This window comes from Solanum tuberosum, unplaced genomic scaffold, assembly GCF_000226075.1.
Source record: "Solanum tuberosum cultivar DM 1-3 516 R44 unplaced genomic scaffold, SolTub_3.0 scf00215, whole genome shotgun sequence".
Classification (NCBI taxonomy): domain Eukaryota; kingdom Viridiplantae; phylum Streptophyta; class Magnoliopsida; order Solanales; family Solanaceae; genus Solanum; species Solanum tuberosum.
In genome coordinates this window covers 808,463-873,148 of record NW_006239140.1, presented here as the reverse complement: position 1 = coordinate 873,148, position 64,686 = coordinate 808,463, and the positions used below count along the sequence as shown (strand labels likewise).

General features: G+C 33.8%; 9 protein-coding genes and 1 pseudogene across 12 annotated transcripts; 6 read left to right on the top strand and 4 right to left on the bottom strand.

The window, feature by feature from the left end:
• Positions 1 to 10,073: 10,073 nt before the first annotated feature.
• LOC102603646 (uncharacterized) lies at positions 10,074 to 11,109 on the top strand. The gene has a single exon (XM_006356173.2). It carries the CDS (start codon positions 10,293 to 10,295, stop codon positions 10,860 to 10,862), a length of 570 nt encoding a protein of 189 aa, XP_006356235.1. The 5' UTR covers positions 10,074 to 10,292; the 3' UTR covers positions 10,863 to 11,109.
• Positions 11,110 to 15,501: 4,392 nt separating this feature from the next.
• On the top strand, positions 15,502 to 22,474 carry LOC102603089 (proline--tRNA ligase, cytoplasmic-like). 2 transcript variants are annotated; one of them, XM_006356172.2, is made up of 13 exons: positions 15,502 to 15,638; positions 16,240 to 16,298; positions 16,408 to 16,529; positions 17,320 to 17,412; positions 17,613 to 17,729; positions 18,165 to 18,352; positions 18,595 to 18,661; positions 20,007 to 20,129; positions 20,241 to 20,393; positions 20,481 to 20,765; positions 20,933 to 21,151; positions 21,943 to 22,036; positions 22,223 to 22,474. In XM_006356172.2, exons 2-13 carry the CDS (start codon positions 16,277 to 16,279, stop codon positions 22,285 to 22,287), a joined length of 1,548 nt encoding a protein of 515 aa, XP_006356234.1. In that variant the 5' UTR covers positions 15,502 to 15,638; positions 16,240 to 16,276; the 3' UTR covers positions 22,288 to 22,474. The 2 variants fall into 2 exon arrangements, with proteins under 2 accessions (XP_006356234.1, XP_006356233.1); XM_006356171.2 differs by having other exon boundaries at positions 16,222 to 16,298.
• Positions 22,475 to 22,863: 389 nt separating this feature from the next.
• On the bottom strand, positions 22,864 to 23,713 carry LOC102602753 (uncharacterized). Its single transcript, XM_006356170.2, has one exon. The coding sequence runs from the start codon at positions 23,671 to 23,673 to the stop codon at positions 23,098 to 23,100; it is 576 nt and encodes a 191-aa protein (XP_006356232.1). The 5' UTR covers positions 23,674 to 23,713; the 3' UTR covers positions 22,864 to 23,097.
• Positions 23,714 to 27,036: 3,323 nt separating this feature from the next.
• Positions 27,037 to 28,616, top strand: LOC102602410 (phosphopantothenoylcysteine decarboxylase subunit VHS3-like). The gene is made up of 3 exons (XM_006356169.2): positions 27,037 to 27,232; positions 28,009 to 28,055; positions 28,158 to 28,616. The coding sequence occupies exons 1-3, from the start codon at positions 27,128 to 27,130 to the stop codon at positions 28,468 to 28,470; spliced, it is 465 nt and encodes a 154-aa protein (XP_006356231.1). The 5' UTR covers positions 27,037 to 27,127; the 3' UTR covers positions 28,471 to 28,616.
• A 535-nt stretch (positions 28,617 to 29,151) lies between these two features.
• On the bottom strand, positions 29,152 to 30,092 carry LOC102602081 (triphosphate tunel metalloenzyme 3-like). Its single transcript, XM_006356168.2, has one exon. It carries the CDS (start codon positions 29,930 to 29,932, stop codon positions 29,228 to 29,230), a length of 705 nt encoding a protein of 234 aa, XP_006356230.1. The 5' UTR covers positions 29,933 to 30,092; the 3' UTR covers positions 29,152 to 29,227.
• A 395-nt stretch (positions 30,093 to 30,487) lies between these two features.
• On the top strand, positions 30,488 to 34,151 carry LOC102601744 (DEAD-box ATP-dependent RNA helicase 35-like). The gene is made up of 3 exons (XM_006356167.2): positions 30,488 to 30,764; positions 31,102 to 32,003; positions 33,064 to 34,151. The coding sequence occupies exons 1-3, from the start codon at positions 30,744 to 30,746 to the stop codon at positions 33,926 to 33,928; spliced, it is 1,788 nt and encodes a 595-aa protein (XP_006356229.1). The 5' UTR covers positions 30,488 to 30,743; the 3' UTR covers positions 33,929 to 34,151.
• Positions 34,152 to 34,955: 804 nt separating this feature from the next.
• LOC102601412 (protein SRG1-like) lies at positions 34,956 to 38,255 on the top strand. Of its 3 annotated transcripts, none has more exons than XM_015312735.1 (5): positions 34,956 to 35,410; positions 35,495 to 35,586; positions 36,317 to 36,638; positions 36,745 to 36,949; positions 37,078 to 38,162. In XM_015312735.1, the coding sequence occupies exons 1-5, from the start codon at positions 35,150 to 35,152 to the stop codon at positions 37,170 to 37,172; spliced, it is 975 nt and encodes a 324-aa protein (XP_015168221.1). In that variant the 5' UTR covers positions 34,956 to 35,149; the 3' UTR covers positions 37,173 to 38,162. The 3 variants fall into 3 exon arrangements, with proteins under 3 accessions (XP_015168221.1, XP_006356228.1, XP_015168220.1); XM_006356166.2 differs by having other exon boundaries at positions 35,495 to 35,742; XM_015312734.1 differs by lacking the exon at positions 37,078 to 38,162 and adding an exon at positions 38,169 to 38,255 and having other exon boundaries at positions 34,959 to 35,410; positions 35,495 to 35,742.
• On the top strand, positions 38,192 to 39,956 carry LOC102601070 (protein SRG1-like). Its single transcript, XM_015312758.1, has 4 exons — positions 38,192 to 38,452; positions 38,537 to 38,784; positions 39,139 to 39,400; positions 39,720 to 39,956. The coding sequence occupies exons 1-4, from the start codon at positions 38,192 to 38,194 to the stop codon at positions 39,954 to 39,956; spliced, it is 1,008 nt and encodes a 335-aa protein (XP_015168244.1).
• Positions 39,957 to 40,656: 700 nt separating this feature from the next.
• LOC102585850 (pyrophosphate-energized vacuolar membrane proton pump-like) lies at positions 40,657 to 46,239 on the bottom strand (annotated as a pseudogene).
• A 644-nt stretch (positions 46,240 to 46,883) lies between these two features.
• On the bottom strand, positions 46,884 to 58,068 carry LOC102600715 (protein TSS). Its single transcript, XM_006356165.2, has 24 exons — positions 57,928 to 58,068; positions 57,413 to 57,513; positions 57,266 to 57,327; positions 56,959 to 57,051; positions 56,720 to 56,792; positions 55,653 to 55,991; positions 55,497 to 55,561; positions 55,292 to 55,423; positions 54,813 to 54,854; positions 54,197 to 54,721; positions 53,593 to 53,747; positions 52,654 to 53,155; positions 52,451 to 52,513; positions 52,263 to 52,364; positions 51,856 to 52,161; positions 51,694 to 51,786; positions 51,506 to 51,607; positions 51,320 to 51,424; positions 50,744 to 50,877; positions 50,304 to 50,487; positions 50,056 to 50,187; positions 49,606 to 49,718; positions 49,438 to 49,516; positions 46,884 to 49,036 (listed from the first exon to the last, which is right to left on the bottom strand). The coding sequence occupies exons 2-24, from the start codon at positions 57,480 to 57,482 to the stop codon at positions 47,348 to 47,350; spliced, it is 5,160 nt and encodes a 1,719-aa protein (XP_006356227.1). The 5' UTR covers positions 57,483 to 57,513; positions 57,928 to 58,068; the 3' UTR covers positions 46,884 to 47,347.
• Positions 58,069 to 64,686: the final 6,618 nt, after the last annotated feature.

Sequence of the window (64,686 nt, the reverse complement as noted above, 5' to 3'; positions counted from 1 at the left end):
TTATTAGTAGCTCCCACAGTTCAGTCAGACTCTATTGCATTGACCACATTTACAGTTCGTTCAGTATTCAGTCAGCATGTTATACATTGGTCATTGCATTCAGTTAGCTCAGTATTCAGTATCTATATCATGTTCAGATTATTTCATTGTTTTATTGCTTTGTTCAGTTATATGTTATTTCAGCTTTACTCTATCCTGCATGCTCAGTACCTTTCAAGTACTGACGCATACGTGCGCTACATCTTCTCGTGATGTAGGTTCAGGTTCTCAGCATCCAGATCACGCTTAGATCGATTTCCGATCTTCAGTTCAGCAGCATCAGTGGTGATTCTTCATACTTCGAGGACTAGTGACATGTTTATCTTTATCGCTTTTAGTCTTTAGTTTCAGTTTTGCTAGATCTAGTTGGGGCATGTCCCAACATTTCTAGTCAGTTTAGAGGCTTATTTCAGACATAGTTAGATTCAGCTTAGTATTGAGTTAATATCTTCATTGTATTAAACTCATCAGTTATCATTTATCTCAGTTATAGTATATGGGTATTCCCCATCTTTTCAGATTTATTTATGATTTAGCTTCCGCATCAATTTATTATCTTTAGTATGCTCATGATCATGCCAGCAGGATTAGCTTGGGATCACTTGTGGTCCTAGGTCCAGTGTCCGCATCTCGGGGGTAGCTCGGGGCGTGACAAGGTTAGTTAGTTTGTAAGTACTCATATTAGTAAGTTGTCACGACTCAGGAGTACCCCTAGATGTGACAAGGCATACTTAACCCCGAAAGGTCTCATACAAGCCCCTTAGCATATCATAACATAAGATAAAAGAAATGATGCGGAATTTAAAACTTTATCCATACAATCGAAGTCTTTTATAAAAGCAAGCGGAATTCTAGACTTGTCTCAATTAGCCATCTAATACAATCTTTGAGTCAAATAGGGACACAACCCTTACAGTATAGTTTGAAAATGAAATAACTAAAAAGGAACTACAAATGACTCATACGTCTTTGAATCTTGAGGACTCACCACAATTTAGGAGAATAGTCGATCCAAGCTTGAACCAAAAGAAGATCGCCTTAAGAATCGGACCCTACACTTTGGAAAAATGAAGGAAAATATGGGTTAGTTCAAAAATGCACTAAGTATGATAGTCATGCATAAAAACCTTGAAAACATGCTAAAAAAGACATTTTCGTTGAAAACCATGCTATATGCCAAGTTTGAGAATCATCATGAACATTAGTGTAAAAGCATAAGTCATAAACATATTCAACATATAAATCATCATAGCATAATAGAACCATCTCATAAGTAACCCTAAGTTATACTTGTATAATGCATAGATAAGATCTCATAATCCCATCTATACTAAGTACCACTTTTAGGCCACCATAATCATACTTACCATTCTTTGATCTCATCTTTTGTTAATATTCATAGACAAGGAAACACTCACCTTTAATAAGTCATATCAAGAAAATCAACTCATAGCAACAAACCACATTAAACATACTTTATTTCACAAACTATCAAAACATAAAAGGAACACACCATAACTACTCTCAAAGCCTACTTGTGAAATACATAGATTAAGTCTCATACCCCCATCCACATTAAATAGTGCTTCTTGAGAAACCATAGTTCATAATCATTCATTATGGAGGAAAGCCTTAACCGACATAGACCATGTGAGCAAATCATGGAATTTGGTGTCTCCCATACCGAAAAGAGTTGGTTTACTTGCCTAAGGTAGAATTGGTAACATTTAGCTTAAGTGGATCCACTAGCTAATAACCTATGAGGGCACATAGTTTATGGGATAAGGAGAATGCTACTAGATACCCAGCCTCAACTCACGTATGGGCATCCACCTCAAGAGATTGCTTCTAGAAACCCCGTCTCAACTCACGTGAGAGCTTCCATCTCATATCAATATCCACTCGGTGCTTAGCATTATTCCCCACGGAGTACTTATCATTTCATTACTTGAGTTCATTATTATAGAAGAATGCATCAACACTCAATCCAACATCATTCATAGGATAGCTCATAGATTCAATATGTGAGAATAGCCTTTCAACCTAAGAATCCCCATATTGTGAGAAAACCTTTCACAACATGTCATCTTCATTCCCAAGTGTATAATTGAGAATAGCCTTTCAATTAACACATCATCATTATCATAATCATAGAAACTTCATTCATAAGTGTGTGTATGTGAGAATAGCCTTTCAACAACACCACAATTACATCATAGTCATAATCACATTACTCTCAAAGTGTTCATAAAGCATATACATAAATCTCATAGTCATGCATAATTCTCATAAATTGCCCTTCAAGGATCATAGATCATGATTCATCAACACATCTAGAATTACTACATTAGAGATGAATAATAACATAATTCAAGTAATCAATTCATTTCATTCATAATTCTATACCATTTTACTTGCATCAATCAATACCCACACTTTAAGATCCAACTTGAGAAATTAGGGCAGTTAATGGATTCTTGAGGAATTTGACTTAAAATCATATAAAATCATTAATATATCCATAAACAAGCATAATTCAATCATTTAAAAGGAATGAAAGGAATCCATGAGATTGAAGTCAAACCCTAACTTTTGTGTTTTCTAGCTTTGAAATTGGGGGTTTTGAAGAGGCTCCATGGGTGAAAGCTACCCATGGATGAAGTTCTACCATACCTTATTGAAGAATTCCCACAAATTTGAGGAGAAAATCTTGATTCTCCAATCCCTAGCTTCAACTTTCTTCTTCTTTTTCCTTAGAGTTTTAAAGAGAGAAATTTTAGAGAAGATGAACTATTTTGGATTTTGGGAAATAATGAAGTGAATGGGTTGGTTAATGACTTAAAAGGGCTTATATAGGTGTATATAAACAATACAGAATGACCTCATTTAATAACGACCTAAATTGGAATTACCTAAAATAACCCCCACTTTAAAGTGGGGTGCCAGGTACCACACCCATGTTCACGACCCGTCAAGGGCACCACGGCTCGTGGTGGTGCCCGTGGTCCCTTGACCAGTAGCCACCTTAACCTTGGTAAGCCGCCCATGAGGTAAAGGTAACCCCACGAGCCTTCTCACGGTCTGTGGTCTTCATCACGAGTCATGACGTGGCTTGTGAAGGGAAGCCTTTTTGGGGCAGCATTGAGGGGTTTACTGCCTCAACACCACGAGTGGCCCCACCATGGCAAGCTTAGGGCAGCCTTGGACCTTGCCTCGGCCCTTGCCTTGGCTCATGCCCTCTAATCTTGACTTGTAGCCTTCAAACTTAACCCTAGATGGTCGATTAAACTATGGGGTGTTACATAAGCATAAGTAAGTCTTAAAGAATTTAACAAGTCACATTACATTAGTTAGTAGTCACATTTGGAATAAAGGAGAAAAAATAAAAAGTGATAGTCAAACAAACAAGGTAAATTTAAGTCTGTTCAAGTCACATTACATAGTTAGTAAGTTTGGAAAAAGAAGAAAAATAAAAAGTTACATGTCAAATTAAGCATTTAACAGATAGGCGAAGTCAATTATTGAAGTCTTAAAACATAAGATTGTTTAGTTAGTTAGTTAATACTCATATTAGTAAGTTAGTAAGTTCACATTACATTAGTCAAGTTAGTAAGTACTCACATTAGTAAGCACAAGTCGGAGTACATTAGTTAGTACTCACATTAGGAATAAAGGAGAAAAAATAAAAAGTGACAGTCAAACAAGATAAGTCAAACAAGGAATATTTAAGTCTGTTAAGTATTTGAACTAATTACACAATTCTAATTAACAGATGAACTAAGTAAAATAATATTAAACAAAGGCTCCCTGTTAAGTATTTGAGTTAATTACACAATACTAATTAACAAATAAGCTAGGTAAATTAAGATAAATAAGTGTACCAAATGTAAATAATATCAACTATCAATTATATATTTGTTTAGACTCTATTACTTATGGACCTACCTAACTTTACAAGATGTCAATAAATAGACATAAATAATACAAGAAGTAGACAAACAGACAACAAATAGACAAAAGAAGAAGATAAATACATAAAGAAAGGGATGGAGACAATTGACAAAATAAAAGATCAAAAAAATTCATAAATCACAAAAAACGACACTACACGAGCAATACATCTAAAATACAAACAAAAAAACATTTCTTTAATGTAAAGGTGCGCAAACCCCTAACAAATCTGCATAAAACAACACTAAAGTAAAACCCTAGAAATGAAAGAACGACCACAATTCATTTTTTAAGACAAACGTGAACAAACCCTTAAGAATCACTATAGAAAGCAGATTTTAGACAAAAATTAAAGATATCAGTGAAAATCAAAACTCAACAACATCTTTCCTACACACTACGAATGACAATACAAGCAAAAATCGAACACAAACAAGAACAATGAGATGAACAGAGTGAAAGTATGAGTGCCTATGACCGTATCGGAGTGAATCCACCAAGAATTGACGGAGACGAGCGAGTAGTTTACCTATGATGGACTAGGGTTTTAGTTTGTGAGATGAACGATAGAGTTGAGAGAAATAGGGATTTTTTTAATTTTAGGTTTTTAGATAGATTAGTATTAGTCTGAGTAATGGGTGTCGGTTGGGTTAAACGGATCAATGGACGGGTATTTGAATTTTGGGTTAATTAATTGGTCAAACCGGGTTGAGTCGTAGGATTGCGCCATATGTACCTAATTAGTCTTATGTTAGAATGAAGGGAAAATATGTTCTGATTTTTGGACTGTAGGGTTACCAATATCCGAAAAGTATAACAGAGAGTATCTGTATACCATTTACGATAGTTCGGAGGCATATTTTTTTCCCATTATTAAATTATATGTGTTAGATGATATATATGAAGGTACTTCTTGTTATTCTCACAATCCCATGCATTAAAAATAATATACACCCTATTTGACCTAAATCTACCAATTTAACTGCTTGAATCCTGACTATGATTAACCCATAAGATTTTATCTAAAGTAATTAATGGATACCAAAGGCTAAAAGATATTTTTTGTGTTCACTTTTACTTATCTAGACTTTGCATGTCCTTTTAAAAACATTGTTATAAATATTTACTATAATATTCATATTAATGATATTTAGTATTAGATCTTGCAAAATGATTTGGAGAATAAGAGCCTATTTGGCATTGATGTTGGGAGGCCAGAAGCACTTATTTTGAGAGAGAAAAAACACTTCTGTTGAAAAATTAATTGTTTGGCACATTAGTAAAAGTACTTTTAAATAGAAGCAGAAGCAGTTTTTCTCAGAAACAAAAAATTATTTTTCTTAAGAATAAAATAATTTTTTCATATATACATATTTACTAATATATTTTTTATTAATTAATTAGCATATTTCATAAGTTTGGTTAAATTTCATTTAAGAATTTTATTTTTAATTTTTATATAATAAATTTAATAATTTATTTTACGTTTATTTGTAGAATTAGAAAAAAGGTAACAACAATATTTTTACAAGATCAGAAAACAGAAAAAAAAAATAACAATTAAAGATTTCATCTTCCCAAAAAGGTATAATATTGATTGAAAATTTAAACATGTAAATTTTAATTTTATGAAAACAAAAATTTAATTGATTTTTTAAATAGATATTTAAAATAGTTTCTCTCTATAAAATAATTTTAATATTAGAAGTACATTAATGGTTGTCTTTTTTTGTAATTTGACTCTTAAAAGTACTTTTAAAAAAAGATTAGTCAAACGTAATTTGCTTATGAAAAATAATTTTCAAACAAATTAGCCAAGTTTTTTTTTTGCTAAAGCACTTTTTTGAAAATTCATTTTAAAAAAGAATTTCTAAAAATAAGTTATTTTTAGCAGCAATATAAATAAGCTCTAAGTAATTAATGCTGGGAGTTAAAATATGGAAAAACTATAGCTGTCTTTTTTTGTGCTTGGTTTAAAAGTGTCAAATTTTAATACTAAGCCTTAATAAAATAAATAATTTAAGTCCTTTAGTTTAAAAAAATAATTAATCCCCCTTTCCTGCAACTCTCTCCTGTGCTCTAGTCCAGAGCTAACAGTATTTGAAGCCCTTTTAAAAAAAAAAAAAATTACGTTCAATATTTGATATTCATATTTAAAATTTGATTAATCTGATTTCATGTATTGGTTGATTCATTTTTAGGGATAATACTTTCATTTCTGAAGTAGTTAATTATATTGAAGGCTTGGAGGGTGTTCAAAAAAAGTGGAAAAAAATAAAAATGTTGCTAGTGAGTCTCAAACATATGAGCATTCTAAGTATTGATACTTTGAAGACGTCTAAAATCACTGGCCTACAACACCTTGTTTGGTCAAGATTATCTAAAATATGTTATTTAATCACTTCGTATATCTTTTTACTTATATATATGATATTATTTTCCGACCAAGGGTATCCAATTGAACGTCAGACTATAACATAACTATGTCCCTGCATGTGAGACCGACACGTAATAAGTGCTGTTTTATCTATTGTAAGAAAAAGGATAAAAATGATAACGACAGAAGAAAGAAAAAGAAGTTGTGGAAATATATGCAAAAAAATAATTTTATGATTGTAGACTTGCCACTTGGTGTATTGTGGCAGATGGTCTTCCTGCGTTGAATGGGCCGGTTAGTCAGGGCCCAGTAGTCGGTGCCTATCACAGAATGGTGGCCCACAACTCACTATTTTGGGCCCAAAAAGAGTCGGCTTCCTCCCCGACCTCGCTTCAAAAAAATAAAAACCGAGAAATATTCAGAAATAGCAAAGATAATAGACATAATAAAACTCTATAGCTATAGTTTTGGTAATTGCATTTCATAGTTATAGTTTTATTTGCTATGGAGGCTGCAGTTTGTTTGTTTCGCTTGCAAATATACAAGCAGGATAAGTACGTACAAATAGAGATTGCGGTTTGTATATTTCGCTTGCCTGTTTGTATATTTCGCTTGCGAATATACAAATAGAGGAAATATATATAAATTTTGTAATTATACATCTAAAATATTTTCAGAACTCCGTTTGTATATTTCGCTTGTCAATCAACAAACAGAGTAATTTATTATGTTTTTCTCATAAATCATATACAAAATGGCTAGGGTAAGCATTTACAAATTCAGGATTTATACAATCACGAATCGAATTATACAAATTCATAATTTATACAATCAGAGACCGAATTATACAAATGAGGAAATCGAATAGCAAATTTCGTAAAACTATAGCCACATATTAAAAATAATCAAAATTATAGCTATATTACATAATATATTCTAGATATTTCTCATTTCGTCTAAGTTTCCAATAAAATTTCACAAAGTTGCAGAAAATTAGTTGTGGTGGTCCACGCCTGACTAGTTATTTATTGATCTATTTTTAATAAAATAAAATAAATTAAATACATGTTTTTATTTTTATTTTTATCTCAATAGCAATACAATTGAATTACCATAAGTTTTATAAATTATAATATAATTATATAGCACAAATTTTAAATATACTTTTTTTTCTTTTAAAATTGTGTATAGTCAAACTGTATTATATATATTGAAACAAAAGGTGGATAATCATTTTATTTTTTATCTTGTGCTTGACGAAATAACAGTGATAACGTTGTTCAAGTAACAAAACATTTTTAGCATATAAAAAATACGTTGCACCAAACATTAGGAGGAAATGAGATCTCAACCACTTACATATTAGATATAAGAAAATAACCCATTTTTAAAATAGATTTTTTAAGTGTAAAAATAAATATTTCTCATAAAAAAAATCATAAATTTAAATAATAATAAATAAATAAATACCTACAAAATTGTTTTTCCTTTGATACGTTCTTACTTCTTACAAATTACTCTTAACTTCCAAATAACTTCCAATATTCTTACAAGTCGAAACGTTTTCCACTCTAAATACGTTGTACGTTAAAGAACATTAACAATTACATTTAAAAGTGCGACAATTATGGACATTTGGCAATTACTCTTTGAAAAAGCATCTACATGTGCCTTCTTAAGCCTTCTCATGTCCATATTAACTACTCCCTCCGTCCAACAATATTTGTCCACTATATTAAAAATAGATGTCCAATAATACTTATACACTTTATGAAATCTATGAATAATTTTACACTTAGTTTCTAATTTACCCATTAATTATAGTCATTATCTTATTACATTTTCAAGACAGTGTATTATTATATTCAAAAGGTCACATAGAAAAATTACTCTTCTATTTATAGTTTCTTAAATTGTGTGTCAAGTCAATTGTGGACAACTAATGTTGGACAGAGGGAGTAGTATTTTTATTAATTCGAAATAAAATATGTTTCACATAATTAAGAAAATATTAATTTTTTTTTCCTATTTAGAAAAGTGGGTTTTTATATACCTAAAAAATTATTTAAATATGTACAATTTAGTTTAACATAAGTTAACAAAAACATTTTTTACTATCTAGAAGTAAAAAATTCTTTAAAAATGTATCTAATCTGAAAAAACATCACCTAATATGGATCGAAAAAGTATTAATATTCTTAACTTTAAAGTATTAATATCCTTTTAAGTTGACCCTAGCGTCAAACCCATTGTGAACATTTTACTTTTTTTTTATGTTCTCTTCCTTTAGTTTAAGGATCAATCTTTTATCTTTTTTTTAAAAAAAAAATATATAAAAAGAGTAGATTTAAACCCTAAAAAATCTAAACGTGCTAAAAGATCTCAACCACTTCTTTGGAATTGTGTTTTATTGGCTTCACATTTACACTTTTATTTTCGAACCCATGAATGAAAACCTGAATCCACCAACCACCACTAATTATTGAAAATCACTTTCTCATTAAATTAAAGTCTTTTTTTTTGTTTTATCATTCGTTGTCTTTAAACGCAATTAAGTTTAGATTCATACCAACAAACTTCACATTGACATATAAAACGCTTTTTAACAAATGCAATTTATTAAAATTAAAAAATTAATTATCACTTCAGCACGATCTTTGATGAAGTTAACTTGGAAGTTATTTTGACAGTAAATTTGAGCCATAAATGGAGAATATTCTCGTAACTCAAGTTGTGTGAGTATATCTGTAGTTTCCTCCAATTATTGGGGCAACATTGAACGGTCATGTGATTCCGTGTCAGACTTTGAGCGCCCCTAAAATCTACTGACAAGTGACGAAAATTCAACGCCACTCTTTTCGTCATTTTCCAAACTACTCCGTGTCAGTGATCATTATACTTTATTTAAAAAAAAAGATTTTCTCAAAATAATAATTGAGAATTTATCATTTTACCCTTATTATTTATGAACAAAATGAATTAAAAATTTCAGATTTTTAAGATGTTTTGAATTTTTCAAAATTAATTAATCGAGGGTATAATTGATAAAAAATTTTTTGTCATTTCTTAATTTGTCAAAATGAATATAAGTAAAAAAGAAAAATTAGACAAGTAATTAGGGACAGAGAGAATAGTTGTTATATATTAGTTATTCATTTTACTAAATCAAGAAAATATTAATTAATTTTTTTCTATATTATTCTTACAATAAATTCTTCTTGGGCTCATATTTATTTGTAAGATTCCCAAAAAGTTTTTTAAGGGGTGAAATAGTAAAATTATTTTTTTATTTATGATTTCTCAAGCACCGTACAAAATAAAAAAATCAATTAATATAGAACGGAAGAAGTACTTCCTCGTTTCCTTTATACTTGTCTTTTAAAAAAAAAAAGGTAACTAAAGAGTAATTTAGTTTATGACCCTGGTAAGAAAACAAAATTGCTTCAAAACTACGTTAATAAAAGAGTATAGCTTTAATTTTTGCCAAATAAATGGGATAAATAACATAGATTGCCAGTAAATATTTATTAAATAAAAATATATATTTTATAAATACTCATGAAAAACTAAAGCGAAAATTATGAGAGAATTGTCTAGCTAAATAAAAAAACAAAAAAAAGTCGTATGTGCCTCCACATTTGGTAACGCGCCATAATTGACATAAACTCATAACGCGTCTATGGCACTGCTCTCATGTCGCGTGGATTACGTTATGTAATTGCCTTCGTAGAGTCCATAAACTTTGGAAGTTCTTTCCGATTCGCTTTGACAATTTTGAAAAGTCGAACCGACTTTCCTTTTATCTTCACCCTCAAATTTCACTAAAATCACTATTTTGCCATCCTTTTCACCTCCTATATAAACCTCTCCTCCTTCCTTTCTTAGGTTTGCAGAAATTTATTCAGTGAACAAGTTCTGTAAAACAATGGAGTTGTCATCGTCCAAAAACAAATTGCACCATAATTATCAACGATCCGTTTCACCATCGGGTCGGTTCTGTTCTTCCACTATATCTTCCTCCACCTTCTCTACTCAAACCTCTGATTGGTTAACCCGATCCACCTCCCCAACCCGAGTTAACCTCCGTCGATCAGTTTCCCCTTCCCCGTCCGTACGATTTTTCAGTTCTCCTAGCCGTTCAATTTCAGTTTTCCCTCGTAAGCCGCAGCAGAATAGTCATCCATTACCTTCCGCTTCCAATCAGAAGAAGCACTGCACGTGTTCGCCGACGACACATCCAGGTTCATTCCGTTGTAGCCTTCACAAAAATACTACTAATCGGAGTCGCGGTCAATCGTATCACTCGAGTCATCAATTGAATATGAGGAGATCAGCGATGACGAATTCGCTTGTTCGAATTGGAACTGTGGAAGGTGAATTGGTGAAGAGAGCACTTGCTGCTTTGATTCGACCGTCTTCTCATCAACTCAGGCGTAGATGTGATTTTCAGCCTAAGCCTAGTAGGCTCTCCGTCATGTCAAAGGCCGAAGATTAGATTTGTGATGTACAGTTACTGTAGTTGGGTTGATTTTCCCCTTCTTTTTTTTCTTGTTACTTCTCAGCCCTAAAAAAACAGAACCATAATTTTGTACTATTTGATTGAATGTGAATAGGAAACAAATTTAGTATATATACTTATGTATATAATAGAGTATAATATACTAGTTTAATTTTGGACCAGTAAAATGAGTGTAGCATATATTTTATGTATATATGTTACAGTTTTATCAATTTAAGTGTAATTGTCAGGTGCTATTTTATTTATTTTTTGGAGCTTTTTAAAGTCTGAACAAATTGAGATTGGTGGGTTGGTTGGTTGAACTTTTGAATGGTAGATGCAACTGTTAGTGACTCCACTGATTCAAGTATGTTTTGTTACAACTAAGGGGAGGATTAATTAGTAAATATTTGTTTAGTTCACTTTTAGTTTAATTATCAGGGGTTGTAACAACTTTGATATCCCTGAAGTGATCATAAACCTGAAAGTCTCAAGTGATCATGAACCTGAAAGTCTAATATGTTAGGTGATCCAAAGTAGCAATTTCAGTCCAGTAAAAGGAGTGCATTTAATTCATATTTAGTTAAATAGATCACTCTCTATCAAACTCTCAACAATATTGATTAATCAACAAGTGAAACAAGGAAGCCATGATTGGCCATCAGAAGAAATTAAACAAGCATAAGAAATGTATTTGAGAGAATGAGAACCAGCTTGTTCTTCACAGACAAAGTTCGCATTACACCTCTTCTCCATGATCGATAACCTCATTCCATCGAAGTGAGTTGGAACAAGTAAGATAAATATGTGCTGATGAGGACAGGGAAGTAATCGAGGGACTTGAGAAGCTTCGCAATATAGTGTGACTGTGTGAGATTAACAAATCAAATCAGAAACGGAAAACAGAGCTAAACTAATAAAACTATTTTCTATGAAAGATGAGCTGATTTAAAGATTGCTATGGCTTTGCCAAAAGATACTAAGAAAGTCTTCCAGCTGAAAAAGGGGAAGGACTTGTGTGGCGTTTGTTTGTTTGTTTTTACGTCATATGCGATGCTTATTCTACACGCTGCTTTTTTTCTTTTTGGTTCATTATCAAAGCAAAAGACAAAAAAACAAAGAACATAGGATTGAGTGTGTGATAAAATTGGGCTTTTGCCAAGCATGTGGTTGGGCCAGCTCTTATTTCAACAAGATGGTACCAAAGCACAAAACAAGAACATGGGATTCAGTGTGTGATAAAATTGGGCTTTTGCCAAGCATGTGGTTGGGCCAGCTCTTATTTCAACAAGATGGTACCAAAGCACAAAACAAGAACATGGGATTCAGTGTGTGATAAAATTGGGCTTTTGCCAAGCATGTGGTTGGGCCAGCTCTTATTTCAACAAGATGGTACCAAAGCACAAAACAAGAACATGGGATTCAGTGTGTGATAAAATTGGGCTTTTGCCAAGCATGTGGTTGGGCCTGCCCCTTGTTTCAACAAGATGGTACCAAAGCACAAGAATTACTGGAGAGCCCAAAAAAGAGATATCAGTTGCTTCATGTGGCAAGGAAAATAAAAGGAAAAAGGGGCAAATATATCTTCAACTTTGAGATTTAGAGTAGATAAATCATTAAAAAGTGGTGTATATATACCCGTCATCAAACAAATGGTGCAAGTAGAGACCTAGATTAAAGAGTTCAATGGAACATACTCAATTAGTAGTGCAGAGTGCAAAGCCATTTTGTTACGCGTTCAACAGAACTCAATAATTTTAGCTCAAATTCTATATTTAGTAAGAAAAAAATTTAAAAAATCTTGACTCTACCTCTGCACTCTCCGGTTCGTAAACAACTCTAGTAGGAGTTTCTTGTTAATTAGCAGTTGACAGCTTTGTATTCTTCTTCAACATAGCTGCCTTCCATCTTGTACTGTAATTTCTCAACGGCGCAACGGCAAAATTACAACTAATTGAATCTGGTCGACAAGTCCACATTTTTAAGCGCTTAGCAACAAGTTTATTTGCTTCCTTTATGGCTACTATTAACCATAACATATGGTTTCTTGAACTTGTAGTACTCTTCTTCTGATCCCTCTTAGCATGCTTAAGTATTTTTTGCCTATGTTTGGCTACAAAAATGCCCATGCTCTGCAGAAATTCGTCGTCGAAATAAGCTATGTCATCTTGTACAAGCTCATTGTGTGTAAAAGTAAGGGCATATTCATAAACAAGAGAAGGTTCAAGGCTAGTTTTGGAGAGCCATGAACACCACTCCATGACCAAAATGTAGCAGTTATAAATGTTGGAGAAACAAATAAAAGGACTTATATTAATAAGTCCTGTTTGTTTTCTTTTCGTGTTTGATATCTTATCGACAACTTTTCACTTTAAATGGTAAGCTACCAAAGACTATATCATTAATTTTTGGAATTTGAATACGAGATCTCAAAATCTCTAATAAAAATGAAGGCGTATTTGTTGCTCATTATAATATTTTATGGTATAAGTCTTGGTTTATTGATTGAATGGTAGGTGAACTTTGAGGTCATTTGGTAGTGGGATAAGGATATATAATCGTGTCCGATAAAATTTTGAAATTAACTTTATCATATATTTGGTTTGAACTTTGAAATATTAATTAGCTAATTTCATGATTATTTTGTCCCACCATTTGTACTGAAATGGTGGAATTATTAAATTACTATTTCATATAAAAGGTGAAATAAAATAATCTCATGAGATATCCTTACTTATCTCATCTCGCATACTAAACAATCTCTGAGAGTGATAAGGAGGAAATGTGTTCTTGAGTGTATGTAAACAAAGTCTTACATATGGAAAACATATAAGAAAATTGTGCGAATTTGATCAAAACAGACAATATAATTTTTTTTTTCTTTGCCATCAGTCACGGCTTAGAAGAGGGGTTTGCTATGGACTTCTTGGTCACTCTAGCATAAATTTTTCTTCCACAACTGTTGTCCTTTTCTAGATAAAACAAAGGGATACGTTTTAAACAAATAAGAATTATTGTATATAAATGTCCACACAAGGGGTTTAGTGAGTGAAGTCTAAAGATACTTAGATCAAACCAAACAATTTAATTTTGATAGTTAAAATTTAATAGTATACTATTTTTATAGGTACGTGAATGATTTGATGAACTAAATGATGATCAAATTACTCTACTATCTTTTTCCTTACGCGTATAAATAGAATGCTGCAATTTGTTTGACAAAGAACAAGGCCAATTCATTAGTTAAGAAAAAAGAAAAGAAATTCATGACTTTTAATAAGCAAATTAATCATCAACTCAACATTGACAACAACATACCTAATATAATGTTACAGGTTGGATTTAGAGAATGTAAAGTAAACACAAATTTTATTTCTATCTTGTAAGATAGGAAAATTGTTTCTAATAATAAGATAAACGAATTAAAAGAAACAATAATTTTACTAGATCGAGATCTAAAAATAAGCAAACCTAAAAAGTGTTAATCACAACTCAATTACAATCTATATCTACCATATATGCAACTTTAATTATAGTTGATTGATTAGAAGATATATTACATAGTATTGGCCTAGAATAAAAATATTAGATTTGCGCTCTTAGTGGATCTTGCATAAAGAATTGCAGAAGTATTATAAACCTTACAGTTCCATTTTTTTTATTGACTTTGATGCAGTAGAGTAAAATTTGAATGCCTATTCATAATTATTTACTGTTAAAATATTTCTTCACATTAGTTTTCTTTTTATTATAACTATGTAACGGATAAATTGAAGAGCAAAATTGAGAAAATGACAAAAGATGGTCCATCATCTTTGATAGTAGATTAAAAGTAGTTGTTTAAGTATCAATTGAACAATTTTGATCCTTTAAATTTATCGAAAGTGCGTATTTTTAATCTCCATCAAATATTACCAACTCTGATTTGTTAAATTTCACCAGAATTGTAAAATAGACCGAGAAACTTTTGTCAAATTCTCAACCCCCAATATAAAACACTACATCAAATACAAAAGTAAATAGTAAATAATAGAAATTACAAAAGGTTACATCAAACTCTTAAAACAGACGAAATATAACATAAACTACAAAATTAGTACTTCTCAAATGTGAATTCCTACTAAGTATTTTCTATTTTCATAGTTTTGATTAAATTTAACCCCAGCTTAAATTTAAGGCACAAGTATTCCTATACTATGACCGAAATTGTAGATGCACACTTTAACTAAACTAGGATCATATTATCCCGAACTCATTTTATTTTTGTAATTTTAAACACATTTTGACTTACGTAACACATTTCGTGACTCCACTTAGTTGAGACGCGTGAGATGTTTGAAGGCCACGCAAACCAAAAAGATGTACAAAATTACAAAAAATAGGTTTGGGGGTAATATGACCTTAATTTAGTTAAAGTATGTTTCTAGAATTTCGGTTATAGTCTAGGGGCTACTTGTGCCTTATCCCAATTTAAGCTATGAGAATATAGCAAACATTGCATTTATCAAACTCAAAGGCTTGAAATAACTCAAATGATACTCAGAGGATTATTTTGAACCTACCACAAAAGATAATAGACCATTTTGTCATTTTGGAAAATCAATCGGCATATTTACAGTTTGGGTCAAATTATTAGATTAGATAAAACGCAGTGTCGCATTTTCGTTACTCTTTCTTAGCGTTGACACTCTCTTCTCCTTCAGTGCTGCGCCGCCGCTTCATCCTCAAACCCTCCTCATTACGACGTCGTTTTCGTCTCTATTCATAGCCAAGGTTAGTCTGAGATGGCTGCCAATCTCGGTTTTTCCGATTGCTAATGCCCAAACCTCGTTTATTGTGTTTTTCCTTTCAATTTATCTTTTTTCTGTTTTGGGTGCATTGTGTTAGATTTGATGCTTTATCTAATTTCATGTTAATGGGGTTTAATGAGGTTTTGTGTTACATTATATGGAGCCTTTTTATATGTCTAATTTTGTAGCTGTTCTTTTTGTATTATGTGCAATACTGAGGTTATTGTGTTGTTTTGAGGTGTGCTAAAATCCATTTCTTTCATTATTGTCATGATTTTAAGTCATACCTGTTTAGATGGGCAAAAGTTTAAATCTTTTGATGTAGGACCTTCTTGAAACTACCTTTTGGGCATTATTCGCAGCTAGCAGCTTCTATTTTGAGTAATTTCGTAGTTGGTAGTGTTGAAAGGCAAATCTGGATGGAAATTTTGATGCATATATTGATAAGGGTGCAAAGTTTTCATAATCTTGAATGGATTGATAAATCAAATTAAGAAGAAAAAGAAATGTATGATAATTGTCTACTTCTGCAAGTTGATATTTTCCCTGTTTTGCTGTTAAAATAGTATCTTGGCAATTTGGAGGGAACATTATTAGCTGTCGTTTGAGGTGTTTGCTGCCATGGCTGGTAAAGATGCAGATAGTAAGTACTTTTCACTTGCTGATTGCTTTTAACACAAGTTTTCTGTTCTCACTCTTCAATTTTTTAGGTCTGCACTTTGTATAATATTATCCATCTTGCTTTTGTTTAGAGGGAAAAAAGAAAGAAGGCAAGAAAGAGGTAGTTCATGGAAAAAAGAAAGAAGTCAAGAAAGAGACAGGTCTTGGTCTCTCTTACAAGAAAGATGAGAACTTTGGAGAGTGGTATTCTGAGGTAAGCTTGAAATATACAACTATTAGAGATCAAATGTATCAAGGTTCTTCTTTATTCATTTTGCATTGTACCCAGAAAGTCATGGCTTAAGTTTCCAGACACTTTTAGCCATGAGTTTCCGGAATTTTGTTATCTTATGTCGTATCCCGTCTTTTTTGATCTTCATGTTTTCTTTGTGAGATTAAAAGGTAACTGGCCTATTTTATGCGATACTTTTTTTTTAATTTTTGTGACAAGGAGCTTAGAAGTTACAACCTACCTATTTATACTAATATTCAGTTAAAGTTCCTGGCTCCCTTTTGTATATATTAGAATGCCTTATTGCCAAATGAGTTTTGCTGGATACAAATGCTGTCATAATGAGAAGAGTAGCAAAAGGAAATTTAAGACATGGGGAATATAATACTTTGCTACGTTTAACTTGCCTGTATCTCCAGTTTTTTAGAAAATTTAATGTGCTCTATCAGACAAACAAACAAACTACAATACCCAGTGTCACAAGTGGGTCTGGGGAGGGTAGAGTGTATGCAAATCTTATCCCTACCTTAGGAGTTAGAGAGGCTGTTTCCGATAGACCCTTGGCTCATGGAATGTGTTCTATCAGACCAGTAGTATAATTAAAAAGCTCAATTTCATATATGCCTTTAATAGCTTGTGACTTTGGTATTTGTCTGCTCATTAGCATATGATGCATTTGTTAATATTACTGCTTTTTCTATGTACTTCCTGTCTTATTGCTATTGCAAGTTCCTTAACATGATTATGACTTCTCCATAACTAATAAATGTAGGTGGTTGTTAGTGGTGAAATGATTGAGTACTATGACATTTCTGGCTGTTATATCTTACGGCCATGGGCAATGTCCATCTGGGAGATATTGCAGGTAAGTTTGTTCCTCAAATTGACTGTTTGGTGCCGGCCTTATACAGGATTGACATCCTTTTTAATGTCAGCTATGGTGACAATTCTTTTGAAAAAGAAAATGTTATCTACGAGATTCTACGCGTTTGACGTCTTAATTTTGGACCATTGTAAATCCTTTTCCATTACATGTATAATGCAATCTTAATTCTCTGTTTCCAGACCTTTTTTGATGCTGAAATTAAGAAGATGAAGATAAAGAACTCCTACTTCCCTCTCTTTGTGTCCCCTGCTGTTCTACAAAAGGAAAAGGACCACATAGAGGGATTTGCTCCTGAGGTGAGGCTTGGCTTTTGTTTGGTAAACTCAAGTTTGTTTTCTTCCAGTCTGTGAATCACTTGGGAGGCTTTAAGTGATACTTCTATACCTCATGTTTCATTTCCATTTTCTGACACCTTGATTTGTGAAATTGCCTTATATCTTCCAAATATATTTACGTTGTAATTGGTGCTCCTATTCCTTTTTTAAAAAGTGAAGGGATTTTCTATTTTCTGTTCTCTTAAATCTCCTTAAAAAGGGCATCATATAGTTAGAAAGTTATCACAAATTTGGGCAATATATGATTCCTAGATGTAAGACACTTCTCTAGTGTTGTGAATTTCAGTAATGGTAACTTCAATCATTGTCTCCAGTTAGTACCATTCTCATAAGCAATCTAACATTGTATAGCATTTCTCCATCAACTATGCTCAACCAGTTGTGTTCGTTCTACAGGTTGCTTGGGTTACAAAATCTGGAGACTCTGATCTGGAGGTGCCCATTGCGATTCGACCAACAAGTGAAACTGTGATGTATCCTTATTTCTCGAAGTGGATTAGGGGACATCGTGACTTGCCCTTGAGACTTAACCAGTGGTGCAACGTTGTGCGATGGGAGTTTAGCAACCCCACCCCCTTCATCAGGTTTGCTTTTCGAAGTTTTTATCTTTTTTCGCCTGTCTCTCATCAAAAAATTGGTGTGCTGACTGCAACCATTTGTTTTTCGACTTGCTTTAGTCTTTCTGGGGAGGATGGACCTAATTGTCATCTCCTTTCTTTCACTTCTCCTTATGTATAGTTATTTTATACATTATAAACAAAAACCACCTATTCATTTGAGATCTTCAAGCTGTGTGTAACACTTTTTGCACATGTTCCTTACTCAGGAGCCGTGAATTCCTCTGGCAAGAAGGTCACACTGCTTTTGCAACTAAGGAGGAGGCAGATGAAGAGGTATTTGGTTATATGTTAGAGTATGCAATTGAGTCATTTATCTTTTTTCTTAAACAAAACTGATCTTTTTCTTAAGCTTCTTTAAAATTACTATACAGAGTAGTACATAGCTCAAAAGCATTGGATGCTAACTGAAATTTAGTAATTTGTAAAAGTATTTTTCTGTTTATTCCTACTCCGTCCTTTGTCCTATGCTTGGAGTTCTATGTTGAAAAACTAAGCTTTCTGGACCTGTTTGCATCAAACCATGAGGCTTATGGTTGTATCATGCTTGGACATAGTGTTGAATGAGATTTCTTCTATTCTTTTCAGTTAATATTAATCATGAGAAAATAGAATTTGCTTGTTCTGTTTCGAATGGTGCGAAGAAGTATGAGAATTATAGTTTTTCTAAGCTCAAGGCAGCACCACAAGACACTTTACTTGTAGGACAATTCCTATTCTAGTTGACAATTAGTCTGAGTTACATGGACCAGCTTGCTCACCTGTCTTGACATGAGATGATATCAGTGCCTGTTAATCTGTCTAGAAATGAACATTATACTGATGCAAAGCAAGGTTGTAAATGTTTTGCTCTTGTTTCAATTCAAATGAGGGTTATGTATTACCTTTTTCATTCAGGTTTAAATTGGAGGAAAAATTGTACTGGAAGGAGTAAGGACGAAAGAGGACCTCTTTTAACTTGAGAAGGATCTTGGGATAAGCCAAAAGGGAAATGTGCTTCTAAATTTGTGAAAAGACTTAACTCAATTGTATTATGGAAATGTGTCCCCATGTATACAATAATCACTTGTAGAATTAGGGACGAATATCACAACATGCAAATACGCCATTTTCATGTATCTATGTGGTCCCACTTTCTGTCAAAATTGGGCTTTTATAGGCTTTGTTTCATGGACAAATTTTGCTTGTGTGAAAATTGCGACTGTTGGCCTAGGCTGAAACTTTGGGAAATGCGAGTTTCCACTGCCTTTTTATTGGTGGATAGTTGTACAGCTCTTTAGCTTCCAGGATTGTTTTCCTTCTTATTTGGTGTTGCTGGAAAGTTACTACAGCAATTGAAAAATACTTGGAGATTGTTATCACCTAGCGTTCTCCCAACATCAGTGAAGATTCGTTATTGGTGTCTCTGACTTGTGCATCTTTTGTTTGCAGTGATTTCTTTTAATCTCGTCAATACTTGTCTAAGCAAATTCTGTATTATTAAATTGCTGTACTGAGAATTGGTTGCTTGAAACTGAGGTGCCTTGATTTATCCTTGAAAGGATTGTGAATTGACGTGTAAGAATCTAACCTTACTAGTACTACTCTCTAATAAATACTGATGTTCTGACGGTCTTTTCAGGTTCTTGACATCTTGGAGTTGTATAGACGTATATATGAAGAATTCTTAGCTGTTCCAGTAAGTAAGGGAAAGAAAAGCGAGCTTGAGAAGTTTGCTGGAGGACTTTACACGACTACAGTAGAGGTATAGAAGATGATACTTCTGACAGGGACAGTATCTGGCTGTTCCTTTAACTGTTGGTAAAATTATTCTTATCTGTCATTCTTTTACATGGTTCATGGCTTTGTTTGCTAGGCTTTTATCCCTAATACTGGTCGTGGTATCCAAGGTGCAACTTCACACTGTTTGGGCCAAAATTTCGCGAAGATGTTTGAGATAAATTTTGAAAATGAGAAGGGAGAGAAGGCTATGGTCTGGCAGAACTCCTGGGCCTATACTACCAGAACGGTGGGCATTCCATGCCAATGAACAACTCTCTATTGATAATTCAGATGTCAAACTAACTCTCCCTCCTTTTTTCTGGTACCGTGACAGATTGGTGTGATGATCATGACTCATGGAGATGATAAAGGCCTGGTCTTACCTCCTAAAGTTGCAACAACTCAAGTAGTTGTTATCCCTGTGCCATACAAGGATGCTAATACTCAAGGAATCTATGATGCCTGTGCTGCCACTGTTAAAAGCTTGAATGAATCAGGTATTCGTGCTGAGGCTGACTTCAGAGACAACTACTCGCCTGGCTGGAAATATTCTCACTGGGAAATGAAGGGGGTCCCTCTTAGGATTGAAATAGGACCAAAAGATCTTGCAAATAACCAGGTGAGAATTATAGTTTACTTTCTACTAAGTCAGCTGTTTATGAAAACAAAAGGTAGAAATGTTGTGTGTTATGGTGAAATTTTTTTGTTTGCTGTGAAAGCAGCCAAATAAAATGCTGTACTTTTGTTTTATGTTTTTTAATCCAAAACTCTAAATCACTTTCCCAGGTACGAGCTGTTCGCCGTGACAATGGAGCCAAAACTGATATTCCTGTGGCAAACTTAGTCGAACAAGTAAAAGATGTGCTCGATTCTATCCAACAAAATCTATTTGAAACTGCAAAACAAAAGCGGGAAGCTTGTGTTCAGGTTGTAAAGACCTGGGATGAATTTGCAGAAGCATTGGGCCAAAAGAAATTGATATTGGCTCCTTGGTGTGATGAGGAGGTAAAACCCTATCAAACTAGTTGCATATGAGATGAATCTTTTAATTTCCTCAATTTTGGGCCGGAAACATATGGAGTTTTTCTTTAAGAAGACTGCATCAAGCAAGTTTTGATCTTGAAATGCCACACAGTAGTAGGGTTGATTTTTAGTTTGTTTGGCCAAGCTTTTAAAATCAGCTTATTTTGAAGTGTTTTTTTGTCAAAAGTACTTTTCGAAAAAGTACTTTTGGATAGTGCCACTTGTGGTTAATTAGTTTTTGAAGCATTTTTGTGAATATTAGAGTAGTACTTCGTGGTTGACCAATGTTCCAAAAGTGCTCCGGGTAAAAACTACTCCCTCTGTCCCAATTTATGTGGCACCACTTCCATGATTGATTAAGAAGAACTCACGTGCATTATGCAGAACAACTAATGAAGGTCTGGTTTGGACAGATCATGCACTTACTTTTATCGAAACAGGTTAAGATGTGCTAGTTGCAGTTGATGTTTTAATGCCTGAGCTGCTGAAATAGACTATTTTGGCTACCCTGCCAAAAATGCCACCTTTTCACAGCCAAAAAATAATGAAAATGATAATGAACTTAAACTAAGAAATCCTTCTAGAGCACTTTGTTTCATGGTTAGTGCAGGTTCTCCTTCTCTTGTGATAATAATATGAATTTGCGCATACTTAGTAAGTTTGTTATCCCTGATGCATGTTCCTCTGGAATTGAGGTGATCCCTTTGTTCCCAGCTAGATTTGCTATTTCCTGCTTGAATTCGTTTCATATAAACTTTGGTACTTTCTAATAGGATGTTGAGAAAGAAGTAAAGACACGCACAAAAGGGGAGATGGGTGCAGCGAAGACTCTTTGTTCTCCATTTGACCAGCCTGAGCTGCCTGAAGGTACTCTATTTATTCTTGTAGTATGTATAAACTATTACCTAAAACACATCAAAATTAAAGTAAGCATTCCTAATGCATATATGTGGACCTGCCAATTATACTGTATTTTTTTTGGGTGGTCTTGTTAATTCCAAGTTGGATAGTACTGCTGTGTCATATTTAACCGTGATCTCTTCTCCATCGTAGGTACTTTGTGCTTTGCCTCGGGTAAACCCGCTAAGAAGTGGACATACTGGGGTCGCAGCTATTGATGATTCATTTTCATCTCTTTTATATTTTTCTGCGTTATGGTGATATGGGAAATTGAATTCCAGAACTTCAATTGTAACATGAGTTTCTTTCTTAAAGACTGATTGTTGTTCTAGTTCCCCAGAATTTTTTATTTACTATCTATACAGAATGTTTTGTGCTTGATAATCATTCACTTTGTTAGTTTCAGCCTTTATTTCCCCCTTTTTTCCAATCTTATATTGGATTAATTTTGTAGTTCACAAATCAAAGAGATGCTTTTAAACATTTACCCCTCTTCTTTCTTGGATCTTATGAGTACTTTCAAGAAATGATATAATACCAAATTTTCCATCAGTGTGTTTCTGAACAATTTTTATTTCTGTTTAATATGTAATGGCTTCAAACTCTTGCCTATGTGAGATCATTCACATTGTTGGTTTGAATCCTAGATAAAGGAGGAGGGTTGTTGAGGAATTGGAAACAACCTCTCTACCTCACAGATGTAGGGTTAAGTTTGCGTATATCTTACCCTGCTCGTACCTCACTTGAATGTTTCCATAAGTTTAGAAGATGGATTCAAATAAACATAATAATGCTTAAATTAGATAAAGAGATGGTAATAATAAATATGCAAAATCATGAAGACAATCTCATTACTAATACAGATCCTCATCATATCAACTGGATTTCTGCTTTTATCCCCACCACCAACACAAAAGCACTAACTAAAACACCCAACCAAACCAAATCTTGAAAAATTGGTGAAAGAACCAAAAAGTCATCTCTCACCAATTAAAGTTAACTTACATAACCAAAAAAAAAGAGAAAATTCAAGTTGGTTTCATATTTTGAAACATTGAATCCCACTTGATCTCTTCAACTACAGAGGAACCCCAATAATCAATCTCCATCTTCTCCTGAACCATCACGCTCGAAAAACTATCCATTCTTAATGAACTCGACATAAATATTGGACTACCATTTGTAAGCAGCAAAGTACTACTTCTACTACTCTGTTTTGCTGGTGCCACAACACTCTTGTTCCTCTTCATCATTTTTGTCCTCTTCCAAATTCTTGAACTATAACTTCTTCTTGACACAAGTGCAAGTGCTGATTCATCGCGATGAATCCACGTCCTAAAATACTTTGAAAAACGTTTCTTTGTACGTTTCATTACCAGGAGAAACTTTGACATTGAATTTGGAACGTTTCCTCGTTCTTTCTTGGCAAGTTTGAGGATTTCTAGCCTGTGTTTGGCTATAGAAATGCCCATGCTTTGAAGGAACTCATGATTGAAATACGCGATATCGTCTTCTTCTAGCTCATTATGAGCAAATGCTAGACCATATTCATAAACAAGAGATGGCTCTAGCTCTGTTTTTGACAGCCAAGAAAACCAATCCATGGTTTTGTTTGTTGTGTTTTTTAAAGGAAAATAGAAGTGTTTGAAGGTATTTATAAAGTTGAAAGTAGTTAAGACATCTTAAAGGAAAAAAAGAAAAGGTAAAGGCTAATGAAATGTTGAGAAATTGGACTTTGCTTTTTTTCCCCTTAATGTGTGTTGTGTCACTACAACAAAATAAGTTTTAGCGACAATTGATATACACATTAATAAAAAATGTTAAAGTCTTTACAAACATTAGTTAATTGTCTTTAGATTCAATGTCGTTATAGGTTTTATGAACATTTACAAAGAGTACTAATTGCTGTTAAAATATATATTTAGCGATAATTAAGCTATTGTCGTTAAAGATCATTTTTGATGTAGCGTGTGTGGTTTTGCTTTTGTTGAGGTGGTAGGAACTTGAGAATGATCACTAAAAAGAAAAAGATGGGATTATTGCATATGGTTTTGTGGGGTCTTTTCACTCATGAAGGCCATGTTTGTTCCCTCCAAAATTGGGCAAATTGTCAATTGTGACACTTCAAAAAGAGTGAAAAATAAGAAATCTTGAGTTTTTATATGGCCATCAATCACGGCGTGGAAAATTTTTTGGATACATTTGAATTACTCTGCTTTTGCTTTTCCCTTTGCCTTTTGCTCAATGGTAATCACTCCAAAATACAATGGAAACCTTTTCTAGTATATATATTATAGAGAATTAGACACTAATTAACCTTGCAGAGATGAATCTAGAATTTCTAGAATATTGGTGGTCCACTAAATAAAATATCAAGTGGGAAATGATCCCTAAATTCTTAAATTAAATAACTTACCATTCAAGTATGAGTTACAACATGTAATATTACATGAATTCTAGGATATATACATAAAATATCTAGATTTATGAGGAGACCATGAATTCACGTGTACTACAGTTTACGTAATAAATTTTCCCCTTCCTCTAAGCAATGTCTTTTTTTTATAACGGTGATGCTAGAGTTAGCTTGTTCGCATCTTGACTATTTCATCAGATACTTGTTTACTTCACCTAGCACAAGCATATCATATAACTTAACTAACAAAAGTTAAGACAGATGAGAAGAAATCGCCCTAACATTTGTCTCTGCTATAATTTAAATCTTAATCTCTTACAATTTTCATCGCACTTCATTGACGGTTAGGCTATATCCTTGGTTGCAAAATCAGCACTTTTTAAAGACTTTAATTTCTTCTCTATTTTTTCCCTCCAAGAATTTGTCGGTTGGGAATACATTTTGAGTAAATGGAACAAACCTTTTCCAGATCTTTGACTGAGAATCTGCTTTCTCCACAAGGTACAAAAGTATAGGTTTGATTATGCATATATTATTGTTAATTAAAATGAGGTTTGACTCAAATTAATTTGCAAAGTCAGGTTTTGCGTGCCATCATCCTTGCTAATTTCCAATGTGTTACTAACATCAGTATGGACGTTCACAATACTAACTTAGACAATACTCCGTCAACTAATTTTAAATTATATAGTCAAACTGTACGTTATACTCACTGATTTTAAATTCTGAATCCATTTACGTCTACGATTTTGCTTTAAACAAGAAAAAAGTAGAATACATTTATTGGGAGAGGGTAGAAATGATTGTAAGCAAGTACCCCTGTAGATGTTTCATAGGTTAGTGAAACACAATAATGTTCCTTTTGAAGTTAAACAAAAGTAGTAGTATTATTGTCATGTGATTTCTTGAAAGAACCCAACAAACAACTATGCTTTTAAAAGTGCACAAAATAATGATTTAGCAATGTTTTTTTTTTGTTTCTAAAGTTAACAGCATTCATCGTGTTATTATTTGAGAAAATAGGTCACGGACCGGCAAAAAACTGGAACCAAATTTACTGTTACCCATGTGATAAAAGCAACCTTCGATTTGGATTTTTTGTCACAAACAAAAGCTTGTTTCTTTACCCTTGGCACAGAATTTAACTTTAAGATTTTTAGACCGCCTTTCTCTGGATCCCTCGTGAAATTTCATAGAATATGTTGTTATTTTGAGTCGATGGTATTAGGTGGCAAAATAATGGGGTCAAGTGCGCATTAGCTAATTTTGGGACCTCACTTACAACATAAATCGAAGTTTATAAACTTTGTGTGTTTAGGCACTTCATAATCACTTCAGAAATATGCGATTGAAGTTGTAAATTTTATCTCAGAAGCTTAACATATTGCTTTAATATTACTACATTATCCTTTGAATATATTAAATTTAATTCTTTGGAAAATGTATTAGGTATTGAATAATATTTAATAGCAAGAGTAATATAGACTCAAAAGGAGAAATTATCCCTTGATTTTTCAAATTGGACAAATATTATCTGACAATTATTTTTAATATAGTGGACAAGTAAAGATGGACGAAAAGAGTATTAATTTATCAATGAACATTAGATTTGAGGTTCTAATTACCAAAGTTTGTGGCCGGATCATAAATACTCTTTAATTCTTAGTTAGAAATCTCAATTTCAAATAAAGTCTGTTTTTGATATAGATCACTTTACTTCTAAAGAAAACTTTTAGATCTATATTCAAATTAATTGAGTCCCAAAGCAATACCAAAAACCCGATGAACAAAAGAAATGAGATTTGAGTAGTCCTACTGTAGGGTGATTAAGTGGTTGGTGTTGTACAAAACACGACTTTTTCATTGGTATATGAGGTTCTGTATATTCTTGTGGTGCTTATTGGAAAGTTAAAAACATTTTCTGCAAATTCCAATAAACTAGGTAGTACGGTTACAATTACTAATATTTGTCTATTATTGACTTTATACATTTCTTAATAAACTATAAATAACAGTATAATTTTTATTATATCACTTACAATATCTTAGAAAAAATATAATAGAGAAATGACTATAATTAATGATAAAGGTAAATTAGAAACTAAATATAAAATTATCCATTGATTTCATAAAGTGGACAAATACCGTTGGACATACCAAAATAGCATAGTGGACAACTATGTTGGACGGAGGGTACAAAAAATAAGAAATTACTCTCTCCGTTCACATTTTTACTTGTCACTTATCCCTAAAATAGATTTTCATTTTTATTTGTCACTTTTAACATATTAAGAAAAGATAATAATTTTTTTCATGTTTTATCCTCGAAATTAAATACTTATTTTCTAAATCATTTTTCAAGACATTATTTAATAAAGGATAGTTTAGTAAAACACATATATCATTAATTATTTTTATAATAGATGTGCCAAATTAAACTGTGATAAGTAAAAGTGAATAGAGGGAGGGAGTATACTTTTATCTTTTGGATCCACTTGGACAGTTGAGGAGACAAAGTTAGATTTGGTCACATGGTTTCTTTATTTTTTCTTTTAAAATAAAAAGTCTTGTTTTGGACAAAAAAAACAAAAGTTACTTGCCAACTCTGAGTCTTTCTTACATTTTTGTTTAAGCATTCTTCAATGGACATGGAGACATTTCCCACCAGCAATGTGGCTGTGCAGACAATGATTTGCTCATTGCTGCTTCCAACTGCTCAAAAATCTCTTCTTTCTCTTCTCTTCATGGTAAATTCTCAGCCCTTTCTCTTAATGTCATTTTTAGTTCAAGTGATGAAGAATTGGAACTTCTTTTCTTGGATTGTGTTGTTGAAGCTTTTTCCTATCCACATTAGCTCTGTATTTGTATCCAAACTAGAGTGTACGTACGCCTTACCCTTGCCTTGGAAGTAAAGAGATTGTTTTTTCGATATATCCTAGGCTCAAAGAAAAATAGTAAAGAGACTGTTTTTTCGATATATCCTAGGCTCAAAGAAAAATAGTAAAGAGACTGTTTTTTCGATATATCCTAGGCTCAAAGAAAAATAGTAAAGAGACTGTTTTTTCGATATATCCTAGGCTCAAAGAAAAATAGTAAAGAGACTGTTTTTTCGATATATCCTAGGCTCAAAGAAAAATAGTAAAGAGACTGTTTTTTCGATATATCCTAGGCTCAAAGAAAAATAGTAAAGAGACTGTTTTTTCGATATATCCTAGGCTCAAAGAAAAATAGTAAAGAGACTGTTTTTTCGATATATCCTAGGCTCAAAGAAAAATAGTAAAGAGACTGTTTTTTCGATATATCCTAGGCTCAAAGAAAAATAGTTCAAAGCAATATGTAGAAAGAAATAACTGAAGTGAAGAAGCCGGCTTTGGAAATTTCTTGGAATAGAAATATGAAATGTTTGGAGCAACTTGCTTTATAGTTTTTGTAGTTGCTGCTCCATGACTAGTTTTGTATAGACAGTACTGTTTTATTTCGTTTCATTGATAAATAGTTGCTAAATCAGATGCCATTTTTTCAGATTGAGTTTCTAAGCTTGTACCCGGACCTTGTTGGAGTAGAGAGGAGGTACCGAAAAATTCTGTTTTTCCCTGCTCTATTTATATTCCTTTTTGTTTGGTGTTTGTATGTGAGTTTGAGTGTTCATTGGATTCCCAAATCATATTATAGGTTTCCTTTTGGTGAGCTTAAAAGAGCTACGGTGCCAGATAATGAACCCAAGGATTCAAGTGAAACTAATGATGATGAAGACGATGAAGACACCGATAATGATGAAGAGGATGATGATGAAGGAAGTGAGGATGATGATGATGATGACGAAGAGGATTCTGATGGAGATGATGCTGATGCAAATGAAGGGAGTGATGATGATTCTGATGACGAAGATGATGATGGTGATTCTGATGATGACGATGAGGATGATGAAGAGGAGGAGGATGACGAGGAAGAAGATAATCAACCACCATATAGGAAGATAAAATGAAAAGATCGTACTAAAATTTCCAGAATTCCTAGAATTAGTTGATAGAAATGATCTGTGCCACAGATTCTATGAGATTTGGATCAATAAGGCTCACAAAAAATTGTGGCAATACAATAGATAAACCTAAGGTGGATCATAAACCAGCATTCTAGGTCTTCTCTTTATGATTCTAACCCAAGGAAAGTTCAATCTATCAACATTTACGAGTCCTCTAACTTGCCTCGGCAGGGCTTCCAATTGAGTAAAGCATCAATAAACTGACTCAAAGAAGCCAACTCGTCTGCAACATGGGAGTTAGTAAATACCTTTAAATCCAGGGGGGTCCATAACAGGTTTACGGACCTAGGATTGAACTTCAAATTTAGTCCTCCCAGAAAAATAACTCTCTCTGGTGATAATAATGACACACAATGGATCTTCAACAAAAGGTTCAAGTTGCTGCATTAGAAATTCCGATTTTCCAAGACAGTTTCTTGATGACCAATGTCGATAACCATCATCTTCTATTCTTACTATTCATGTTGTATCGAACATATTCATCTTCATTCCACATTGCCATTTTAATCTGAGGCTGGTACCATATATAATCCGTACAACCAATTTTGGAAACATCACTAGTATAGTGATAGTAGTTGCCACATTCATAATCAATTATAGAAAAGAATCAATGTTGAAAAGGAATGTATAATGTTTTCTCTAATACACCAATAACGAATTCCGCCAAGTTCTACAACAACAGTATTACTACTACTATTACTTACTTAGGCAATTTTCCGGAGCGGAAAATGGCAAATTTAGAAGCATTGGAGTAGGAATATTCAATAGCATGACTCTTCAAAAACTCCTCCAGCAAATCCTTAGCTTTTTCAGGATCACAACTCTCACATTCAATTTCATAATTCATTCCAAAATCATAATACGTTTCATCTAGCTCCAATTTCAACCCGTTCCACTCATACACCGCTCTCACATTCCTAAACCCGCCCAAACATACCAAACCCTTTTCCCCAATTCCATACTCTTCTTTCACCCTCCGTATTATCCTTGAAGAATCGATCAACGGTAACCGCCACGGCTCCGAAACACACGCCCGGCCAATAGAAGGGTCAATAGGTTCTTCATCTTCCTCAATGCGACTGATACCGTTTGAAATTACGGGTTTAGCCTTGAGGGAGATAATGCATTGGGTGTCGAGATCGTAGAATCGGAGGCGGAGAACGGCGAGTTTGGAGGAGAGTTCGGAGTTGGCTCCGTCAAAGAAGATGTTCTCTTGGGCGTGAGTTTTGAGGTGGTAAGGTGAGAGAATTGAGGAGACACGTTGGTGAGTAACGGCGTTTGGTAAACGGAGCTTGACTTCTACTTCCATGGAGGTAATTGTGGGGTTAGGAGATGTGGATATGGCGGAATGTAGGGTTCTGCAGAGTGATGGAAAGGTAAGGTTTTTGAGAAATGCATTGGCCATAGATTGGATAAAAGTTAAAAGCTTGAATGGGTGGTAGGATTATTTTCTCTTTTTCTTTCTAAGCAAGTGCACAAATTATTAGGCCTTATTTAGGATTCCTTATCGAATTTTATAAAGTTTTAAAATGTAATCCCATCACAAATAATATGAAACTCATACGGGGGAGAGCAAGAGATTTCATTTTTTTAAATTTAAGATTGTTTAACTTTAAATAAGTTAGGAATGACTAAAAGTAATTTCATATCTAAAATTAACATAGTGCTGTGCGATTTAAATATTTGGGCTTAAATTTATGCTTGACTATTCTCAACTTTAAATTTTGCTTGGTGAAAGTTTTTTAATATTGAATTTATACCTTTATCGACATACATTTTATAAAAATTAAGTTGTCTTTGTAAAAACACAAGGTGTATATTGTGATTTTTCTTAAAAAACATAATTTGTGTATTATGCATTTTTTTTCGATTTTCCTTAATATTTTCAGCTATTTTTTTTAATTTCTTAAAATATTAAAAGACAAAATTAAAACATGAATTTAAAGGGCAAATAAAAGACCACAATAAAATTCCTTTTTCTTTTCCACTCTTTTGGAGAAGTCGGCTTATTTATCTTTTGGATCCTAAATTCAGTCGCAAACTATAATCTGACCTATAAATACCTGAAATTGATTCATCTGTCATCAGAACGGCAACGGACCTCGTAGTTTATTTAACGCAGCAACATACTAGTGGTCGCCGGAATTTAGTTCCCAGCAATTACTCGAGCGGAAATTAGTTTCTCTGCAATTACCCACTTTTTAGCTATTGCTCAGATGGCAGACCACTTAAATATGGTATGTAGATTCTTGCTTTCTCAGTTTTTCAGTGAAATATTGCATTTTATCATTTGGGATATCTCAAATTTGGGATTTTTTTGAGAAATTGATTTTGATTGCTTTATGGGGTTTTGCTAATTGTATTGTGTATTAGAGTATATTATGTAGTTTATTCTGATTTTGGGTCCTCCTCATACGCTGTTTCTTTGGTATATTGAACCTTTTTAAGCTTGGAGAACAATATTTCATGCTTGTCTGTTCTCTGTGTGTAATGGATCGTACCTATTTTCTTGTGTTGTACTAAGAAGTGATATCTGAGTATTTCAGCTCTTCTTACTCAGTGTTGTGCTTGTAGGAGATTGAAGAGGAGGATGATTATGTTGAGTATGTACCAGTTACAAAGCGCAGGGCAATTGAGGCCCAAAAGATCCTTCAGCGCAAGGGGAAATCTGAAGCATTTGAAGAAGAAGAGGAGAAAATAAAGCTTGTTGAAGTGAAACCGAGTTTACTTGTCAAGGCATCTCAGCTCAAGAAAGAGCAACCTGAGATAAGTCATGCTGAACAAGTGTTTCAACAAGAGAAGGAGATGATTGAGCATTTATCTGATAAGAAAACGTTGATGTCTGTTCGGGAACTAGCCAAGGGCATTACTTATACAGAGCCTTTGTGCACTGGATGGAAGCCACCCTTAGCCATCAGACGGAACTCAAAGAAAGCTTGTGATGCCATTCGAAAACAGTGGCATATCATTGTGGAAGGGGATGATGTTACCCCACCAATCAAGAACTTCAAGGATATGAGGTTCCCTGAACCAATTCTGAAGAAACTCAGAGCAAAGGGTATTATTCAGCCAACGCCAATCCAAGTGCAGGGGCTTCCAGTAATTTTATCAGGTCGGGATATGATAGGTATAGCTTTCACAGGTTCAGGTAAGACATTAGTTTTTGTGCTGCCACTTATCATGGTGGCATTGCAAGAAGAAATCTTGATGCCTATTGCCCCTGGGGAAGGACCATTTGGCTTGATTATTTGTCCATCTAGAGAGCTTGCCAGACAGACATATGAAGTTATAGAACAGTTTATAGAACCTCTGATGGAGAGTGGCTATCCGGAATTGAGGCCTTTGCTGTGTATTGGTGGAGTTGATATGAAGTCCCAAGTTGATGTTGTGAAGAGGGGAGTTCATATTGTTGTTGCTACTCCTGGAAGACTGAAAGATCTGCTAGCAAAGAAGAAAATGAACCTTGACAACTGCAGGTGAGGACCAACACTTTTAGTTGAAATTTATCTGAAGAGTCTCTTAAATGTTCTGTTTTAACTTGAAATTACCCCCCTTAAATAGGGACTTTTCATCTGGATGGGACATCGGCTAAATAGAATCAGCATTTGATGAAAAAACATAGGGCAATGGTGATATTTTGTCCCTGGTTCTGTCTGATGTAGTTAAAAATGTTCTGTTGCTTAGAAAAGTGTCTTCAAAATCAGCTAGTTACTTATACAGGCTTCTAATTAATCCACCATTACAAGGCCGAAGGCCGAAGAAGTATTGGAGAGAGGTGAATAGATAGGACATGGACCAACTTTAGCTTACTGAGGACATAACCTTAGTTAGGAGGTTATGGAGGACACGAATTAGGGTAGAAGGTTAGTTAGATAGTTAAGAGTTGTCTCAATTATTCCTCTGCGCTATTAGCCGTACTATTAGTTGTAGTATTAGTCTTGTAGTTTCTTGTCCCTTGAGTTTGGCTATTATCTGGTGTCTTTTGTACTTTGATTATCATTTTATCTTGTTATGATTACTATTCAAGATGCTTTGTCAGGTTGATATATAGTGTTTGCCATGACTTCTTCATTTCCGTTATTTTTTTCTCTATACTGATTTGGATTGTTTATTTCCTTGAGGTGAGGTCTATTGTAAACAACCTTTCTACCTAGGTAGGGTAATGTATGCGTACACTTTTGCCCTTCCTAGACCCTACTTTGTGGGATTACATTGGTATGTTGTTGTTGTTGTTGTAATTAATCCACCATTTGGGATCATAGGCCTTCATTATTATAACTCACGTGTATGTTTCTGGCCGGTGGGTGTTTCACACAATATGTTCTTCTATTCTGTGTGTACCTGTTGCTACATTTACTTGGGTTCACATATGAGAGGAAAAGAGAGATGCCTTTGCGTTATGTGTCACAAACAGTTAGCAACAAATCTACATTTTCCAGCCATATGTTATTTTGTATATGTGAAACATTTCATGATTCTTCCAGATTTTTTTATTTGAAAATTTTGAGTGCTTACCAAATTGTTGCTTTCTTGCAGATTCTTAACGCTAGATGAGGCTGACAGACTGGTAGATCTTGGTTTTGAAGATGATATTAGGGAGGTGTTTGATCATTTCAAAGCTCAAAGACAAACTCTTCTATTTTCTGCTACAATGCCCACAAAGATCCAAAACTTTGCAAGAAATGCACTAGTTAAACCAGTAATTGTGAATGTGGGCAGAGCTGGAGCAGCCAATCTTGATGTGATCCAGGAAGTGGAGTATGTGAAGCAGGAGGCCAAGATTGTTTACCTTCTCGAATGCTTGCAAAAAACACCACCTCCTGTTTTGATTTTCTGTGAGAATAAGGCTGATGTGGATGATATCCATGAGTATTTGCTCTTAAAAGGAGTTGAAGCTGTGGCTGTTCATGGAGGCAAGGATCAAGAAGAGAGAGAATATGCAATTGCAGCTTTCAAAGCATGCAAGAAAGATGTTTTAGTTGCCACTGACGTTGCCTCAAAGGGGCTGGATTTTCCTGATATCCAACATGTGATTAACTATGATATGCCTGCTGAAATTGAAAACTATGTGCACAGGATTGGACGAACAGGACGATGTGGAAAAACAGGAATTGCCACCACATTTATTAACAAGAACCAGAGCGAAACAACTCTGCTTGATCTAAAGCACTTGCTGCAAGAAGCAAAGCAGAGAATCCCTCCAGTCCTTGCAGAACTCAATGATCCCATGGATGATGTAGATGCCATCACAGATGCAAGTGGAGTAAAGGGTTGTGCTTATTGTGGTGGGCTTGGTCATCGTATCCGGGACTGTCCCAAACTAGACCACCAAAGAAGCCAACAAATTGCAAATTCAAGGCGGGACTACTTTGGCTCCGGAGGTTATCGTGGAGAAATTTGATTCTAATTTTCGTTTGTTTACTTTAACATGCAAAATATGTTAGCTTATTCTGTACCTTGTGACCAAATTCAGTAGTTTTGCCACAAATGTAGTTCTATTACGTATCTCACAGTAATTCCTGAAGTTATAGTTTCTACAATGTTCTTGAATGTAAGACATGGCATATAATTTGCAGCATACATGTTTCAAGTCTAAAATATCAAATCTATGAGGTCTTAGAAGATGGATATTCGTCCTTTTCTTGTTTCTTTTTCATCGCATTTTTCCATGTATATCAATGTTGCTGATTTCTTTTTAAGAATTGCAAGAGTAAAGCTGGCCTTGAAGCTCACAGAAATCACATGGTTAATGTCTCCGAGTATATAGCCTTTTATCTGAGGATGAAAGATGTATTAGTAGCAAAAAAATTATTCCAAGCTATGTTCCCAAAGCAGAAAATGGTTTGGGCCTTATTAGAAAGCTAACTTTAGGCCACTTACAGTTGCATAAATAGATAATTTTATATTTCAAAAACTTTAGGCCACCGTTGCATAGACGTATTCAGGATTTGAAGTTTATTGCTTTTTAGTACAACTTCAAGTTAATGTACAATAGTAGTTGAGTTCACAATCGAATATTTATATGCCTAAAAGCTATTGGGTTTCTGCGAATCTATAGTTTGTGCTCTAGATCTGCTACAGCTTGCAAGAGACAGTTAGGGCAACATGTCAAAAAGTCTTTGGCTTCTTTGTTTTGAGCTAAATATATTCTAATGGTTCAAGCAACACAGCATTTTCCTCTCAAATTTCTCTTCCCGAGGGTAAATTATGCAAGTATGGGAAGTTTTTGGATTAGCATGACTGCAGTCTGCAGGCCCCTCCACATGTGGGGACAGTTGCATTTGTCTTTCCTAGCTGTGTTGAACTAATCTTACGTTTGATCCTTATCTTCTGTTAAGAAACACTCCAACTCGTTTCTACTGTATCTCGTGGACACCCAACACTGATGTGACATATAAATTTTAAAAGTGTCTAGATTATCATTTTGTAAGTTGGAGTGTTCAACAGACAGAGTGGAGACAAGTTGAGGTATCTAGATGTCCACTCTCAAAGTTGGATGCTTACTTGCCAACTAAGGCCAAATTAAGTGTCTGTATTATGCCTACATATAATGCTATCACTCTGGAACCTGAACTTCTAATTGGAAACCCATTGGATAGTGTTACTTGATCATAGCATAAGCATGGCTGCATATTCAGTTCCACCTGTAGAGGAGTTGCTGTCAAAAAGAGTTCAAGAAATGGTCCTTCATGGGGAGGAGCCACTAGGACCTTATATTTGCAGAAGTGGTGACGATGTTGATGAAAAAGAAGACATCATGGATACTTCTCCAATTCCTATAATTGATCTAAACCTCCTGTCTTCTTCAACAACATCAGATAACGAACGCGAACAAGAGTTGGAGAAACTTGGATCAGCTCTATCTTCTTGGGGATGTTTTCAGGTTTAGGACATTCCAAATACTGTATCTGAATTCTTTCTACTATGCAACTTTCTTGATATTCAAAGAGTTTTATTTGATGAGCAGGGAATAGCACATGGGATTTCAGCTTCTTTACTGGACAAAATCCGCCAAGTTTCAAGGGAATTCTTCAACCAGCCAATGGAAGAGAAGAACAGGTATGCTAAATCAGTTGTTGATTTCCAAGGTTATGGAGCTGATCCTGTTCCAGAACAAGGTCAGTCCCTTGATTGGTCTGATCGTCTCTTCCTCGAGGTGTTCCCTGAAGATGGAAGACAGTATAACCTCTGGCCACAAATCCCAATATCATTCAGGTTAATGGACAGTTGATCAGTTGCACTTTAGTAAGATACCTAGAGTATTATAGTAACAGTCTATAGACAAGAATGATCTAGCAAGCTAATATTTGACTCTATATTTACATTATTGTCACCTAAAATAAAACTACAAGTAGCCACCTAAAAGTAGACTTATTAGTAACTGGGAGAACAACAAAGGTCACCTGCTACAAGTTAAAATGCATGAATAGTGTTTACACTGTCAGTGTATATAAGTGAAGTCACATACGCCTACAAGGTGCCTGCTTTCTTGCTTAGTAGCTAAGGTTTCTGCCAAGTTCCAGTTTTCTGTCTCAGCACTCAGCTAATCATGTGTTGTACACAAATACTGTAAACTCAGAGACTGAACAGTATAAGCAACTAATAAGTGATGAATCAGAAGTGACATGACATATGGTAAGTGGTAACATCATGGATTTAAGCATAGGCATGTTAGACAGATTGCACATTTTTTCAGCTAGCTCCATAAACAAATTTGAGTATTTTGCTTATTCGTATTTAATGCTGGTTCACTCATACACGTAGCTATCTGATTACATTTGTTGTGCAGAGAGGTCTTAGAAGATTATTCTGAGAAAATGAAAATGGTCACAGAAATTACCTCTAAAGCTATGGCAAAGTCGTTGAAGCTGGAAGAAAAGTGCTTCTTGGAACAATTTGGAAAACAAGCACAACTGCATGCGCGGTTTAACTACTACTCGCCATGTCAGAGGCCTGATCTGGTTCTTGGCTTAAAACCCCATGCTGATGGAACAGGATACACTATTATTCTGCAAGATGAAGTAGGACTCCAAGTGCTTAAGGATGGCAAATGGTATACAGTACCAAAAAATCCTACAGCTCTGCTTGTTCTCATGGGTGATCAAATGGAGGTACATAGAAGTTCGCTTTTTTTCTCTATAAATATACATGTACTCTATGGATTGCACATGTACTACTTGTAGTGATGCATTCCATTTTCCACAATGAAATTGACAGATAATGAGCAATGGAATATTCAAGAGCCCGGTGCATAGGGTAGTGAGTAATTCAGAGAGGGATAGAATTTCTATCGCAATGTTCTACACGCCTGAATTAGGGAAAGAAATCGGACCAGAAGATGACTTAGTCAATATGGACAGACCAAGGATATACAAGAAAGTGACAGATTATGCAGAAACTCATTGGAAGTTTTACCAGCGTGGTATGAGAGCACTACACACTGCACACATTTAGAACTACTATCTATCTATATATGTCTTCCTCATGTTGTTTGGGCATGGATAGAAAGTCTACAACTCCAATTTTGGCTTTACATTTTTTTCACCTCAGGTTCGGAAGAAGAAGGCACCATTCTAATAAATGAATCATCCAATGATGATTTGGTCTGCAAATTGGAACTCTTTTATTTGAGCTCATTCTCTTAATTTCCTTCAAGCATTCCAATATTAAGTTAGACAAGGATTCAGCAATAGAAAAAATGAACTAAAAAGGCATTGCATAAAATTTGCTGCATACACGTTTAAAGTCTAAAATATCAAATCCATGAGGCCTTTGAAGATAAATATTTGCAGACGTGTGCACAATAAGCACATTTAAAGGAAAAATCACAGTAGTAGCCCAGAAATTGTGACTTATTTCAATTGATGTAACAGGTCCATGACGATTGACGACTGTCATATCATATGGCAGGACAAAAAAGTAGAATAAGTCAACAAATATTCTTCTTTGAACTTCTGCCCATAAATAGATACTATTTGATATTTCAAAAACTTTAGGCCACTCGCAACTGTACAAGACGAATTCACCATTAAATATTTATAGATATATAGTTTACTTTTTAATTATTAGTATACATTTTTGGCTACAATTCCTTTTCCTCACAAGTATCTCTTCCCAAGGGAAAATACAAGTATGAGAAGTTTTGGATGAACATGGCTGCAAGTCTGCAGGCGCCTCCACATGTAGGGACAATTGCATTTGTCTTTGCTAGCTGTGTGGACCTCATCTTACGTTCAATCCTTATCTTCTGTTAAGAAACACACACACACACACATATATACTGTATAATACATATAAGTAAACACTTTAACTTGAGAGCACATGTTTAGACATCTTAACTTGATTTCAAGTCTCAACTGACAACTAAACACTCCAATTTGTTTTCATTGTGTCTCGTGGACATCCACACTGATGTGACATATGAATCCGTGTCTAAATGATCATTTGTAAGTTAGAGTGTTCGACTGACATAGTGAAGGCGAGTTGAGGTGTCTGGTCTCAAAGTTGGAGTGCTTAGTTACTTGCCAGCTAAGGTCAAAGTTGAACTGTTGTTTATGTATTATGCCTACTATGTATAAATGCTATCACCCTGGAACCTGAAGTCTAATTCATTAACTTCTTATTGGAAACCAACTGGATAGTGTAACTTGATCATAGAATTAGCATGGCTGCATATTCAGTTCCACCCTCAGAGGTGTTGCTGTCAAAAAGAGTTCAAGAAATGGTCCTTCATGGGGAGGAGCCACTAGGACCTTATATTTGCAGAAGTGGTGAAGATGTTGATGGAAAAGAAGACATCATGGATACTTCTCCAATTCCTATAATTGATCTAAACCTCCTATCTTCTTCAACAACATCAGATAACGAACGCGAACAAGAGTTGGAGAAACTTAGATCAGCTCTATCTTCTTGGGGATGTTTTCAGGTTTAGGACATTCCAAATACTGTATCTGAATATGTTCTACTCTGCAACTTTCTTGATATTCAAAGAGTTGTATTTGATGAGCAGGGAATAGGACATGGGATTAAAACTTCTTTCCTGGACAAAATCCGCCAAGTTTCAAGGGAATTCTTCAAACAGCCAATGGAAGAGAAGAACAAGTATGCTAAATCAGTTGATGATTTTCAAGGTTATGGAGCTGATCCTGTTCCGGAACAAGGTCAGTCTCTTGATTGGTCTGATCGTCTCTTCCTCGAGGTATTCCCTGAAGATAGAAGAGAGTATAACCTCTGGCCACAAATCCCAATATCATTCAGGTAAATGGACAGTTGATCAGTTGCACTTTATAAGATAGCTAGAGTACTGTAGTAACAGTCTACAGACAAAATGACCTAGCAAGCTAATATTTGACTCTATAAGCAGCTAATTAGCAATGATTCCGAAGTGATATGCCATGACATGGCATATGGTAACATCATGATTTCAAGCATAAGCATGTTAGACAATTTTCCAGCTAGCGCCTCCATAAACTAAAATTTGAATATTTTGCTTATTCGTTTTTAATGGTGATTCACTCATACTGGTAGCCATCTGATTACATTTGTTGTGCAGAGAGGTCTTAGAAGATTATTCTGAGAAAATGAAAATGGTCACAGAAATTACCTCTAAAGCTATGGCAAAGTCACTGAAACTGGAAGAAAATTGCTTCTTGGAACAATTGGAAAACAAGCACAATTTCATGCGCGGTTTAACTACTACTTGCCATGTCAGAGGCCTGATCTGGTTCTTGGCTTAAAACCCCATGCTGATGGAACAGGATACACTATTATTTTGCAAGATGAAGTAGGACTCCAAGTGCTTAAGGATGGCAAATGGTATACAGTACCAAAAGATCCTACAGCTCTGTTTGTTCTCATGGGTGATCAAATGGAGGTACATAAAACACTCTCTGTTATAAAAAGATACAAAAAAATTTGGTTTAAAAGCACTTAAAATAAGTCAATCTTATCAGGCTTAGTGTGTTTATTTATTCACTTCTTCAAGCTTATTAAAAGTTCTGCTCACGCCACTGTGTCCCTTCCCTCCTGCCATATTACCATGATCACACCTGCAGTTGCTTAGTTTATGGCTCAACGTAACTATATATAGAAGTTTGTTTTTTTCTTTTTTCCTATAAATATTCATGTATTCTATGGATTGCACATGTACTACTTGTAGTGATACATTCCATTTTCCACAATGAAATTGACAGGTAATGAGCAATGGAATATTCAAGGGCCTGGTGCATATGGTAGTGAGTAATTCAGAGAGGGATAGAATTTCTGTCGCAATGTTCTACACACCTGAATTAGGGAAAGAAATCGGACCAGAAGATGACTTAGTAAATATGGACAGACCAAGGATATACAAGAAAGTGACAGATTATGCAGAAACTCACTGGAAGTTTTACCAGCGTGGTTTGAGAGCACTACACACTGCACACATTTAGTACTACTATATATGTCTTCCACTGTTTTCTTTATGCTGTAGCGCGAAGAAGTTTTGGAGAGAGGTGATGAGATGCAGGTTCAGGTTACCGAGTAGATGACCCTAGATAGTAGGGTGTGGAGGACACGTATTAGAGTAGAAGAGTAGTAGGTAGTATAGTATTGTCTTGTTTAGGGTGGCTAGTGTTTGTGATGGTACTAGTTGTTTATTTTTTTAATAATATATCCTAGTATATTGTTTATGATATTTCAATTATCACGTGATTTTATTGTTGTTTTGGCAGCTTTTGCACTATTCCTTGTTACTTGCTATATTCTCTTCATTGTCTCTTCTTCTTTATACCGAGAATTGTTGCACTTGACCAAAGGGTCTTTAGATAACAGCCTTTCTACCTCCATGAGGTAGTGGTAAGGTCTACATACGTACCCTCCCCAAATCTCACTTGTGGGATTTCATTGGGTATGTTGTTGTTGCTCAGAAGAAAAAAGCATCATTCTAATAAATGAATCATCCAATGATTATTTGGTTTTCAAATTGAAACTCTTTTATTTTGAGCTCATTTTCTTTAATTTCCTTGAAGCATTCCAATAAATATTAAGTTAGACTAGGCTAAATAACAAGAAAATTGTAAAATACTAAGTGAGCAGAGAGAAAAAGACACAATGATAGTAACACAAGCCCACAACTACCAATGTAAGCTATAAAAATGAAACCTTGCTTCGTGTAACAAAATAAACGATGTACTAAACATGGATAATGACGTTACAGACAACTGAAAGACTAGGTCTACCAAAGAAAACTAATTAACTAGGTGTGGTCGCCATCGTCATCTTCAAACTAAACCTGTGACTAGCTAAGAACTAATGAAGAAATCCCATGCTTATGGAAATTAGAGCAGAAAGGTTGGTGAAGAATGGAAATACCATAGGGCTTGGTGAAGTGTCTTTCTACTTAGAAAATCTTGAAAAGTATACCGCCATGTGTTGCAAAGATTGGAGCAAAGACAAGTGACTCTACTGCCATCAGCTTGATTAGGATATTGAGTGATGGACCTGAAGTATCCTTCAGAGGATCACCAATGGTGTTGCCAATAACCGCAGCTTTGTGTGGTTCAGAACCCTTTGGGCCAAGGGTCCTTGCATGCTCTGAAGCACCAGCCTGGCACATACTCGGCAGTTAGCAAACTTGGAGTGTCTAATAAAATATCAGTGCATAGATGTGTTTTAATTTCTTTACCTCAATATACTTCTTGGCATTGTCCCATGCACCACCAGTGTTTGATGCAGATATTGCAATCTACAAAATGAGACAGATAGGAGCAGATTCTTACGCCATATTCTTCCAAAAAGGAACTGTTCTGGAAAGGTAAACAACCAACTCGAACAGAAAATAAAATGTACAACGTTAAAGAGGGTTGAATCAATTATACCTGAACACCAGAAACCAAAGCACCGGCAAGAACACCAGAAAGAGTCTCCACTCCGAAGAAAATTCCAACTATGAGGGGCGTAAGCATGACCAGAGCACCTGGGGGAATAATTTCTTTAATAGAAGCATCAGTCGAGATCTTAACACAAGTAGTGTAATCAGGCTTGGCAAGGCCTTCCATGAGACCAGGGATGGTGTTAAATTGTCCGCGAACTTCCTCAACCATCTTCAGAGCTGCACTACCGACACTCTTCATGGTCATGGCAGAGAACCAGTAGGGAAGCATGGCACCAACAATCAAACCAATGAAGACCTTGGGGGTCAAGACATCGACTGTTGAAATTGAAGCCCGACTCACAAAAGCACCAAACAGGGCCAGGGACACAAGTGCAGCGGATCCAATGGCATATCCCTAGGAATTAAAAAGTTCATACTAGGTTAGATAAAAGGAGAAATGCTGAACAAATTTAGCATTGTGAGAATGCAAATATGAAAATCAAATCATGATTAGTGTCTCAAAAAAAGTAATCTCAAATCTGATTGACCAAAAAGAAACAAGAGTACCAAATGCATCACTATGACAAAATTGTGATCTCTAAACAAATTTATTGCCATGCATTTGCGTAAATATGCGCAAGCAATATGTCTAAAATGGATCTACAAACGGTCACAGAGAGGAAAGCAAAACAAATAAGATACAACCTTTCCAATAGCAGCAGTGGTGTTTCCAGCAGCATCAAGGGCATCAGTTCTTTCACGGATCCGGTGGCTCATTCCAGCCATCTCAGCTATACCTCCAGCATTGTCACTGATAGGTCCATATGCATCAATGGCCAATCCAGTAGCAATGGTACTCAACATTCCAAGAGCAGCAACAGCGATACCATACATGGCAGCAAAAGTAAAACTGACAAAGATAGCTATTGCAATGGCTAAGATAGGAATGATGACAGATTTGTAGCCAAGAGCAAGGCCAAAAATAACATTGGTTGCAGTTCCAGTCCTGCAGGAGTCAGCTACATCTTGGACAGGGCTGCAATAGAAACAAGGGGAGAACATACATAAGATGAAGTTACATCACTGTAACAAGTACATAAAATCACAGTATGAAGACAAACTACTAATCTAACCTGTAAGCATTGCTAGTGTAGTACTCTGTGACAAATCCTGATAAGTCCAGCCCAAAGACCAATACTGATATTCAGTGAAAAGGAAGGATGTTGCCCCTGCCACAATAAGCAAATCAATTAGTATTAGATACTAACTCAAAAGATTTCACGTCTAGCCAAGAGGATTTAATTTAAACCAATGCTTATGAGTGAGTCAATAGGAAAAACAGGAGACAAAAGGAAGCAGCTTAAAAAAATAAGGGAGACAAGGGAAAGACATTGAGATCAGAAACATGATAAAGGCGATTTAACAGAAAATGACGAATAGAACACTCCCTAGGCTACATTACATATAGCACTAGCATAAAAATACATAATTTTACTTCTCAGATAATCACGTTGATTTACATAATCAAGACAAGCATTATTGACCAGGGCATAAATATCTGAGGAACTGGCCCTTACATTTTTTTTAGTTTTTGAAGTGGCTGACTGCAATGACATGGAGTTGCCAGGGAATCAGTAATATGAGTTGCCAGCAAATCATTAATACTTAACTACAATCATACAATATTTCATCATTATATTGACTCGTGTGATATGGATACACAGATAGCAGCATTGAGGCTGAGTAAACTATCAAGGTTTAAGCCCACCTTAAATGAGGATTTAACAATACTTAGGCTGAACCAACTAAGAGAAGCAGACGAATAGCATAATGAACGAAAAAAGGTAAATTTCAAGTCAATACAATAGCACCAAGTCCACACCAACAAATGAGGAAGCCTTTTTTCTGAAAGATTTGGAGATAACAAACTGAATTGAAACAGAAATAACATCTATAGCATGTATTCCTACATGCTCAACCAACTTTAATAATTGATCAAGTCTCGGTGCCAAACCAAAGGATATGTTTAATTTAGCAAAATGAAAAGAAGAGACAAAACTATACAACCATAACATTGTTCACTAGGATGACAGACGACATAATACTAATGTGAACTAAGCAGCATTACCTCTACCTCAGGAGGTAGAGAGACTGATTCCAAAAGACACTCTTGGCTCAAGTGGAGCTCCATAAAAGACGAAATGAACACACAAAGAGCAACTATTCACAACTATGGCTACAACATGATCTTTCAATAAACAAAAGAGATCTAAAAGAAGGTAACTTTCACCTTCGGAGATGGCATTCTGTATTTCGGCACACTTAACAACAGCGTTCTGGTCATTGATACCTTCCTCTTCCTCAACTAAACTTTCGTTGAATCAATTATTCTTGTTGTTTCTCGGAGAACAACCTCCCTGGTCAGGCGACAGTTCGAGACAAGGTACCATTGTACAAGAGAGAACACAATTCCGATAACGGCGCAAATCGGAATTACAATCTCTGTACCGAATTCCGACAACAATGCTGATCCCATTGTACCACTAACTAAGTCGCCGGAAACTGAAACCGCCGGCAGAAAAATAAAAAAGAAATAAAATTACTATAAATAGAAAGACGGAAAATGATAAATGAAGAGAAAACAGGGGAGTGAGGATTTTATACGAGATTCGAGGATTTGGAGGAAGGTTAAGGTGTAACTCTCCTTACGACAGTTATAGTGAGACTGCGTTTTATAGCCGTCTGTTTTATTACTCTAGAATCTAGATCGAGAGGATTATAATAAATAAAGAATTTAAGTACGTTTTGATTATTATTTATGGAATTATTATTTTCTATTTTACATTTTCTTATTATGATGATTATTTGATTTTTTTGTTATCTTGGACATGAAATCTATATCCAATTATCTTGGCTATTAATAAATAAACAATTCTTTGGTGCAAAATAAATAGACATTAAACATTATTTCGTTGCAATTTGGTCTAAATATCTTTATTCTTTTAATGAAGCGATTTCTTTCTTAAATAGGTTGTGTATTTAGATAAAATTAGGATAATTGTGCAGGTGTAAACATAAAACCTTGTGTAGGAAATTGAATTTGCAAGAAAAATGTAATAATTTTCTTTTTTACATATTTTTGAAAGAAAATACAAAATTATTAGGTTTGACAGTGATCAGTAATAAATATGAATGTAACGATTGATATTTTGAATGCCACGTTTCCGATTGTTATGATGGATAGATATAGCGGTGGTCGGTGAATGAAGGATAAGGTAATGACGTTATTGTTTTAAGTAAATACGCACAAAACATCTGATCAGTCATTTTAATCTCAATTAACTAAATAATAAAGTAGGAAGTAAGAAAACATATCACTTAATCATAATTAAACTATTCGATTCAAATTTTTAACAATTTTTTTAACTAATTGTTGAGGTTATACAGATGAATGAGTAAATAATGATATTTTTTTCTCTCATTAAATAAGATACGCATATCTTCCTTTTCAATTTTAATTCTTCCTCTCCTTCATACTCACTTTTTTTTTCTTGGTATTTTTTATGATTTCACTTTCTAATTTCAACACAATTTATCTGAATTAACTATTTCATTTTATCATGTTTGATTCATATATTGAAAAACAAGTTATTATGTTACATCCTTCTAACATAAAAGTTTTCGAGGACAAGTTACATAAGGTTCGAAACTTTATAAATTTTGAAACCGCAATGTGAAAGATTCGTTTGAATCCAACCAACATGGATTTTTAGCTAAAATCACCTAATTTACCCACTACTCTTGAACTTCAGATTTCAATTGTATCAAATATTTCTTCTATTTTCATTTTGTTATCGGGATAAAATTTTGCATATTCATTATAAAATTATAATAAAATATTTCTTTTGTTTCATTTGGTAAAACATAATCAAGTCTCTATTAATTCTCTAAAATAACACATATTTGGGAATAATTATTTTTAATACATGATAACTAAATGAAAACGAAGAAAGTACTTCACAGGCGATAAATAAGATTGATTATGTTGCAAATGAACCAATTCAACAATTTGTATAGTATCCTTGTGTTCCCTTTTACTAATTTAGTATATAAAAAAAAACAAAAATTTCTTACTCGTCCATTATAATAAATTAAAAGAGATTTATTATTTCAATTTATTACTCTTTTTCATTAAGTAAGTAGTAATCTTAGGAGGATCAAATAAGCACCACTAAAAGTTGAAAGAAGACAATTTATGAGATTTTTCGACACAAATTTAAATTAACCAGGCCAGAAAATACATATGCTAGCAGACCGTGATTAACCTTCCCATTTATTTGATTTCCTTTTTTTTTTTCCGTTTAAATATAACTAAGGGGTAGGTAAGATCCAATTGGAAGTCAATAATTATGAAGGAAAAATCATTTTGGCGAGAAAATTTGATTAGAATTTGGCCAGAATGATAAAACAACATATTACACATTATGTTATTTTACCTTTTTGAACATTTTTACCTTTGTAACTTTAATACTATCTTTTAATTAAAAAATGAAAAAAAGATCAATTTATTTTAAAATAAAAAAGATATTATAGACTTTTAAAATTTCTGACCAAATTCTAGCCAAATTTTCTGGTCATTTAGCATTAAACTGATGGCGTCTCGACGTTCTCCTGGCGCTCTCCCCTTTCTTATGTAAAAAGGCCCACGTTTTTTGGCTTCCTATAAACCCCTCCTAGGTTGTGGCAACTTTCTACTCCTCCTGAGCGGTCTTGCCGTATCTAAAATGACTTCGAGCATCCAGCTTCACCATTGCTGCCTGCTCTCTCCTTCTTCGGCACTTCCCAGCCCTTCCCACCATACCTGGACATCGACTAAAGTCTCGTATCCCTTATCGCCTTTTTATCCATCCCATACTGCTTTTGAACCGCCTACTTCTATTCGCCAAGCCCATCCCGCAGCAAGAACTTCGTTTTCTTACCTCATTACCCAATTGTGAAATCATTTTTATTGGAACTCGTGCATGCTATATGAATTTATAGTATCTTGATCAGGGCGTGCATACTTCTGAATTTCGATTTTAGTTTCATGGTAAGTGGTGAAGCATTTTTAAAAATTCGTGATACTTCACATGCTATTCTTCTCAAATTATCTGTCGTAAATTTTCTTTTCCATGTCTCTTAAGAATACTTCATCCGTTCCTAAATACTCCCTTTTATCCATTTCAAGTGAATTGTTGCTTCGGGGAGTATTGGCCATGAAATTCTTGCTTTTTTAACAACTATTTTGTAATTATAGAGGCATCACATGTACTTTTTAGTGTAACCAAAAAAACAATTGGCAAGGGAGTGGGGTATCTACATAGGTTGGTGAGTTGATTGAGATTCTGCTTAGATCTTTTCCCAGAAAGAAAACTGATCAGAAAATGATATATGGTCCTATTAACTCAAAATTGTAAACGTCATTAAAATATTATATATGACAGCAGAATCTTAGAACAACAAGTCAAAATAACTCAAGGAGATCAATTACCAGGAAACAAGAAGTATGATGGTATTTACTCAACAAATTATCACTTGTTTCAACTTGTTTTCCTAAATTACAATAGCATGGGAAGCTATTTCAGAAAGGGCGCCTTATTGAAACCAAAAAAAAAAGGGGTACCTTATCCATATAAAGCTAGATGAACTTTACAATGGAGAAAGAAGCAAAGACTGCACAAAAAGGAAGTTGAATGAAACTCCTGGCTAACCAAAAAATTGTACCTCCAGATCTGTTATCATTTTGATCCAATCTCTTTCCTCACCTCGTCTTTTATTTCGGGTGAACAAGATAAGCAACCTCCTCAGAGAAGAAATTATTAGTTGTCCTACTGCAGTTTATCTTCCACATTTCTACAGCGTCAACTGCCTATGGAGGTTGTCTGGAGATGAAGCACATTCTAGTTGAGATCACTTTCCTCAATATACTTAAGCACAGACAGACTGCTGACTGTACAAACCATTTATTCCATGGGCAATTTGCCGCCTGTTTCTTCTTCGCCTTACAACAGGCAAAAAACCCTCTCCATCCTCATGCTTATTTTTATCTACATCAACTGTCTTTGGCCCGCTATATTTATTTGCTTCTATTGGAAGCTCCTTTTTCCCTTCACTTCCACCATGCAATTTAGTTGCACTATCTGCACTTGCTTTGGCAGAGCTAACTAAGAACTCAGACTTCTTTGTACTAACGGGAAATTCACTAGCAACATCTGAATTATTCTGTTTCGACTTCACAATGAAGCTATTTTGTATTTGCCTAGCTAGCTCTTCCCTGTCAGCATGTGAACTACTTTTTGTTGATCTACCATTTTTAACATTAACTGTAGCCTTTTTATCAAGCTTCTCCTCTGCTGAAACTATTGTGACAGAATTATTCAACCCTGTGGAAGAATCAGCGTCAATAGCCACTTTTGAATCTTCACTTGCAGCAGTAGTTGGCTTTGTATTTCTTGGAACAAACTCAGGTGCATGTGGATTCATGATTCTTGGATAATCGTAACTGTTTATTTCAGCAGCAGGCTTTTGGTACTTCACATATCCATTTTTCATGCGAGCATGGCTTGTCCTGGGGTACAAAGGTGATCTGGGACCACAAGGAACTCTCTCAGCAATTGATGGAAATCCCACTGGTTCAGTAAGCATGCCTTGGCTGGCTCTAACATCATAGACACTAGTGACAGCAGCAGAAATCAACATATGAGTCAAATGGTAGGCACCTGGATTGAATGGTTCAGCAGCAGCAGATAGCTTGCTCCCATTTCGTCGTAAACATTTTTCCTCACTACTTGAACATGAAACATCTTCGGACTCCAGGGAAGATTTATCTGACTCAGATCCACTTATCTGGACTTCATCTTCATGGATCCCATGTCTGTCTAGATCATTGGCAGGTGTAGCCTCTGTGGTCACTGAGTGCCTTCCATCTTCTTCTGATGTTTCAGTTGGACTAACGCAGATCTGGGAATCAGTTTTATCCTCATTTAATTCTTCTACTTTCTCCAATAAAGGCTTTAGAACCGTACCTGGTGGAGACACTGCTACTTCTTTGTATGATAAGGATTTTGAGGCCATGGTAGCAAGAGAGGCAGGAGGAGATGGAACAGTGACATTTGATGTGCGAGAAATTTCGGCAACAGTCATTTTAGCTGTGAGTTTGGTTGACTTTTCAGAAGAAGTGAAGCTGGAAGCCTTTAGTTGCTTTGCAGGAGAAAATTCTCCTAAACCATTCTTAGATACCACTTTTTGTCCCTGCGAAGTAACCTCTTTCCTGGAACTGTTGTCTCGAGGGAAAAGGTATTCCAAGTTTGTCTTGATCTTGGCAAGACCAGGTTGCCTTCGGTTGAACATCTTGCCACTGCCATGCCCCGTCCGTGTTTTTGAATTTGCTTCTTGCCAACCTTCATCAGAGCTTGTTTCGTGTATTATTTCCACTGGTTCCTCATTATTAGTGATATTAATGCCTTCAACTTCTTGAGTAGCGACTCTCTCTACGGCATCTTCTTTCTTTTTAACTTCTACTATGGTCACACGATTTTCCGTAACATCATGATTGATGGGATTGTTGCTTCTTCCATCATGCTGTCCTTTTTGAGATTGATCATCTACTGGCAACACCTAAGAGGCCATAAACAAGGAAAGAGTCACAGCGTCAATTGGCAGCTTCAGAAAGGAACAATAATAGGTAACTCAAAATGACCACAGCCAAAATTACCCCTTCCCTCCTCAAAAAAGGAGGTTTCCCAGGATATGTGTTTTCACAGTCACCTAAATACCTGACATGGGGTTAAGGATCATGTGCTGAAGTGTAGCAGGACAGATTTTCCCCATTAGACGAGCTCAATATCATTTCTCTGTTTGATGGTCTAAATAACTTAAGGTGAGATTTTGTACTAGGACTAACTCCTAAGTACATACAGAAAGTTAGCGGCTCTCTTTTTTGAGTTCTTTTCAATGTAACAAGTTTCAGTGAATTCAAGAGTATGAAGTATACACTACCATGCTGAGTGATAAACTACCTTTGAACGTCGTTTCCTCTGCTCTTCTATCGTCTTTGAACCCTGGCCAGGACTAATGTAATCCAGTAGGTCTGACACACTACATCAGAAAGTAAGGAGTTTTGGTTCCTTAGACACAAGCAAGATAGTTCAAGCCCCAGTAACACCAGTTCAAAATAGTTTCAATACCTGAGATGACCTTTGCTAGCAATGGATGCATCTAGTCTCGGAGCTCCTGTTCTTGCAGCTTCTTGCTGCTCTAAGGCCTTCGATTCAAAGTATTCAAGCCATGCAGCAGCATCCTACATATATATTACATATGTAACTCTCCAACTTTAAAATACAGCAACAGATTGGTGATTATTAAGAAGACCCAAGTCATTTATTATCTTCTATTAAGGACCTCATTATTACTGGGAAAATGCCCAATGTAACAAAAATAAAAATCATATGTTATTTGCTGAATACATTTAAAAAAGAAAGCACCACCATGCAGGGAGAGAGATACAGAGATTTATCTGCAGTGTCATCATTTTTTAACTGTTGAAGCATTCCGGAAAAGACTGAGATGTGAAATACATGCTAGAGCCATAGTGGTAACTATTAGAGAGGGAAATCAGGCATTAGATTTGTACACACCTGAGTGCGGAGATCATCTGCTCCTAATTTTGCTTGAAGAATCTGCAATGTAGTTTGTTCATGTTGCACACTCAGTGAATATGCTTCCATGAGAGAAAGAGCTATGGCTATGGCATGATAGCTGGCAGCAGTCTGTCCGAGGCAGCAACAGAGTTAACAAAAGATGTCAGAAAGTAAAGAATATTTTCACAAGCACCTAATTTAATAAAAGGATGATGGTTGGAATATGAGAACTGAGAGAGAAAAACCTGTATATGATCTACTCCCAATAATCTTTGGTTGCATTTAAGGGCTTCGTGTAGATATCTAAGAGCAATATGTACATTTCCCATGCCCTCTTCCATCATAGCCACATTTATATATGTGGCAGCCGTGTTTGGGTGAGATAGTCCACATGTAAAGTGAAGAAGAAATAAAGCACGGTTGACATACCTGGAAATCAATAATGAATTTGCTTCAGTTGTCAATGTAAATAAGAAAAATAAATTAACAGCTGAACATAGTAGGACCAGTCAAGACTTCAACAAGAATGAAAAGGGAATGTGAGAGACCAGACGGAGAAATCTTCTGAGTCCTAAAATTACAATTTGCAAAGCTCAACAAATTTGGAATCAAAAGGTCGAGCAAGACACGTAACTCTTAGTTTCAAAATATGACCAACAAGAAAAGAGAATCTTTTCTCACTCACTTCAGAGCTAACTCAATGTGTTGGAGACGATAGTAGAATACAGAAAGATCCCCATAACTTTTCATTGTATCTGGATGGTCAAGTCCTAGCTCCCTCTCATTGATATCCAATGCCTTCTGTTGATAAATTGTTGCCTAAACAAGAATAATAATCATTCAGAAAGATTATTATCATATATTCTGCAATTATGTATATCCAAGGAGTCTGCATTTCGTTTATTGGTGGATGCCAATGCAATGGTGTGTGGCAGAATACACAAGTGAATGGAAGGTAAAAAGAAAGTGATCTTTTGTGAATTGAAAAAAATTTCCAAAAAGCTGACTGCAGGAGCTTGCATGATTGCAAAAAGAAAACATAGATGTTTAGGAATACTTCCAAAATTGTCTGTCGAACATCAATATGCAAGCATGCCTAAGATATTTCTTCCTCGACTCATTAGCTACTCTTATTAAATTTAAGAACTTGTTCTGGAAATAGATAATTAACGAGCAAGATATGAAAATAAGGAGAAACAAGACTAGTTTAATGTTGCATGCCACTTCATACATCAAAGCCAATCGCTAAAGTTTATGTTACCTGATTGAAATCTCCGGTGTGATAAAGGACAACAGCGAGGAGGCTATATGCACTTGCAGTGGCACGGTGATAGGGGCCACATACAGCTATCATTTTTGCCAGGGCCTTCAAGTAAATACAAAAGCAAGTAAAGTAATGGAATGAACTTCACAGTGTGCGCATGTACTTTTATTTTATAATTTGTACCTTTGTTCCAAACATTACAGCATCTTCCAACTTCCCTTTGTCAAGAGCAACCTTAGATGATTCTAGTAAAGTTCGTCCATCAGCAGAAGAGCATCCAACATGCTGAAAAGCAGATAGTAATTAAATGAAGGTTGCATTTCCAGTATTTTTCACATTCAAAAGGAAGCAGAAGAGACAGAAACGCTTACTTTACACAAAGGCACTACACTGATAACATCACTTTTACTGAAGGGGTATGGGCATTCCATATCATAATCTTTTGGAACCAACTCTAATCCAACCTGAACCAAAAACACATGTCATTAACTTTGAATGGTAAATTTTAATTAATGCAGCCAAGCTTGTAGTACCTTATGACAAAGCCCGCGGAGGACCGTCAATTTCCTCAACTGTTGGAATTCATCTTTTATTGTCCAACCAAATCTTTCAACCAGAAATTTCCTCAACCATTGCATCTTGAGAATGTGGTTTTCATCACTCTCTTGTGTGGGAGAAGACCCGAACAAGAAATTTAAGGTTGAGGCTATAGCAGCTGACAAGTTGGCCACATTGTCAACGGAGGCAATGACAGCTCTAAGTACATGCTTGAAGGCTCGAGTAACCATCTCATGAATACAAAGAGACTGTATATGAGGAAGCTTCTCTGCTTGTTCAACCTGGATTACACAATGACATCAGGCTCATCAGAAGACATCAACAAGTTTCAATTCCGGACAAACAAAGAAAGCCTGAGACAGATTAAGTAAATAAATCTTACCACATGACCCAGAGAACGCATTTGTAATCCTCTTAAATGCATGAAATCGGTAAGGGTGCGTCCATCAACTGGAGAAAGTTCCAACGATGCAAAGTCTGTAACCTAAATAGAATTAGAGATTAGTTTTTCTCTTCATGTATTTCAAAATTTCATTTCATTACCGAAATACATCCGAAACTTTGAATTACCAGCTTCGGGAGAGCAACTTCATCATAATACTTGTGTGCCATTTCGACAAGTTCATCCACTGACTGTAACAAGAAGCATAGTTATCAGTTAACTGTGAGCTATAATATTAAAGACTGATTAAACAAGATATATCTACTTCCTCAACAATTTTCATCAAAATAATAGTATAAAAATATGTTCCAAAAAAACAACTGTTATTGACCTTCAGATGTAGATCCATCCCACTTTCTTTCAAACGAAGGTAAGCTTCTCGAGAGATAAATCTCCTCCATTCAACTTCACACTTTGGATTACCATTACTTAGTTTCATCGAGCCACTTTCTGTGTTCAGAGTGCTGGCTGTCACATCATCTGCTTCATTGTCATCCATGGAACTAACATTATCTGGTTTCTTTTCCCGCTTTTTGAGCATTTTAAACTGCTTTCCAAGCCCCTTAACTATGGGTTCAGCCTTACCACCATTCCCAACTGTGTCTTCTGCTGGTCTTTCCTGCTTTTGTAGATGTTGAACCCAACAAGAACCAAGTTCCCATCTGATGGACCCTTTGGATTTATCATCCATCCCCTTTAACTTACTCAAACCATCCTTAATGATTTTATAAACCAAAGACATTGAATTTGCAGAGTCTTTCAAATCAGACGGGGGCAATTGACCACCTCCAGAAAAACCAGCAGTCACTGGCTTGTGGAGCAGAAGGCGCAAGCTGGAAATGGTTAAAACTCAGAATTAGAAGCAAGCATCTTGTGAGACAAAAAGAAAGAAATTTAACAATTTAGTCCTAAAGAAGAGTGCATCCTCAACAAAAAGATCCCTTGGATCTACACATTGATATCACTGGCCAATGTAAATTCTCATTCACAAACTCAATTTTGAATATTGACATTGTTGACCAATGTGACTTGTGATTCCCAATCAAACTCTTACCATGTTGTTGGTTCCCAACTTATATGAAGTATCATCTTCATACATGCACCAACAGTTATCAAAGTAAGAAAAGGAGGAAACATGCATAAATGCTTGATTGTGGTAACATGTTCAACAAAAGACCTCTACTTAAGTACATTCTTACAGATAAAATTCTTAGTCGTCCAATAACCATCCATATAAAAGTTCATCTAGGTTTATTGCATTTTGTCAAACCTGTTGATGTTGAGTGCATTGGCTCCCCCATCTGGTTGGTCATCGATTTTGATATCCTGAGGCAGACTCTTATCCACCTGAATGTCACCAACAACTTTCACAATTGCCATGTAACCACAATGTTTCACAACCACCATGCTCAATGAGGATGTGTCCTGTCCAATCAAACATATCCTTTCAACTTCCAGAATTGAAATGATTGGTGACAGAGAAAAGATAGGAGAGTATTTTTTAAAAAAAAAGATTATACATAAGGGGGAGGAGAAGGAGAAATGAGGGGATTATAAGGTGAGGAATCAAACCCCACCAACAAGGTGAAAGTTCAAGAACCAATTGACATCATGGAAGTTACAGATATTACCCAAGTCAAAAATAACGCACACCATGGAAACAGCAGCGGAAGAAAGGGGGTGGGGGGGAGGATGTTCCAGAAGGTGAAAAGAGTGTGTTCTCACTGAAACAAAATGCCTACTTAAACCCGCCACCCCCTTCCCCTGGGTGGGTCATGTGTCTACTTGTAAATAAAGGAGGAAAGGCAAATCATACAACAACTATATAAGGGTTTTACAACTTCAAATCTTTCTTCAGGAAGCTTGTTACTTACATGTATGACAACACTTTCATCAGCAGTTACTCCTTTAATTAAATTTATTTGAGCAACATCCTCAGCAGATACATTAGAATCTGTACTGTCGATTACTTTAACTTCTTTCAGGCTAGCCTCCCCGAAATCTCTTTTAACTACAATAGACAAGTCACCAATGCAATCCTCAGAGAGTACTGAACCCAGAGCACAATTTGAGGTATCCCTCGAAGTAGAATCCATGACTTGGTATATGGCCGAGACAGCTTTAAAAATAGAGACGTCGAGGAAAAGATTATGAAGCAAAAAAGCCTTTCGGTCCCGAACCACCCTCTCCTCCTCGGTTTTGCAAGGTAGTTTTGCCAGTACTGCAAAATCTGTGGCCCATGATCTATGATCATGCTCTCCATTCCTTCCCTGACCTCCGCCATTGCCACCCCAACTCTCATCTTCCACTGGAAGGGGAATGAAGTTTGATGCAGAATCAACAATGGATGGAGGGACAAGCCATGTGTTGGCGCGGAAACCATATGGAAGATTACCAAACTGAAAACAACCAACAGAGCAGAAAAATATGCACACAGTTAATACCACTTCATTTTCCCTTGATGATTATTTGCAATAAACAAGATGTCACCTTGTTATGTTCTGTAAAGGCCTTCATCAAGGATTCATATGCCTGCAAAGTAAAATATCAAGCTTTTATTCAACAAACAAATAATTTATACAGAATAGACAAAACAAATTTGAAGCAATTGATATCAATTGTCTCAGTTGGTACTGATAATCAAGCAGACAAAAAAAAGAGCGTGATTTTTCTTGTATTTTCCGCCTCTTTTATACATGTCGTGCATGTTATCATTATCAATCAAATAGAGTGGTGTCTTGCCATTAGATACCATTGATGAATCAACTTTCCTGTTCATACTTGTAGTCTTTTACAAAGTAACTGCAGTCATAAAGAAAATAATGGCACATATATGGCAAATGTGATGGATAATCAGTGTGATTAAGTTTACTTAGTGAATAAAGAACTTGATGCACAAAAAATATTTGCAAATTATACGACTGATGCTGGCAACAATGGAAATATATTGAGTCTATCAAGGTACTTACATTAGCAAAAGCTTGACTGAGCTGTTGCAGAAGATCAACCAAGCAATGGCTTCGCATAAGTGGCTTCCCCAAAGTGTAGAAACCTTTTGCTGCTGCAACCACTTGCAATGTCTTTCCATTGCATATCTTAATCTGCAGAGAGTTTTTGCATCATCAAAATCTTCAACAAATGCAAAACCAGATTATTATTTTTTTTAAAAAGTACCTGTAATTCAAAATAGTCGCCATCTCGCCTTGTTTTAGCATTGTTACAATCCACTCTTTTCAAACCTGAAATATCTCAATTAGAAGAAATGCACGATAAATTCTACAGTATTCCAGATTGAAATTTGGAAAAATCGAAAGGGAGAAGAAAACGCACTTAGTATAGGAGGAGAGAGGTGAGAGAAAGAGAAGAACTCGTAGAAATCAGAGAGCTTAGGAATTGGATGAATCGCCATCATTGCATTCTCCTCCTGCACCGCCGGAGCTGACGGCTCCAATGTAGGTGCCACTCCATCTGACGGCGAAGCTGGTCGGCTTGAAGCATTTCGCTGCGCCTTGGGCTTCTTAGCCCGAGATTCCAAACCGGCGCCGCCGGAAGCGGCGGAGGCAGTGGTGGATTTTCCGGCCTTGGGCTTAGCGAAGCGGGTAGTGCAGGCGACGATGTCGAGTAACCTCCGGACATGATCCACCACCTGAGACTCCTCCGTGTAGTCCTCTGACAAGTTAGTGGCATTTTTGTTAATAACATAGAAATTTCGGGCAATGAACAAAGTATCTAAACTCTTCGCGCGCGGAGGAAGTAAAATCTTTTAACTACTTATAAAAAATAATCTCTTACGTATAAAAATAAAATAAAATTATATTATAAGCTAATTTTTCGGCGCCACACATATGAAGTAGTTGATTATGTATCGCAGGGGTAATTGTGAATGAATTTTCGATGATTTTGCATGGGACCATCAGACAGAATACATATCGATGGTATGAAAAAAAATCAGAAGTAGCACAACAACATTAAACAAGGAAGATACTCTCTGCCGGCGCTTGAAACAGATACCACACGGACTTTTCTTTTCTTTTCTTTTTTTCCTTTTTTTGTTTATATTAATTGTAGGGATGTTAGGTGAAGCTTTTATATTTGACGGTAATTGTGAGGTTTAATTAAATAATTATTCTAATTAGTGACTTGTTAACACCGATGCATGCCATTGGTTTAAACAAAACTACACTTCTTGCCTTTGGCAAATTGGGTTGGTGAGTAGAATTAAGACTAAAAGTGTCGATGTAATATGAGCCGAGTAAAATGAAGCATAAGGAGTGTAGGAGTGTTTATCGTTAAATATTTATATTTAATAAACTTTTTGAATATAAATATTTTGAATTCATTTGAATCACGTGATGTTATAGCTCCATCCCTAAAAACATGTATAAATGAAAACCTACCTTCAACCATTTTCAGCAGACATGGCTTGAGAGTCGCAATATCTAACTTGTCATTTAGCTTTGGTCCCTTCACCTGTTCAAACCACCATCACTTTTCCATATTAATTAACACACTTCTTATTTTGAATAAATTAAAATTTAAATATAATAAATAACAATAAAACCAAAGATTAACCAACTGGGCTAACTTCCAAAATATACAAAGAGACAGAGGAAAAACTCATCAATTTTGAACTAACCTCATGAGACAGAGAATAGTTGGTAAAATGACATGTTTCAACATTGGCAGATAGTAGCTTCCTTACATCCAGTATCTTGTCCGTCGATATGCCCTTCAACAAATTCAATTTTAGTCGGCCTTTAGACATAAAAATTGAATTCCGAGAAATTGTAACAATTTTATGTTCAAACAATTTCTAGGGAAAAAAATGATAAAAATTCATGGTCAAACGGACAAAATTAGTTATCTCATCCTCCATACAAGTGACTAATGCGAGTGTTTCTTTGTACTTTTTTCATTTTCAATTGAATTGAATTCATCAATACCTTGAGAACAACTTGAGTTTCATAGGGAGTGATGATAGTTATGTCAAGCACACTTGGAATTACTGCAAAGAAACCAAAACAAAAATGTTAAGAGCACAATAAAATGAATTGAAAAAAAAACAAAAAAAATTGAAACATGTATTGAACCTTTCTCTTCTTTCTTCTTTTTGTCAGTTTTAGCTCTGTTTCCTTTTCCCCTGCCTGATCTTGGTGCCATGAACCTTCAACAACCAAATTCCCCAAAAGTACTGAAATTGAATGAACCAAAAATTCTAAAAAAACTTCAATTTATTTGATGCATATCAAAAGAAATGGTTGTTGTAGTGAATGAGCAATGAGCATGCAATAGATAGAGAAAAACAGAGGGATTGAAAAGTGGAGGAGAGAATGAAAGAGGAAGAGGAAGACTAAATAGTATTGAGAAAGTTTTAGATAGCTTTAGAAGATAGATAAAGCAGTGAAAGGAAATCTAGTGAAAGGTTTTGAAACAAAGATGATAGGATAAGGTGTTGGGGGGTTTTTTTTGGGTTTACCCAAATTACACTATACTATTACTTTTTTTCTTTAGATTTTCAATTTTCGTACTGAAAAATTTCATATTAGAGGTAAAGCGCTAAAACTCAAACATCAATTCTTTAAATTAAGAATGAAGGGATACTTACTGCTTTGTTAGTAATAATTTTTTTTGGAATTCTTTCAATTTCAATAGTGACTTCACCTTTGGCTGCTTAAATGGAGATGAATTATTGTGATAGTAATATTAGAGAGTTTAGAGAGGATTTTTTTTTGTTTTAATGTAATGTGTGGGGTGTGGTGTGTGTTGTGAAGAGATGGCAGTCCAAATTTAACCGTGAATTTAAGACGCATACAAAATTGGTGGACCAGATCACCGTTGGTTTGACGACACGTGGCATCCTCTTGATGGGGTGTCCCCTCCTTTGCCGTTTTTCTTGTTTTTTCATATTTTGGCAGCTTTTAATTATTTTCTCTAACCTATTAGGAGCAATTTCTGAGACCACAATTTTGTCGCTGTTAATTCACTAATGAATTTTTGTTTTCTTAATGAATTTAAGTTTTAAATATTAATATGTAAGAACAAAAACTTACAATCAAATATAATTCTCCATTCAATATGGAAGAGTGAGGGGCCATTGGATCCCGTTATAATCATATAATTGATGATATATGTAAAATTAATTAGTTCATACGATCATCATATAAATATGTGTTAGTATATTGATTTTATATATATTTGATAATTTTATTTGAGGAAGTGGTGTCGCATAACATCGCTTCTACCGTAATACATTTATTTTTGATGGTGTCTCCATCATCTTCAATTTTTTGGTCCAGCTTTACTACCCGTGTATGGACGGAGCAAGGTGTGCGAATTTACTCAAACTCTTTCATCGAAAAATTAAATTGTATATATAAATTTAAAAATTATTTTTATGTATATATTAAATTTCTTTAATTTATTCATATATCTATTTATTTATATTTTAAATTTCTTTAATAAAAATTCTGACACGACTCTATCGACAATTTCGAGGTTGTAATAGATGTGGGGTATGTGCTGGATGTGATTAAGAGAGTGTCACGAAAAACACACTTAGGAGAGTAATCATTTTCAAACAAAGACTCCAGCAGTGTGTCCACAAAGTTCACGTTTTATGTAGTAATTATTAATCCTTGTTTTGTAGTAGTCATTACTGCAATATTTTACAGTTCATTTTATGAAAAAAATAAATCAACAAGGACTCACGAAAAATATTTGTAAATATCTAAAAAAAATTAGGCCAAATTCGGCTTTCAAGTGAAGTCTAGGAGAAAGGGTGTGAAATTAAATAAGTATTCTCTTCGTTTCATTTTACTTGACTCATGTTTATTTAATACCATCATTAAAAAAGTTGATTAATTTTACTACTAAACTAGCGTATTAATTATGTTTTGAAAATCTAAATTTGACTATAACTTTGACTAATATTAGAAGGGTATATTGATTAAAATATTATTATATTAACAATATAATTTAATTCAAAGTAATTAGGTATCTTTAAGACTTTAACCTGTAAACACGACAGACTTTAGCTGAGTTAACTATAATTAGTATTTATAAGTACGAATATATTATCGCAGGAACATATTGTATATAACTTATAATATCTCTTTGTAACCATTTTCTTGATATATGTTTTTTGTGTGGCTTTGGTTAATCTGTCATGAGTGCAACATAGTTGTGTGGGAAAATAATTTAAATATTTGAATATGTTCTTATATCGTCTCTAATTAGCTGAATAAAACAATGTATTGTTATCTTATCTTAAGATAAAATTTATAATTTTATAAACTAGTTTTTGAGATCGATCTAGATTGTTTACTTTCTTATTGGGGTCATCTATAATATATTGTCCATATTTCATACGTCCAACTCTAAATAGTTCTTGCAAGAAGAAAAGAAAAAAATCTAGTTTCCACAATATGCCAATCAAAACGAATTTAAATTGATACATAAAATTATTTTTAAGTTCATTTTTATTTGTTTATTTTGTTATACTTCTTTTAAGAAATAATAATTAATATAAATATTTTCATCATAATATTCATATTAGTTGATTATAGTCTAAATGCTGGAAGAATTTTTATTACTCCTTATGTCCCTAATTACTTGTCTATTTTTCTTTTTTTAATAGTCCTTAATTACTTGTCCATTTTAACAAATAAAAAAAAAATCTTCTTATACTCTCAATTAATTACTTTGAAAAAGGTAGAACTTTTTTAAAATCTTAAGTTTTTTATTGATCCATTTCATAATTAATAGGGGTAAACTCTTTATGACAATTATTATTTTCTTAATAGATGTGTCAATTCAAAAGTAGAGGGATAGAGAAAGTATTATTTTTGTTTTTTCATATTCAATATCTGCATTAGAGCCCGACTATTCTCAATTCGCGTTCCGAAAAAGGCTGGAAGGATTATTCGAACAGCCTTACTATAGTATATATAGACAATAAACGTCACTATAATCGAAGCAGGACAGGGCAGGTTGTTGTTATTTACAGTTTGGGGCGGGAGAATTGTACTTTGTTTTCATTGTTTTTTCCAAAACACACAAATTTGTGTTAAAAAGCCTAACTTGTTTGTACTTATTGCTAAATACAAACACTCTAACAGCATTTCAATTTTTTCCAAAACCTTATATTTTCAGATTTAAATTTTGAAAAAAAATATATTTAACTAGCATTATCAAAATTCTATTTGTGATATGTTGTGATATAATTGAGGTGGAAAAATTAATTCTAACGCCATCATTATTTTAGAAGGAAAAAAAACTAGCACTCCTATTTAATTAGATGTACAGAATTCTGTTAGGATCTTCTGCTTTTGTGTTTTCTCACCATATGTTATATTTCCAATGTTTTAAAATAAGCATCTTTTTATAACCTTTTATCTATTCAAAATAAAGTCAAATCTTTATCACTACAATTTCCTAAACTTCTAAAAATATGTGTGAACAACAATTATTATATTTAATAGACTTTCTAAATGTGAGACCCTTCACAAACTAACTTCACATTTTTTTAATTCTTCCTAATTCACTCTTTTTTAATTCCTCTTTCTTCATTTTTTTTGTCATCCTTTCTCTATTATTTTCCATTACATGTAAAATAATTATATTATACAAATTCTAATTCCATAAGATATTTTTAGATACAGTTTATCATTGATTTTCTAATTTTGAACTTTTAAAATAACATTTATTTATTTCTATTATATACAAATCATCCAACTCTAAAATCAAGCACATAAAAAAAAATATTCGTTAATATCTAACTTCATAATATAAAATTTGTTGGGGGATAATATTACATTTGTTTTCTTTATTTAAATTTCTTTATAGTATATTTAATACACTATCATCAATATTAAAAAGTATATGATTTGATTATTTTTTTCCTTCACTAATATACTCATTTGAATATTATATTTCATAATCATCTTTTAAAAAAAGAAATAATTTTTTTTTATGATTAACTTTAAAGATTATTTTTTTCAGATAATAACAAATATTTTTTTAATAAAGTTTGTACTTTTATGTGATAAATATAGGAAGATAAGTTTCGTGCAATAAATTTAATAGTTAAATGACTTTTATGTATTAGAAAAATAAGAAAGTAATTTTTTGCTTATCATTATATGAATATTTTGTTCAGTTAATAAAAAAAAAAAATTATGTATGTGTATAGTTGATTTGATTTTTTTTTTAAAAATAAATACTGTTCAGCTAATCAAAAAAAATTGTACGTTTTAGTTAAAAAAAATAATTGTAATTTTGTTTTTAAACATTAATATTTTTCATTATATACCATACAAATTATGTTCTACATATACATAACTAACACTCCTTCCTCTAAACCTCCCCCGAACTCAATTATGTTCATAAGGTACCAATGCATACCTTTGAAGAAATAAAAAATCGCTTAAAATGAATCTCTTTATTGAAGAAAATAATTAAATTTCTCATTAATAATAACTACAAATGACTATCTTGCCTACTTAAGATTATACTTAATTGTTTTGTAATACAAATTTAGTAAACTATAGTAATTTTTAATTGATTTTAAAAAAAATATAATTAACTAAATAGATTAGTCTATATAATGGATGTTTTTCAAGAAAAATAATAATGTTATTTTTGAAAATTAGATATTTCTAAAAAATAATTGATGATAAGACATTTATAACTATGCCATGAATAACACGTTAATTTTTTATATCATAATCATTCCAAACAAGAATTAAGATATATAGAAATTGGTGAAATTATTTCACTAATTTTAACCGTGAATACAAAATACAGTTACTCCAATAATATTAATGAAGAGGATGTTTCAAAACAAATAAATAAAAGATCACTCAATACCTATTTATCAATTATAATACTTTAAAATAGATGTATTTTATGTAGGATGCTATATTAAATTACAATATGTTTAATGTATGTAAATAAAGTATAACATAATTAGGACATACATTTTTTTAAAAATATTTTCATTTAATATAGAATTTTCTATCGAAGGAGATAATTAAAATTCATGTTAATAATATAAATAAAAATAATTTTTTAAATATAATTTGAAAAATATTTCAATAACGATAATCAAAACTCAAAATACTTTAGAATTGATAAACATCGACACATTATAGAAATACATAATTAATTTTTTTAAAACATAACAATTAAATATGTAGTTTAATTTAAATATTGTAGTTTTAAACGCGTAGTTTAATTTTTTAAAACATAATAATTAACAAATATGCAAAACTACAACATTAATGTGTAACTATTTTGGGTTGTTGTTAAATAGGATCGACACTTACGAACCATATGACTTTTAGCATATCTTTAATGTGTGTCGATGTCTACCAGTGCTAGAGTATTTTGAGTTTTGACTGTTATTATTGAACTATTTTACATTATATTGTAAAAATCATTTAAATGCAATTTAAATAATTATTTAAATAGGTAATTTAAATTTATTCATCTAATAAATACAATAAAATTACTTAATTTTAAAAATTCTTAATCAGTTTAAAAAATTATTAATTTGAGAGCAAAATAATAATAATATTGTGACTATAACTATGTATACTTAATATTTTAACATATCATTTAATAACAAACATTTTTTTATCAAACAACAAATAATACTAATAAAGAAAAATATACATGTGATGAAACTTTGATCTAGTTCTTGCTTAACATATTTGTGTTGTCATTATTATCGGAGAACTATGAAGATGTTTTTCTTTCAATTTTTTATAAAAAATTATTTTGAAATCATAAAGAACTTTCTATATCCTTTCCATGTTATTATAATTTTTCAACGAAGCACCATTAACATTTTTATCCAAAAAATATTTATATACATCTCTAGTACTAAAATAAATAAAAAAATAATAATTTTAATGAGTCTTTATTTGTGTATGATGTGATTCATATACGTTCGAGAATATGAAGGCAATCACATAATAGAGGAAACATGATGGTAATTTCAGTTTTCTTCATATTTCGCTCACATACATTCTAAGTATAATTGGATAAAATATATTTTTATCATTTAACTTTTTTTCTAGAAAATTGATGCATAACAACAACTCCTTTAAATAAATAAGAGTAATTGTTTTGTCAACTCGGTCAATTTTAGATTTTTAATTTGGAGTATTAAAGATATAAATTTTTAATATTTAAATTTAGATATTCTTTTCACGATTAGAAATTATAAACTAAACTAGATAATCTACACTTTACTCCTCTTTTGTACCGTTTTAATTTAATTTAATTTATTTATTAAGAAATAAGAAATGAAAAATAAATAAACAAAAAGGTATAAGTAAAAAGGAGGAAATTTTGAAATTGAAAAAGAGATATTTCTTTATTTATTTTTTACTACTATTGTCATATTTTTATTTTTTTAGATCTTGAAAATTTCAAGTGAGAAGAATGGGTGAGACTTATGTTTTCTTTGATCAATTTTGTGGTTCCTTTCCCATGTTTAACTATGAAATCATCAATAATTAATCTCATTAATCATTTTCAATGTATTGAAAACATAATTGAAGAATATATTCAATATTTAAGTTAAAGGGCAAAAATGTCCAAAAACAAATTAGTTTATAGTGTGAACATGTCCTTTTACCATTCTGGCCAAATAAAAAAGAGTATCAAAATAGTTATAGCTTTAGAAATTCAAGACAATAATTAATAATTGTTCTAACTATACCTTTGTATCAAAGAACTATTTCTTCTTTATAGTAAATGAAATCTTGTATTTATTAATTTTCTTAATAGACGTGAAAAAACTAAAACCATACATATTTTGAGACAGAGAAAATATAAGTTTTATGAGTATTTTCACTTAGGAAAAATCCTTTTGGCCAGAAAATTTGGCCATAATTTGACCATAATGGCCCAAATACATGTTCACACTATAAACTGATTTATTTTTTGACAACTATACCCTTCTTTGTCATATTTATATTTTTCTTATTAATTTATTCATTTATTATGCTTCAATAAATGAGAAAGTTTTCCAATACATAGTAAATTGACAATTTTAAATTTCTCTAACTTCCATACATACATGGCTTTTAATTTCTTTTAGAAATATTGTGAAATGGTCAAAGGCCAATACATATGTAGTTTTTTTTTTCTTCCTTAATTTTCTGATAAAAAATCTATAAAGAATACAAAATTTAAATTGATAATTAGAATACAAAATTTAAAATTTAGAATATAAAATTTAAAATTTACATTACAAAATAAACTTACTCATAAAATTAAATTCAAAATAATTTTAACTCAAACTCATTTTCTTGTAAAGTCTATCATAGATGTGTCGATCTTTTCACAACTACAA

Coding starts and splice junctions, on each gene's coding strand:
- LOC102603646 (XM_006356173.2), top strand. CDS start 10,293: ATGGAGTTGTCATCGTCCAAAAACAAATTGCACCATAATTATCAACGA.
- LOC102603089 (XM_006356172.2), top strand. CDS start 16,277: ATGGCTGGTAAAGATGCAGATA. Junction 17,413..17,612: donor CCATCTGGGAGATATTGCAG/GTAAGTTTGTTC, acceptor CTCTGTTTCCAG/ACCTTTTTTGATGCTGAAAT. Junction 17,730..18,164: donor TAGAGGGATTTGCTCCTGAG/GTGAGGCTTGGC, acceptor TTCGTTCTACAG/GTTGCTTGGGTTACAAAATC.
- LOC102602753 (XM_006356170.2), bottom strand. CDS start 23,673: ATGGATTGGTTTTCTTGGCTGTCAAAAACAGAGCTAGAGCCATCTCTT.
- LOC102602410 (XM_006356169.2), top strand. CDS start 27,128: ATGGACATGGAGACATTTCCCACCAGCAATGTGGCTGTGCAGACAATG. Junction 27,233..28,008: donor TTCTTTCTCTTCTCTTCATG/GTAAATTCTCAG, acceptor CCATTTTTTCAG/ATTGAGTTTCTAAGCTTGTA. Junction 28,056..28,157: donor CTTGTTGGAGTAGAGAGGAG/GTACCGAAAAAT, acceptor ATCATATTATAG/GTTTCCTTTTGGTGAGCTTA.
- LOC102602081 (XM_006356168.2), bottom strand. CDS start 29,932: ATGGCCAATGCATTTCTCAAAAACCTTACCTTTCCATCACTCTGCAGA.
- LOC102601744 (XM_006356167.2), top strand. CDS start 30,744: ATGGCAGACCACTTAAATATG. Junction 30,765..31,101: donor TGGCAGACCACTTAAATATG/GTATGTAGATTC, acceptor TTGTGCTTGTAG/GAGATTGAAGAGGAGGATGA. Junction 32,004..33,063: donor ATGAACCTTGACAACTGCAG/GTGAGGACCAAC, acceptor GCTTTCTTGCAG/ATTCTTAACGCTAGATGAGG.
- LOC102601412 (XM_006356166.2), top strand. CDS start 35,150: ATGGCTGCATATTCAGTTCCACCTGTAGAGGAGTTGCTGTCAAAAAGA. Junction 35,743..36,316: donor CAAATCCCAATATCATTCAG/GTTAATGGACAG, acceptor TTTGTTGTGCAG/AGAGGTCTTAGAAGATTATT. Junction 36,950..37,077: donor TTGGAAGTTTTACCAGCGTG/GTATGAGAGCAC, acceptor TTTTCACCTCAG/GTTCGGAAGAAGAAGGCACC.
- LOC102601070 (XM_015312758.1), top strand. CDS start 38,192: ATGGCTGCATATTCAGTTCCACCCTCAGAGGTGTTGCTGTCAAAAAGA. Junction 38,453..38,536: donor CTTCTTGGGGATGTTTTCAG/GTTTAGGACATT, acceptor TTTGATGAGCAG/GGAATAGGACATGGGATTAA. Junction 38,785..39,138: donor CAAATCCCAATATCATTCAG/GTAAATGGACAG, acceptor TTACCTCTAAAG/CTATGGCAAAGTCACTGAAA.
- LOC102600715 (XM_006356165.2), bottom strand. CDS start 57,482: ATGGCACCAAGATCAGGCAGGGGAAAAGGAAACAGAGCTAAAACTGAC. Junction 54,722..54,812: donor CCTTTACAGAACATAACAAG/GTGACATCTTGT, acceptor GGTTGTTTTCAG/TTTGGTAATCTTCCATATGG. Junction 53,156..53,592: donor AATGCACTCAACATCAACAG/GTTTGACAAAAT, acceptor AACCATTTCCAG/CTTGCGCCTTCTGCTCCACA.